This window comes from Poromitra crassiceps, assembly GCF_964638095.1.
Source record: "Poromitra crassiceps genome assembly, contig: HAP1_SCAFFOLD_315, whole genome shotgun sequence".
In the NCBI taxonomy this organism is placed as follows: domain Eukaryota; kingdom Metazoa; phylum Chordata; class Actinopteri; order Beryciformes; family Melamphaidae; genus Poromitra; species Poromitra crassiceps.
In genome coordinates, this window is record NW_028152087.1 from 2,509 (window position 1) to 74,597 (window position 72,089).

A 72,089-nucleotide genomic window follows, 5' to 3' on the forward strand; every position below is an offset into this window, starting at 1 on the left:
GTACGTGTGTATGTATGTATGTATGTGTAGACGTGTGTGTGTGTATGTATGTATGTGTGTGTGTACGTGTGTATGTATGTAGTATGTATGTGTGGACGTGTGTGTGTGTGTATGTATGTATGTGTGTATGTGTGTGTGTACGTGGTCACAGCTATTGTGAGTTTGCGCTTGGTTTATGATGCGTGTCAGGACCTCTCATTTAAGTGCCTCCAATGAGACTTCAATATGGCAAGTGTGTGTGTGTGTGTGTGTGTGTGTGTGTGTGTGACAGAGAGACAGACTGGGGATGGTTTCACACTCTCAACATCCTGCTAAGTAGTCATAAATCCTTTGTACTTTGAGCGGCCCCTGGTGTCAGATGGACAGAAGGGGAAGGTGAAGGTCTCTAGGCCTAAACAAAAACATACCCAAATCTTGATGATAATAATAATAATAATTTAATATTTATTGTCAAAAATGTGTTACAGTATCTAAGTACATTTACAGTGTGTTACTAATGCAGGCACATTCTGAAGATAGTAAATCAATTTAATTTGTTTTCGGACGGCAAAAGATTAAAATACAAAAATACTTTTTAGAAATTATAATAATACCCCCCCTAAACACATTTATGATACAGGCTAAATCACTGTGAACATAATCAGCACTTTAAAAGTGCAAAATGTTGTTTAAACATTTCACAAGTGCAATGACTGTATGGATTATGAGGTAAACAGTAATCAAGAATAATATATATTATATAATATTCTTGACATTCATTGTAGGATTTAGCACCCAGTTATTAGTTGAGTTGAGTTGAGCGTGTTTTTTTGATTTTTTGTAAACAGTAATCAGTCATAAAGTATGTTTTAGTGAGGAAGGTTATCTGCGCAAAGCCTCCGAGCTAGTTTCACAGCAGACTAAAATCTAATTGTATTTGCTCATAATTACATGCGTTTGCTTTAATCTGCTTGTAGTATAGGATCAATTCTGAAAAGTCACAGTACATACAGCATTAGGGCAAATTTGGTTCTTGTCTGTGACAATTTATCAGACAAATTCTGAACTGTCCAGTTAGTAACCTCCATTCATTTGCTACTCCAAGAGGATTGAAATAACTCCTTGAATTATTTGAAAATACCTTTGAACAAACGCTTTGTTTCACTGAAACAGGCTGTCTGCTGTCATGTAAGCAACACTCTAAAGCCCAATTTATGCTTCGTCTGCTGACACTTTCGATACTTTCAAGTGTCGGCGAGCAGCGTCTGCTACCTGGTGAAATGTCTAGTGTCGCTGACTACGTCATAGTATCGTGCAAGTCTGATTGGCTATATAGACGGCACGCGCTTCCTTGTTTTGGTTGGGGTCCACCCACTAGTTTTCGCTCGATTGAAATGAATGAACGTGTCCCCGCTATTTTTATCAGCCTGTCCTTGATGTATGACTTCGTGAAAATCACAAAGAACGTTGTGACCAATTTCCCAGAGAGAGAGGTGGTGAGTTGTGTGGTTGTGTGCTGTTTATATGCGGCTGCAGCCAAGTACGTTACATCTTGCCTCCGAGGTGGTTTCACTGTGCATTCCATTCCCTCTCTTGCCTTGGCTGTCTGCACTATAGCGTTCGAGTGTCACCGTTGAACCGAGGCGAACGTCTCGGTTCAAGTATAAATGCAACACCATGAGCGACACTTTCTTTTTCATCTGCGACCATGTGCTGAGCGACACTTTATAAGTATAAATTAAGCTTAAGAAAGTCGGGGGAATAGGAATTTCACTGTAACGTTTCACTGTAAGTCAACCAATTCTGCATGTTTCCTCTTTTACACACAAATATCTTAAAAGTAATAGCAGCAAAAATATAATTAGAAAATATGTGAATCATTACAAGAACCCGAATCAGATGTTAATGGCTCTTACTTTGACAGATAAAATCATTTGTGTGTGCTTAGAGATAAGATACAGTATATAACATACTCACATTAATACTTTCCATGTTCTAGGTTATTCTTTGACCTAATATAACCTTTCAATTGGATTCAGCTAATAAAACAACAAATTATATTTGGGAAACAATGCCCCTAATAAAAGCTCCATTGTTGGACAACATAACGAGAGAGAGAATACCTCAGGGTGTTTCAACTGGGAAAGTACCAGCAGCCAAACTCTCAGAATAGCTATGCAGGTACATCAAAGCGTCCTTCTTGAGACAAGAATCCTGGGCCAGCTGTTGATTCTGCCTATAGTGTCACCAAGGGGCGCTGTTGTGCTGCTCCCAATCTCCAAAATGACATTCTTTTTCATGTCTAGATTCAGTGCAAGGCTATTTCAGGGGGAGGGGAGGGGGTTAGGGTTAGGAGTTAGGGGTTAGGGGTTAGGAGGGGAGGGGGTATGACTAAACTGGACAAGGAGATGGCCTGTGTGTAGTGTGGAGAATGATCTGACGGAGGGCCCGGGCTGGAGGGACACAGCTCAGCCCATGTAGGGGTACTTCCATCCTGTGAGGGGGACATGGGTCTCCTTGACGACCTGTGGCGATGTCCATCTCAGAACGTAGTGCCGACCACCGGGTTTGTCATTGGTTCCTTGGAAAAGAAGAAGGTTCAGTTTAGTTGTTGGGACGGCTGTGGCTCAGGAGGTAGAGCACGTCGTCCACTAACCAGAAGGTCGGTGGTTCGATCCCCGGCTCCTCCAGTCCGCATGTCGAAGTGTCCTTGGGCAAGACACTGAACCCCAAATTGCTCCCAATGGCTGTGCCAGCACCCTGCGTGGCAGCTGGCCGCCCTCTGTGTGTGAATGGGTGAATGTAGGCACATTGTAAAGTGCTTTGGATAAAAGCGCTATATAAATGCAGTCCATCCATCCAGTCCATTGTTGATAATCAGTCAAAGAAGATGCCACTTAAATACATCATTTTGGAGAATGGCATTGCACTTGGTCAATCCCCCCTGCCATCCCGGTCATTGCTCGGCCCCCTCAGCCGATCTGGGGAGAGTTGTAGACTAGCACATGCTTCCTCCGATACATGTGCCGGCCGCTTCTTTTCACCTGACAGCGAGGCGTTTTACCGGCAGGACGTAGCGCGTGGGAGGATCACACTACTCCCCCCAGTTCCCCTCCGAACAGGCGCCCCGAAAGACCAGGAGGCACTAATGCAGCGAGCAGAACTGATACGGTACCCTTAATCCGGCTTCCCACCCACAGACACGGCCAATTGTGACTGTATGGACACAGGAAGCAACCCTCGTGTTGGTAGGCAGGGAACCTACCACTGCACTACCCGGGTGCCCCAGGATGCTTTTATCTAACAGTATATAATGAATGTGTGCTTTTTGGCGGATCAATAGTCCAGCTGGGCGGTGAACATGTGATCCAGGCAGCAGAGGTGTAGCTAGGAATTATGTCCCTATGCACAAGAAGACTCTGGGACACCCGGCCTCCACTTGACTTTTGTTCCATCTATAGCAAACATCTCTGTGGACATTCCAAACACATCTCCACATTCATTGACTCGTGTGGGACACATGATCCCTGATTTAAATTATATATTTTGGGCACCACCTTGATAGCGCTAATAATCATATTTTCATCAGTAGCTCTCTGCTCTGTGTAATGCACGCCAGGCTTGGGTGCTGTGGTGGGGGGAATGGGGGTACTGAGTACCCAGGGCGCAAGCTGAGGGCGGGTGGCCCCTACGTGTATGTACTAGAATGTTGTTTGTGATCACCAAGTGTATATTTATACATATTTTATACTTTTCTTTCACACTGCTCTGGTTTTGAAACAGACTTTAGTTATGGCAAATGGACTGCATTTATATAGCGCTTTTAACCATAGCGCTTTACAATGTGCCTACATTCACCCATTCACACACCGAAGGCGACCAGCTGCCACGCAGGGTGCTGGCACAGCCATCGGGAGCAATTTGGGGTTCAGTGTCTTGCACAACGACACCTCGACCTGCAGACTGGAGGAGCCGGGGATCGAACCATCGACGTGATTAGTGGACGACCCTCCTGATCCACAGCTGCCCCACAGTTTAGTTGAAATAAACCCTAAAAACGGCCAACAAATCAAATGTTCTACAAAAAGAAAAGAAGGATAAAGCAACTGTTCCCGATGTTATCTGGAACAAACACAAGTGAAATTTGGGAAAGTGTTTCTTGTGCAGACTAAATCAAATTTGCCTTCCCTAAAGACAAAGCTGACTGTACCGTCACAGAGGTGAAGTGTAACTGGAGAAAACAGCAGTGCTCTTTCTGTTGACATGTCCTCTAAAATGTACGGTTCCCTCATCAATGTAACAAGTAAGCATCCTTACCAGAGGCTCTGGCGCCCCCAAATGGCTGCTGAGCAACAATGGAGCCGGTGGATTTGTCGTTCACATAGTAGTTCCCTGCAGCATTTCTCAAGGCCTTGGCTGCCTCATCGATAACATTCCTGGAACAAATTAAACTCTTATCAATTTATGATATTTGAAAGTGTGCAACACAGTACATACATACTATCAAATAGGAAAGCTCACAGTAGAAAATACTAAATATCCATCATGATGGAAAAGTTCATAGTATAGTACCATAATGTTCTTGTTAGGATCGAACAACAGTATTCATAATAATTGTGGGCTTATGTGAGCAAATCGGTTGAGAAACATGTCATCCTAATATTGTAGCAAATCTGTTTAGAAATGTCAATATCAACTGATTTATATAACACTTTAAATACAAAACAAGTTTGAACGTGCTTTACAAAGTGGGGAATAAAAACAGGGCAAAATGAAATCGGAGAGGAGAGAGAGAGAGAGAGAGAGAGAGAGAGAGAGAGAGAGAGAGAGAGAGAGAGAGCAGAAGAAGAAAGCAAAAATGGGAAATCTACATATCAAATGAGCAAATTGGTTGATGGTTGCGTCTTACTTGTCCTGAGCATACACTGCCCCCGTCAGGGCATAAGGCGATGTGTTGTCTATCAGGTGCAGCACCTCTTTGTAGTTGTTCTCAGGGTAAACGTATACAGACAGAACAGGCCCGAAGATTTCCTGCAGAAAACAAACTAGATGTCACAAAGTGGACAGGCAAGGAAGCTCTGAGCACCAAGGAATTACAAAGATGAAACGGAGAAAGAGAGGCCTTCAGGTAACCTGAAGAATACATGTGTCTGACATCCTTTAGAAAGAGAGGCCTTCAGGTAACCTGAAGAATACATGTGTCTGACATCCTTTAGAAAGAGAGGCCTTCAGGTAACCTGAAGAATACATGTGTCTGACATCCTTTAGAAAGAGAGGCCTTCAGGTAACCTGAAGAATACATGTGTCTGACATCCTTTAGAAAGAGAGGCCTTCAGGTAACCTGAAGAATACATGTGTCTGACATCCTTTAGAAAGAGAGGCCTTCAGGTAACCTGAAGAATACATGTGTCTGACATCCTTTAGAAAGAGAGGCCTTCAGGTAACCTGAAGAATACATGTGTCTGACATCCTTTAGAAAGGGAGGCCTTCAGGTAACCTGAAGAATACATGTGTCTGACATCCTTTGCAAATGTATGATGCAAAGCAGGATAGACTCAGTTTAAAAAGTGTAATGAAATATCTTCTGAAATGTTTTTTTTATGTTTGTCTGAATCTTATTCCTACCCCTAATATTCATGTTTTGTTTGACAGATGCAAATCAGTATCACTGTAAGGATAATATTTTCCATCCAAAGTTGGCTTGAAATACATGTGTACCAATATTTCAATAAATATCCTATTGGACACAAGACTCATATTCATTTATGGAGTAAATAAAGATGAAGGGAGACATTTCACTATGACCGACGTAATCATAATCCCATACATAATGTGAATGTGGTGCTGTGTTCTCATGACTTTGAGCCAGCTTAGTAATCCAGACACCAGTGATGTTTGACAGTTTAGTAATCCAGACACCAGTGACTGTTTGACAGTTTAGTAATCCAAACACCAGTGATGTTTGACAGAGGCACATTTGACATGTTTTTGCAGGTAATCCATGCAGTTATTCTGAGGCTAAGAAGACATAATGCCTTGTTATCTAATACCCTCAATGTTTGTTTCTACATTATTCAGCCAATGGCTAACCAGTGCTGTTTGTTTCTACATTATTCAGCCAATGGCTAACCAGTGCTGTTTGTTTCTACATTATTCAGCCAATGCCTAACCAGTGCTGTTTGTTTCTACATTATTCAGCCAATGCCTAACCAGTGCTGTTTGTTTCTACATTATTCAGCCAATGCCTAACCAGTGCTGTACAAGTACCCTTGCTGCTAGAAAAAGAACAGTAAAGACAATGAAAATAGTCATCTGGGCATACCTGTTTATACCTAAATAACAAATATAGCACAATTTCTACAGTACAACATTGTTCCATAAATTAAGACATAAATATCAAATTCAGAGCTTTTATAAGCAGTTTCTGACACTGACACCAAGTTACAGCACTGAATTGACTCCCATCCTCCTCCACTGCAACCACAAATTCTTGGAAAATCTCAGAATTTTTACCTCATTCATGATAGCGTCCTGTGGGTCTTTGGTTTCAATGATGGTAGGTTCCACAAAATAGCCTTTCTTGTCATCACAATTGCCCCCAGCGATGACAGTCAACTTGGGGGAAGATTTGGCATGATCAAGCCACTTCTTGATGCGACTAAAAGACTACAGGAAAAGGAACAGGAAGGGTTTACTGTCATTATGTTGAATTAATAACAACAACAATAATAAACAAATCGTGAATGTTTGAAGACATAATAACCTTCACTGGAAGTAACCGCTGGCAACTATAAATGATAGGGTGAATACTCTACCTTGTCATCAATGACAGCTGAGAAAAAGGTGCTAAAGTCTTCCACAGGCTGATGAAAAAGACAGAAAGATCATCACAAAATTGAAGAATATTTCTTCATTTTAAGTCTTTCTCGTTTTAGCTATCATACAGATAATCTCAGAATGTATAGCAGATTTGCCTAGAAAAAAACATGATAATGTTGAATCTTCAGACGTTTCTTCACCAAGCATGCGTCTTTGTGACATGTGAGGGTTAGCAGTTAAAGCTGCATTCAGCAATGCTTTTGTGTTAAAATAAGTGTTAAATGGCTCTATATTCTGACAGCAATCACTGAAATAGAGTGTTTGGTCACTAAAGCGCAAATTATGCTCACGGGAAATCGCCGGCGCTGACTGTGCCGAGGGGGTCGCCGCAGCTGGGCGTCCTATCGGCGCAGCTCGGTGGAGGGTGCATGCAGCTCCTTGAAAATGTGACTCCGCGGCGTCAACGCGGACGTGACGTGACCAGCACGAGAGCTGTGATTGGCCATTGCCTTGCACATGTCAGCACCAAGCCCCCAGGAATAGCGCTGGGCTGTGAAGCCATTTGAACATGGTGGCGAAGCTCTGTATTGCAAGTCACGTGACGCCATGCAGCCCAGAAAGGAAAATTCCCATCCACTTGCATGGGGACCCCGGCAGCTGTTAAACCCAGGGGAATTTTTTCCGGGTGTCACTCAAAGTATAAAACGACTCTTTTAATTATCAACTATTTTTTTATGGGGCATTTCTTCTTCAGAAGCCACTAAGAGCCGTATACGGGTGTATTTTCTTCTTGTAATACAATCCATGGGTGGGAGGGGTGGGAGACGTCATGGAATATGTCATGGCACACATGCGCACTTCGCCTTGGGCTGCATTGTCAGGAAGTAAAACCAGGAAGAAAAAGCCCCAATGATGGCTTCATGCGCCAGTGAGCAACCTCAGTCCGAATGCATGGGTGGGCGTGGCACGTCCCTATCCAGTTCTTTTAATACAGCCATGGTCAGCACATATCTGCTGAAGTACTTGTTGTGAGGAATGAGGAAATGCCATTTCCTCATTTAACAGTGCTTGTCCCTCATCTAGCAAAGCCTTCTGCAGGCTCACCGGAATGAGTTTTGAAATGGAGGGACAATAAAATGTCCCCCCACCGACATGATTGTAAGTTCTTGGTAAACGACACGATCACGTCATATGTAAGAGACATAAGTGTACCACAAGCCACCTAGTGTTTTGGATGTGTACCGCAGCCAACGCGCCAAGTTACGTTCGAGTATGCACAGTCTCGCTGTCGCCGCTAGTCGGCGGCAAGGCTCCAAGTCGAGGGTGCGCAGAACCCTGTCAGCACCTTAACTTGGAACCCCCAACCCCCCGCTGTCCTCTATCTCTCTCCTGTAGTCCAGCAGGCAGGGCAGACGTATCTCCACAACCGTAACTCGTAGAGACTCAAGGGTGGTGGCGTTGGATTCGGGGTGAAAAAATACATATGGTTTTGTGCAGGCATCGCGATTTGACCTTCCCTTTCCCAGAAAATGTCAACAGTTGACATTTTCTGGGAAACGGAAGGTCAGATCATGATGCCTGTAAAGGCCTGTATTTCCCATGAGTCTCTATGAGTTACAGTTGTGGAGATACGTCCGCCCTGCATGCAGGACTACAGGAGAGAGATAGAGCATAGCGCGGGGTTGGGGGTTCCAAGTTACTGACCAAACACTCTATTTGAGTGATTGCTGTCAGAATATAGAGCCATTTAACACTTATTTGAACACAAACACATCACTGAATGCAGCTTTAACTTCAAAATGACTTAAAGGGATAGTTCAGTTTCTTTGAAGTGGGGTCCTATGAGGTACTCTCATACAGTCAGTGTACTGGGTAAAGCACTCTGGACGCATCGTGCACCGAGATAGGAGAAGTGTGAAGGGGGCCATGAGCAAAAAGAAAAATACATAAAATGATTCCATACTGCTCACCTGGCTTAATCCAAGTCTCCACAAGCCCTGAGATGCCAAGTTGACTTGAAAAGATGTCATTTACACCCTGTTTTTAGCTGAAATCATCACTGTAGCAAGGTTGTACCCTAGTTGTTGTACTTTCAGCTGCTAGCTCCAGTGACGATTTCAGCTAAAAACAGGGTGTACACAGAGGCGCAGCCACAGCAGTGACTGCAACTTCCTCCCCATAAACAACCAATGGACGATTTGCAATGACATTGAAACCTCCCTAAAGAGGCCCCATGTCATTCCCGTCATACTTGTATGGTTCATGTACATTCGCTTGAATTGAAAGTGAAACATACATTCAAGAGAATGATTCACGGTCATTCACTTTCACTTTCAATTCAAGAGAACATATGTGAATCCTTCCTGTCAAACTGGCATGATTCATGTACTTTCTCTTGAATTGAAAGTGAAAGAACGCTGGTTGGAAGGGGCCCCTTGGAATTTTTGCCTAGGGCCCCAACAGACTGTAGAATCACCACTGGGTGTACATGACATCTTTTCAAGTCAACTTGGCATCTCAGGGCTTGTGGAGACTTGGATTAAGCCAGGTGAGCAGTATGGAAGCATTTTATGGATTTTTTCTGTTGTTTTCTACATTTTTGCTCATGGCCCCCTTCACACTCAGCAAACAGCTCTCTATGCCTGCTGCAGCAGGAGTGCAGTTCTCCTATCTCAGTGCGTGATGCATCCAGAGTGCTTTACCCAGTACACTGACTGTATGAGAGTACCTCATAGGACCCCACTTCAAACAAACTGAACTATCCCTTTAAGGACCTGAATGACAAATGACAGAAATGCTGTCATATAACAAGTAGTTGGAAAGCAGGTTTTCTGGCTCGAGGGCAGTGTGTGTGTGTGTGTGTGTGTGTGTGTGTGTGTGTGTGTGTGTGTGTGTGTGTGTGTGTGTGTGTGTGTGTGTGTGTGTGTGTGTGTGTGTGTGTGTGTGTGTGTGTGTGTGTGTGTGTGTGTGTGTGTGTGTGTGCGTGCGTGCGTGCGTGCTCTACTTACATCTCCCACTCTGATGTTCTTGTGGATGGCGAGGAGCTGCTGTTTGATGTGAGGCCACAGGGTGTCTGGTACGTACATCCTGGAGCAGGCGGAGCACTTCTGACCCCCGTACTCAAACGCTGAGCGGATGGTCCCGTTCACCACACTCTCAACGTCTGCAGACTTGTGCACAAAGTGGAAGTTCTTCCCACCGCACTCTGAAAAGTGGGACAAGCCATGTTTAATGAGAAACACAAAACATGACTGAAGAGTGCAAATACAGTTATGTCAGTTTGTCTTTTTTATATCTTTTATCTATTGATGTACTGTATTTATATTAATACAGTTATGTCAGTTCACTGCACCTTTAAGGGAGAGACCATTGTGCAGTGGCTTGTCTTCAGACACTAAATCTGGTTCCCATGCAAAGCTTCAACCAGATCTCATCATGATGCAATAGCAATAATTTTGCCTGACAAAGACCTCCAATTGGTTGAGATGTTGCACAAGTAATACTTACTAGGTTCAAGATTAATTGTGCATGTAGTCTTTTATCACCACCGGCTCTTTGTTGACAATAGGGATGGGACAATATAGCTAATATAAACCATGACACCGCAAGTAATTTCCATGACACTGACCAGTGCGATAACTTACGATCAGTTTTATTTTCCACAAGAGGAGGAAGTCCTATAATAAATGTTTTACTGGCTGAGGTTAAGTGGATGCACACCAGTAGCACTTTATTTGAGACTCAATTGAAATTATTTATTTTTGATGCTTTTATTTGGATTTTTATTTGTGTTGTTCAAAACTATCCTGACAGTTTATATACCGTAAACTAAAGCAGCATATTAGATCATTTTGGTCATGATAATCGTGACCTGGCTTGAAAACAGGTTCATGTGTCATGTGTTGCAGAGGCGACTGGTGGTGCTCACCTCCCGCCACTCGAGGGAAGTTCCTGTAGATGTCCAGGTTCTGGGCCACCTGTTTCCATAGACGCTTGAAGGTCCTACAGAGAAGACATCAAACAAAAACATGGATACAATGTAATTTGTAAATGGTAAATTACTAATTTAAGGAGGTTAAGAAAGAATGCATTTCACTAAATTGTGTGGCTCAAACTGGCTGATGAATGATCAATAATACTAAGCAGAATCAAAGAACACAAATGATATAAGATTGGTTATTTTAAACACTGATGTTTCGGACAAGAGGCCCTTGCAACTCTCTAATTTTTTCTAATGGTCATTTGCCAAGAGGGTGAAACGTAAAACATTAACCAGGGTGTTAAGTTGATTTGGATATGAATGGATTTATTCCAAAATGCCATATTTCTATTTTGGGGGGAAATGTTGCTTCATTACTGAGTACTTCAAAATTACACTGCATTACAATGCCACTATTTTACAACGCCTTAAAATAGCAAATTCAAGTTTTGCTAAATTTGGAATGAAAGCCTGAAACGTATGAAGAAGAAACGTTCTCTTACGGGACGCTGCCAGTGAAGTTGATGCCTGCTAGGTGCTCAGAGGAGGTGACGGTGTCTCCAAACACCGGGCCATCAGCCGGCACAAACTGGATGATGTTGGGCGGCAGGCCGCACTCCCGCAGGACTTTGTAGACGGCGTAGCTTGCAGACATGGCCGTGTCGCTAGGCTTCCACAGCACCACATTACCCTGACCAATGGGAGCACAAGCAGGAAGTCAGGTGAAAAAAACGAAGAGAAAAGAACCAACCTTTTGTTTCAAATGACATTCCAGATTATATCACAACACATACCATACATTAGGAGCAGTATGGGTGTGTAAGATTTTAGGCCTGCTCTTTCCATGAACTATTTTGTACTCGGTTGACAAGAGACACAACAATCCACAGTCCTTGCACTTACCATCAGAGCTGGGGTACCTGCCAGATTTCCACCAATAGCAGTGAAGTTAAAAGGGGAGACAGCTGCTACAAAACCCTGAGGGAAAGGGTGAAATAACAGAATACAAGGTTTGTTTAAGATAACACCTCCTCTTACTAAATAAAGTGATAGCACAGCACGGCCTCTACTGAGAGGATTAGAGAAGCGTGGCAGGGGAACCTGGTATTGATTTATCTGACATTATATGGTGTCTGTGATACAACTCTGCTCAGTTAATAGCAGACACCAGCTGATCCAGTTGCACAGGATTTAGTGGCCGTTCACAGTAAACCGAAGCAACGCCAAAGTCACGCTGAAACCACGCAGTTTCATTTCGGCGTCCTTGTTAACAGGTGAGAGCGTTCACACCAGCCGCGCTGAAGCGATCGTTCAGGATTCAGTCCTATTTTCCAGGCGTGACGCGTGAAGCTTGAAGCTGCCAGGCATGAATTCAATGGGAGTTGTGGGCGGGTTCAAGGTGCGCCGAGGAGGCGCTGAGAGGAAAAGAGAAGGCTTCTTGTGTGAACGGTTAAGCGTCAGCCTGCCTCAAGCTTCAGTTCTGCCTATGCTCTGCCTATTGTGTGAACGTGCACTTACCCTTCCATCTCACCACTGTGTGACAGGTGTCAGGTGTTAGAGGGCACTCTGTCTCATGCTTTCTGGTTCTGCCCTTCACTGACAGGATTCTGTGCCAAAATATTTGACTGGTACTCTAAGGCCTACAATATAACCCTTCAACCGGAGGCAGAACTCGCCATCTTCGGCTGCTCTGAGTCCTCTCTGAACTTCCCTACAACTGTGCAACAGTCTCTGACACTGGGGACAATTGTTGCCAATAAAACTCATTCTGAAGGAATGGAAGTCCCCCTCTTCACCTCCTTTTCAATTTTCAAAACATAGAAAACAGGCATGCCTGCCTATGCCTGTTTTCATGTCTTGCTGTCTATATATATATATATATATATATATATATAATAATTCATTTATTTTATAAGGCGCTTTTCCAGACCCAAAGACGCTTAACAGAGAACAAGAGACAAGCAACAGGGAACAGAAACAGGCAACAGATACAGGTAACAGGCAACAGTTACAGGGAACAGATACAAATGACAGTGGCGGTTCAGGGCAAGGTATATATTGATGTATTTTGACATGTTCTCACCTCCAGGCCACGGTAGAGCATGGTGTTTGTGCTGCCTTCAGCATCTAGTGGTTGCTGCTTCTCCAGCTCAATGGCATGTTTAGCGTTGAATCTGAAAAAGTCAATCAGCTCTGGAGCAGCATCGATCTCCGCCTGGACCACCGTCTTCCCCTGGAATACAATAATAATAACAATAATTAAATAGTGTCCCTCTGAGGGAAGCACATATTGGATTGGATTAAACAAAACTATCAATAAAACCAAATACTGAACTAGGCATACTGAACTAGGCATGGAGTGTTAAAATAAATGCAGTCTACACAAGTCTGATTAACCACATTCAGAATTTCCTTCAATTCTTTAGTGTTTGGACTCAACTCATCCAGAGTGAGGGACACTGATCAATTTTAACAAGCTTCCGTTCTTCATCCCTTCCAATATTTCCCCCCCAGATTTGTATGAAGTGTAGGGATGTCGACCAATAACCGTTTAACCGATAACCGACCGTTTCAACATTACCTGATTAATGCTATGAGTTAAATGGTTAAAACAAATGTTGCAAGTGCCCTTTAACACGTGCTATGCCATGTGGGTGGGCGGCGCAAATGCAAGTAAAAGTTTCACGGGGTGGCATCAGTGGAGGAGTGCCTGATAATCATGTTGTTGTTGTTTCCCTCCAGATCGGGTACATTAGTGCATTAATCATTGTGGTTGATAGTAAAACATTACTTTTTCTTCACAGGCTCATTCGGTCTCCCTCCCTCTCTGCATGTTCATCATGCACACGCACGCATACGAGCACACTGAAACACACGAAACAATTTACAGTCGTTTTTACCCTGTTCCAAAGATGCAGACATGAAGCGGTCTAATTGACGATTGAAAAGTGGAGTGCTTTTACATCTACACGAGCCAGACGTTCCAGCCTGGGGATATTTACTGAAGGAGTGGAGAGCATTACTCATTCACTTCCTCCATTCAGATGTGTCCTGCCCAGGCTGCAGCCTCCATCACAGGACCAGAAGGAGCATCACTCTACCTGTCCAATCATGGTCTTGGCCAGGATCTCCGCTCTCCTGGGCCCACTGATGACATCTGCTGCCTTGAAGAGAACCTGGGCTCGGTCCTGGACGGGCTTCAGGTCCCACTCTCTCCGCGCTGCCACAGACGCCAAGATAGCTTTGTTGAGCAGCTCCTGCATCAATCACATACATCACATACATGTTGAGCAGCTCCTGCATCAATCACATACAAGCCCGAAGAAATCACTTATTATAAGACTACGCATTCTTTGGTGCATTTGTCATGTAAATCTAAATCCCAGCAAATGTACATTCGATTTCTAAGGGAAATTTGTATATTATTATTTTCTGTGATGGTGAATCAGATTTACAGTACAGAGAATCATCATAGTTTAGGCTTTAGGTACAACTGGCTTCAAAAAGTTATTTTCTGGATTTGTGAAATGAGCTAAACTGCAAATTGTTACTGCACAAGACACATTTTTCTCAAAATACATATTTAAAGTGATAATCCAGAAGATTTTCATGTACATAAATGTCTGTAAAGTCACTATATATCACCAATGGAGTTAACAATGATGATTGAGCCTATGGCCCATTGATGAAAGCCCTTGCATCTCTCTGTATTGCAACCAGTGTTGGGGGTAACTCATTACAAAAGTAACATATTACATGTAATATATTACTTTTAGCAGTAACTCAGTAATATAACTTATTACTTATAAGATTTCAGTAATATTATACCAGTTACTTTGTCAAGTAACTCAAGTTACAAATTGAGTTACATTTTATTAAATCAAAGCACATATTTAGAAAAGATACAATCATTTCCTAATCAAACTGTGTTTTTATGCAAATAACCACTATAGATGACAATAACAAAGGAAAAGAATAACATTTAGAATTTTGGACTGTTTACAATGACTTCAAGGCGGTTTAAATAATTTTTCGGGATGGTTCTGGGGCGGTAATGTCATTCTGCTGCTGCTGTTGTTTTGGTCAAAGTAATGCAAAAGTAGTGAAATAAGTAACGAGTTACTCTACACAGAAAGTAATATTGTAAAGTAACTTATTACTTTCAAATGAAAGTAACTAGTAATATGTAGTATATTACATTTTGAAAGTAACTTGCCCAACACTGATTGCAACATTTATGAACTTGTGTCTATGGCGACACTTTCCCCGCCCCCAAAACAAAAAAAACAAAAAGATATCGCAAGTGGCGCACAGTTCTTGACGGGTTTCGCATCACCCAGCACCCTCCAGAGAGGGTAGGCGGAGTCGAAGCAAGTTGCTGTTGTTTCCACGTTATGATCCCACTGGAGATTTGGGCAGAACACACCCTGCGGCAGCCTATGCAGCAAGCAGTCAAGTGCCGGGATTGGCCAGGAGCGAGCCTTTTGTTCCCTTTTGACAACTGAAATCTCCCCCACACACACACACACACACACACACACACACACACACACACACACACACACACACACACACACACACACACACACACACACACACACACACACACACACACACACACACACACACACACACACACACACACACACACACTCTGCGCCTGCAGCCGCCCACGTGTCATAGCGATCTCCAGTGGGATCCATAATAACGCACCGCTGACCAACTTCTTCTTTTGAGTTGTGTGGCGGTTGGCATCCAAGTGTTGCATTACTGCCCCTACTGGCAAACTTGAATGTATTAACTCATTGAGTGCAAGCCACTTTTGGAGAACGGACGCTCCCAGTGCCAGAGTTTTCAGAGCGTTTTCAGTGATTTCTCGAGGCCCACAGAATATTGTGTGATATTACTATGTAAACACCGAACACGCACAAAGAACGAACTGGCTCTATTGTATCATCAGCAAAAAAAAGTTTATTGATCCCATTTTCCGTTCTTTAGTTATGAGCCGGAGAAGATAGGCTGTTTTGAGCAAAAAGACACTTTTCAAATTAGAAGCTGAGTTATTCCGCCTTTTGTGAAATGCAGCATTTCAAGCACATTCACTGAGTCTGAAGATAATATTTTCTGATGTAGTGACGTGGTGTACTTGTGTGATGCCCTGCGTGCCCCACCCCCCTCTCCCCCCCTCCCCTCCTCAGCTGCAAACTCCTCCCCACACTACACAGCCTCACGCACCCACTCTATTTTCGGAGTGCTCCGTTTGTGTGTGCCTCCCAGCGCGATAGGGAAGAGCCAAACCGGACTGCTGAATGGTTTGGCGTCGGGTGCTGCTTTTCTGGTGGCTAATCGTGTGGAGAAACTATACAGACAGACAGACAGAGACAGAGGGCCTCAGTTGTGTGCGCGGATTGACTCATGTTCGCAGCCAACGTCAGCTCCAGACAGAGCAATCTATATGGCTCTGGCTGCAGCACGCATCGGTTTCTCTTTGATCACGGCTTTTTCCTCCTGTTTCTCAGGACCTGTCTCTAATCTGGAGAGCACTGTCGCCACCTAATGGGTTTGTAAAATAGGTTATAGACCTCCAATAGCTACAATATTTGTACAGGAGATGCAGAAGGCTTTGATCGACGTCCCACCGTCAAAAAACGCATTGGACGTCGAAAGACGTCCTTGGCACTCTACGTCACTATTTAATTGGACGTCGAAAGACGTCCATGGCACTCAATGAGTTAAGGAGAGAAAAAAAACCTTCCCGTCAGATATGCGACACTGTGTGGCTCTCACCTGCAATTACTGCTCATGGCCATAGGGACAAGAAAAGTGAAATCTTCTGGATTATCACTTTAAGTTTTCATTAAAAAAATAAAGCAAAAGAAAAAAATATATAGTGTGGTACATTTGAGATATTAAGAAACTGTCATGCAGGGCGTCCGGGTAGTGTAGAATATAGATTCCCTGCCTACCAACACGAGGGTCGCAGGTTCGCACCCCCGTGTTACCTCCGGCTTGGTCGGGCGTCCACAGAGGCACGATTGGCTGGTGTCTGCGGGTGGGAAGGCGGATTGGAGGTGTGTGTCCTGGTTGCTGCACTAGCGCCTCCTCTGGTCGGTCGGAGAGCCTGGTGGGAAGGGTGGGAATAATGTGATCGTCCCACGTGCTACGTCCTGCCGGTGAAACTCCTCACTGTCAGGTGAAAAGAAGCAGCTGGCAACTGCGCGTGTTTCGGAGGAAGCATGGTGCTAGTCTCGGCTCTCCCCAGATCGGCAGAGGGTGGAGCAGCGACCGGGGCAGCAGGGGGGGACATTGGCCAAGTACAATTGGGGAGAAAAATAGGGGGGAAAACAGAAAAACAAAAAACTGTCATGCTCCAAATTACCTTGTCAGCATAGCAGAACTTGGCCACCTTATGCGAGTGATTGAAGGGCTTTGAAAAGAAAGAAAGTACATGTAAATGACAGCTATTAAATGACAGAAGCTCACAAATCTTATCAAGAAAAGATACACACAGCTGATAAGAACAGTTGATAACAGCAGCTAATAACAGCAGCATGACGGTTATTGCAATTCAGCTGGAAAGTCTCTCACTCTTAGCTACCGTTGGGGCAAACAGAGTAGAGTAGCACAGTACATTTACATGCATGTACATTTAAAGTATGTTTGAATAATGATTCAGGCAGCGATAGGTTCAGTCTCTAAGTTGACATATCTGTGCATGGCGCAGCAAGTTTACCAGTATAAATGACCCCGAGTGTGATATTGCTTTTATCGAACAGTTGCACAGTATAAACAAAGCAATTCATCAAGTAATAATAATATATGTTTTATTAATTTGAGACAACTCATGAGTTCTCTCTGTTATTTGTCTCCGCCAACAGAAACAGTTCCCTTAGGATTGCACTAACGTGACCAAGTGTTGCCAAGCAACAGGTAACCTTTCCCGACTGCAAGCTTGCTAAGCTAACTACTTGTAGGGTCAAATGTATCCATATCGCTACCCATGCTAGGTGCACACAGAACAACACTGTGAACACAGCCTAATCAAGGTTACATTAGAACAGCTGTGAAGTGCAGTGATATACATACAGTGCTGTTATACTGAACATCAGCCTCTTGCCCAATCAAATTGTTTGACTGGAACTAAGTGTTGTATATTTAAGCAATATTACACGAGAGGGTGTACTTTATTGGCACGAAAGTGATGCAGCAGGACGAGGCGCAAGCCGAGGTCCGTACGCGTCACTGAAGTGCCAATAAGCACAGTAAAGTACACCCTCGAGTGTAATATTGCGAACAGTTACAAACAAAATACAAGCTATAAACAAAAGGTGTTCATATTTTGGTGCCATTTGCTCTGAAAATAACAATTTTTTTGCCGAGTGTGTTAGTCCGAGACAAGAAATAGTCCCCGTTGAGTCAGCCAGACGTCAGCCAGCTGATATGCTCATCACATGAGTTAACTGTAACAAACAGCTGATATGCTCATCATCACATGAGTTAACTGTAACAAACAGCTGATATGCTCATCATCACATGAGTTAACTGTAACAAACAGCTGATATGCTCATCACATGAGTTAACTGTAACAAACAGCTGATATGCTCATCACATGAGTTAACTGTAACAAACAGCTGATATGCTCATCATCACATGAGTTAACTGTAACAAACAGCTGATATGCTCATCATCACATGAGTTAACTGTAACAAACAGCTGATATGCTCATCATCACATGAGTTAACTGTAACAAACAGCTGATATGCTCATCACATGAGTTAACTGTAACAAACAGCTGATATGCTCATCACATGAGTTAACTGTAACAAACAGCTGATATGCTCATCACATGAGTTAACTGTAACAAACAGCTGATATGCTCATCATCACATGAGTTAACTGTAACAAACAGCTGATATGCTCATCATCACATGAGTTAACTGTAACAAACAGCTGATATGCTCATCATCACATGAGTTAACTGTAACAAACAGCTGATATGCTCATCATCACATGAGTTAACTGTAACAAACAGCCGATATGCTCATCACATGAGTTAACTGTAACAAACAGCTGATATGCTCATCATCACATGAGTTAACTGTAACAAACAGCTGATATGCTCATCACATGAGTTAACTGTAACAAACAGCTGATATGCTCATCATCACATGAGTTAACTGTAACAAACAGCTGATATGCTCATCACATGAGTTAACTGTAACAAACAGCTGATATGCTCATCACATGAGTTAACTGTAACAAACAGCTGATATGCTCATCATCACATGAGTTAACTGTAACAAACAGCTGATATGCTCATCATCACATGAGTTAACTGTAACAAACAGCTGATATGCTCATCATCACATGAGTTAACTGTAACAAACAGCTGATATGCTCATCACATGAGTTAACTGTAACAAACAGCTGATATGCTCATCACATGAGTTAACTGTAACAAACAGCTGATATGCTCATCACATGAGTTAACTGTAACAAACAGCTGATATGCTCATCATCACATGAGTTAACTGTAACAAACAGCTGATATGCTCATCACATGAGTTAACTGTAACAAACAGCTGATATGCTCATCACATGAGTTAACTGTAACAAACAGCTGATATGCTCATCATCACATGAGTTAACTGTAACAAACAGCTGATATGCTCATCACATGAGTTAACTGTAACAAACAGCTGATATGCTCATCATCACATGAGTTAACTGTAACAAACAGCTGATATGCTCATCATCACATGAGTTAACTGTAACAAACAGCTGATATGCTTATCATCACATGAGTTAACTGTAACAAACAGCTGATATGCTCATCACATGAGTTAACTGTAACAAACAGCTGATATGCTCATCATCACATGAGTTAACTGTAACAAACAGCTGATATGCTCATCACATGAGTTAACTGTAACAAACAGCTGATATGCTCATCACATGAGTTAACTGTAACAAACAGCTGATATGCTCATCACATGAGTTAACTGTAACAAACAGCTGATATGCTCATCACATGAGTTAACTGTAACAAACAGCTGATATGCTCATCATCACATGAGTTAACTGTAACAAACAGCTGATATGCTCATCATCACATGAGTTAACTGTAACAAACAGCTGATATGCTCATCATCACATGAGTTAACTGTAACAAACAGCTGATATGCTCATCACATGAGTTAACTGTAACAAACAGCTGATATGCTCATCACATGAGTTAACTGTAACAAACAGCTGATATGCTCATCACATGAGTTAACTATAACAAACAGCTGATATGCTCATCATCACATGAGTTAACTGTAACAAACAGCTGATATGCTCATCATCACATGAGTTAACTGTAACAAACAGCTGATATGCTCATCACATGAGTTAACTGTAACAAACAGCTGATATGCTCATCATCACATGAGTTAACTGTAACAAACAGCTGATATGCTCATCATCACATGAGTTAACTGTAACAAACAGCTGATATGCTCATCACATGAGTTAACTGTAACAAACAGCTGATATGCTCATCACATGAGTTAACTGTAACAAACACGTGTGCAGAAAGCAGCATCTAGCTTACAGCGTTGATGCTAAATGGATTGTTTTGTTGTTAATTTTAATTTATTTGGCAGACTTACTGTTGATGAATGGTTGGAAGAAGAGATAAACAAACAAGCTGCTGGTTTCATCTGGCAGCGTCAGGTTAGGACGGTGATGTATCAGACTGAAAATAATACTGCCTGTCTGAGATGAAAGAGGATTGAGAGGCGGGCCATAGCGTGTCTGTCGATGATTTGATTTGACAGTTCTGGACACTGGAGTTGGCGTTGGCCAATCCTAGCGTGTTCAGCCACCAAATCTTGTGTGTTCTGGCGCTAAGCAAGTGGGTTCGAGGAGAACCAGGCTCTCCGAGTCTTGCGCCACTTACGTTAACCTTATTCCCGGAATGCGAGTTTAACGAACCAGTTACATGTCCTATGCATTCTACATCAAAAGAAGACATTACTGTTTGTTTTATTTTGTATGTTACATAGTTATTGGCCAAGTTATTAGTTAGTTTATGGGCTAGAAATTATGTCAGGTTACAGTGCTATATAGGCAGCCATCTTGCCTGCAGAATTTTGGCCGCTGCTGTTCTCTGCTGACCAGACCGGCCGGTGGAGTGATATTTTAGTGATGAGGCCGTTCTCAAATGAACGATTTGAGAACGGCTAGGTGTGCTGTTATGCTCATTTGAGAACGGTCCTTGACCAATCAGATTGCTTGGTCGGAACTACATGTTGTATACCGGTAATTACTATTATATTACAGTACTATTATAGCTCTTTGCTTCACTCACACATAACTGGTATCTGATGTCTTTGGTCCACACATGTTCGTCTCCAACCACACAGGGAATCTCCTCTGTCTTTCCTTTCAGACTGTCCAAGGCCTGAAAACACACACACACACGACACAGGCAGTAGGCACAGAGCATGAAGCTGAACTTGAAGAGAAAAGAGTGTATGTATGTATGTAATAACTGACACATTAATGACCGTGAGGTGACATGCCAGTGAGAAAAGAGTTAGTATGTAATAATAACTGACACATTAATGATTGTGAGATGACATGTCTGTGCCTCCTAACCTTCAACAGCTCTTTCCTCTCCGCACTGCCCTCAGTGAATCCCAGGATCGGCTCATTCTTCACCTCAACAGCTGCACAAGGGAAGGTTTTGAACCTTAAACACACACACACACACACACACACACACACACACACACACACACACACACACACACACACACACACACACACACACACACACACACACACACACACACACACACACACACACACACACACACACATGATTTCCCCTCAGTGTATTGTCTGGGCCAGGTCAGCAGATACCTTTGAACAGACTTGGACGTCTTGTTCATGGCTAGAGGATGTTGAACTCTTTCAATGAATAGACAGGAGCTCACACAGCTGGGCATGTGCCATCATGCAACTTACAATCGGTTCATTTCCATCATCCATTTGCAGTCTTGCAGCAGCTGTAATACGAGATAAGCTTTCCGGCGCACGTTAATCTTTTAACTAACGGTCAACTTATAAATGAGCAAATACATTATTCAGTGGGTATTCTCACAGTTAGGCCTATTTTAGGTAGCTTTTGTAATAACTGCTATGATGATGATACTGGTATGATACTCCAATGACTGGTGGTCCTGTGTCCTCCAATGGGCAGAGCATGCCGCTAACACTGGATTAGGGGCTTTGATGCTAAAAATGTATGTGTTCATCATGATACTGTTCAAAACTAAAATGGCCAATATGTGAAGGTAGATCTGCTGCATGAGAAAGAAAGGTTTGGCTTTTGCAGCGCTGCAAATGTTACTTAATTCATTCTTTTATTGTAACAGCAGCTCACCCATTTCCCTCTGCCCTCCCTGGTTATGTTTCCCTCTCTGCCCTCCCTGGTTATGTTTCCCTCTCTGCCCTCTGCCCTCTGCCCTCTGCCCTCTGCCCTCTGCCCTCTGCCCTCCCTGGTTATGTTTCCCTCTGCCCTCTGCCCTCTGCCCTCTGCCCTCCCTGGTTATGTTTCCCTCTGCCCTCCCTGGTTATGTTTCCCTCTCTGCCCTCCCTGGTTATGTTTCCCTCTCTGCCCTCCCTGGTTATGTTTCCCTCTCTGCCCTCCCTGGTTATGTTTCCCTCTCTGCCCTCCCTGGTTATGTTTCCCTCTCTGCCCTCTGCCCTCTGCCCTCTGCCCTCTGCCCTCTGCCCTCTGCCCTCCCTGGTTATGTTTCCCTCTGCCCTCTGCCCTCTGCCCTCTGCCCTCCCTGGTTATGTTTCCCTCTGCCCTCCCTGGTTATGTTTCCCTCTCTGCCCTCCCTGGTTATGTTTCCCTCTCTGCCCTCCCTGGTTATGTTTCCCTCTCTGCCCTCCCTGGTTATGTTTCCCTCTCTGCCCTCCCTGGTTATGTTTCCCTCTCTGCCCTCCCTGGTTATGTTTCCCTCTCTGCCCTCCCTGGTTATGTTTCCCTCTCTGCCCTCCCTGGTTATGTTTCCCTCTCTGCCCTCCCTGGTTATGTTTCCCTCTCTGCCCTCCCTGGTTATGTTTCCCTCTCTGCCCTCCCTGGTTATGTTTCCCTCTCTGCCCTCCCTGGTTATGTTTCCCTCTGCCCTCTGCCCTCTGCCCTCTGCCCTCCCTGGTTATGTTTCCCTCTGCCCTCTGCCCTCTGCCCTCCCTGGTTATGGGAAATGTTCAGTCCTTGCGAAATAAACTTGACGAGCTGCAAGGAAATGCTCGCTTCCTCCAGGACTATAGAGATTGTTGCGCCATGGCCTTCACAGAGACCTGGCTCACCGAGAATGATCCGCACAGCGATCTGTCCATAGATGGATTTGGGATTCCATTTTGCCTAGATTGGGATGCAGTGGCGACAGGAAAATCCCGCGGAGGGGGCGTGTGCCTCTATGTCAACAAACGCTACTGCAGCTCTGTAACCATCAGAGAAAGACTGTGCACACCTGATGTGGAACTTCTGTCGGTGTCGCTCCGTCCATCTTACCTACCCCGTGAATTTCCACAAATATTCTTATCCGTTGTGTATATCCACCCAAAAGCTAATCCTGCCACTGCCACAAGTACTGTATTTGATGCTGTGCAAAAACTACAGTCAATCTCACCTGAAGCACCAAATCTAATACTTGGAGATTTTAATCACGTGTCCCTGAAAAAGACCCTGACTAACTTTGATCAATATGTAACCTGTCCAACCAGGCAGAATAAGATATTAGATCTCTGTTATGTACAGTAAAGGGAGCATATAAATCAATCCCCTTGCCCCCCTTAGGGTCTGCCGACCACAACTGTGTGCTGCTGCTCCCTACATATAAAACTGTCTTAAGGAGAGAGAAAATCCAGACCAAAGAAGTCCAAATCTGGTCAGAGGATTCCACTGCTTGTCTCCAGGGGTGCTTTGACTGCACCAATTGGGAGACGTTTACAAACTCTTGTAATGACATTGATGAACTATCTGATGTAATCTGCTCCTACGTTACTTTTTGCGAGAGCATGATCATTCGTACTAAAACGATTAAGGTTTACCCCAATAACAAACCGTGGATGTCTAAAGCAGTTAAATCTAGCCTACAGAGGAAAAAGCAATTGTTCAGTCAAGGAGGGGCTCTTGAAATGGAAGCAGCCAAAAAGGAGGTAAAAGTTGAAATACTAAGGGCTAAACAAAAGTATAAAACTAAGATAGAGAGTAAATTGGCCGAAAGGAACCTTGCCTCAGCCTGGTCTGGCATGAAAACAATCGCAGGCATACAGCAATGCAAGAGCAAAACCAACATCACTATTGATGGCTTTAGGTCAATTAGGGAATTTGCCAACTCTCTTAATACTTTTTATCAGAGATTTGATCAACAGCATGATTTTAAAGATGAAATTGAGGAACTGAGTCATAAGCTAAAGGATGATCAACACTCTGTCCTAGAGCAGAGACAAGTGGAAAAGTCCTTCCTCTCGCTGAAAACAAACTAAAGCCTTGGCTGGCCCTGACAATATCACTGGCATTTTACTCAAGTCCTGTGCAAGGCAATTCAGTTTTATTTTTTCGTATATTTTTAACCTGTCTCTGAGCCAACCAACCTGAACCACCTAGCCTGTGGAAGCAGGCTGTGATTATCCCTGTTCCAAAAAGCAGCAGACCCAAAGCTCTGAACGACCTAAGGCCAGTCGCCCTCACTTCTCTTGTGATGAAATCCTTTGAAAGGCTTGTCAAGGTACAGCTCACAAGAGAAACGGAGCATGCACTCGACCCTATGCAGTTTGCATACAGGGCACACAGAGGAGTGGTGGACGCTTCAACCACCCTCTTTAAACTTTTATTTAAACACCTTGAGGGAAACAAAACCCATGCCAGACTTTTATTCGTTGACTTTTCCTCAGCTTTTAATACCATCCAACCCCATATCTTAGCCACAAGGCTAATCGAGGAGTTTAACCTGAGTCACAATCTGGTGGGTTGGATTTTAGATTTTTTAACAAACAGATCACAGCAAGTCAAAGTGAATGGCTTTTTATCTGACTTTTTACGTTCCTCTGCCGGCTCACCTCAAGGCTGTGTGCTCTCAGCTCTGCTCTATATCCTGTACACAAACATGTGCCAGAGTAAGCACGCAAACAGGACCCTACTTACTAGGGCTGTCAAAAATAATCGATTATAAGATGCATCGCGATGCGGACGTGCACGATTCTGCATCGATTAACAAATATCAAAAATCGATTATTAAAAAAAAAAAAAAAAAAAAAAAAAAAAAAAAATTATCAAATAAAATAGAATGTAAGTACATGCAGTTGTTTATTTTAATTATGGATCATAATACAATGCAATTCCAAATGCACTTTTATTTTAAAAGTAGCCACACAGTGAGAAAAAAGAAAGTGAGAAAAAATAAATCATGTATTGCGGAAAAAGTGATGCATCGATTTAAGATGCATCGCGATGCATCGTGATGCATCGTTTAATCGAATCGAATCGAATCGTTGACAGATGAATCGTAATCGAATCGAATCGTGAGGCCAGTGAAGATTCACAGCCCTACTACTTACATTTGCAGACGACACAGTCACATGAGTAGCTACATGTGTGTGTGTGTGTGTGTGTGTGTGTGTGTGCGCGCGCACAAGCATGTGCAGAAACACTTTAGTCTTTCAGCACTTTAGTCTCTTGTCACAAAGCACTTTATCATGGTTTTACTTTGATCTTACTGTATTTTAATGTGCTCTATTGTAATGATGCTTGTTTGATGTCTTGTGATTTCGTATGTTTTGTTTTTATCTTCTGAACAGCTGAACTTCCCGTCTGCATAACTATTTTACCCTCGGGTACTAATAAAGAAACCTTGAAACCTAATGTGACCTTGTGTCTTCTGCTAACTAAAACCCATTCGTGGGAAATTTCACCACAGCAGACCTCTGGTGAACCTCACTCCTTCATATATGATTAACTAATCCAGTCTCAACTTTCCAAACTGAGGTTCACAGGGTTGATAGTGGTTGGCTGGTGCCAGAGGCAGGTCTTTTCATGCCCTAAAAGCCTAAAGTTCTCTTTTCTTGACAGTTTGGCAAAAGCATCTATGCACCAAAGTCGGCTCCCATAAGCCAAGACATCAATGATGAACACGCATAAAGAAACAACACTATGTTGCCATAGAAAACATTTGATTCCTTTATAGGCGAACTAGGCCAGCATGGCTGTTTTGTTATCATGTCCACCAAGAGAGAAAGATAACAAACATCTGGAAGTCATCTGGGAGAATCTGGGCTGTCAAAGGTTTTTACAGGTGTTGCAGCAAAAGCAAAGCTGTAGCAGACTAGTGAGTGTGGATTTGCTCATACAAAGCGACTGAGACCAAAGAGCGTGGAAGGAAAGAGACGACACTCTTATAGCTAGAGGTGCTGCGCTAGTGGCACCGCCACCATATTGCCCCCTAAAATCAGCCTCCCTTGAAGTTGTGACATCATCAGTGATGTCATTCATCAGTGATGTCAAAAAATCATCATCAGTGATGTCATAAGAGCATCACATCAGTGATGCGAAGTTGTGACATCATCAGTGATCATCAGTGATGTCATAAGAGCAAGGGAACCCGCACAGCGGTCGAGCTGCAGGGTGGCGAGGCCGCGTAGCGACCCAGCTGCGTATGCCAACTGCAGGGCCAGCTCGACGAGGTGCAGGGTGGGTGAGGCTGCGCAGCCTCCGGGCTAGCGAGCCCGCGGAACGCGCGAGAACGAGATGCCTAGTGATTTCAAAGTGCTGTATTTGTTATTTAATAAATGAAATTCAGTTTTAGCCAACATGTTTCTGCTTGGATTCTTTCATAGATTGAATAAATAAACAAGTAAATAGTTAGAATAGTATGCACATTTTTTATATTTTTCTTCACTGTTAAACTAGCAGAGGTACTTTTGCATTTTACTAGATGCTGTTTTTACCATATGTGACCTGCACTCTGACAAAATCACATTGCCCCCAAAACACATTTGGAGTTGTATACACTGTTGGAAAGAGAAGAATTTAAGCTTTCTGGTAATATAAAAATGATCTTTGTACTCCAAAGATTGAGTGAGATACACCCCTTTATGTCTTGACTGTTTCCAAACTATGTTTTTGATTAAATAAATGCGTTGAGTGTCACTTCTTAATGCACGTTCTTTGCTGAGACTGACAGCCTTCAAATGCTTGTGAAAACCGAATATATTACTTTTTTCAGCATTTCACTTGAATGACTATGGTAGTAGGCTACTTAACATAGGCGCCCTGCACGAACTTCCGTGAAGTGCATTGCTAGACCATATTCATCAGAACTCAGAAGAAGAGTCATTGTTATGAGGCTTTGAAGCAACACTCTCATTAGCTCAAGAGTAATTAGTTAGTAGTTACATAACTTGTACACACCAAATTAGCAGTGCTATTCGCCTAACGTTACATTACATTTCCAGCCTAACGTGACTTGTAATGTCACGAGTGTCACCTCCTCAGGTTAACTAAACTATCATTAGAAACCAACAGTCCTGGCAGACAGACACTGCTGTTGACGTTGAATGACGTTTGTAACGTTAAAGTCAAGCATAAAGGTGAAGGAGTCTCGTGTGTGCTCATGTGAAGTACCTACCCCCTCCAAGACTGGCACACGGCCGCTCTCACTCGCAGCATAACGTCACTGTTTGAGGGGAAATATGCTCAAATAAATGATAAAATAACAAACCCCTAACTGACCTAAAGACTGACCAACTGACCTACTACACAGTGATCAATTTCCGATATTGACCTGATTCACGCACTCAGTTGGATCGGAGATTCATTGGTGGATCGCTAGGGTACACAACCTGGACCGAACCATCTCTTCGAGGGGTGTGTTTGTGTGTGTGTGTGTGGGGGGGTATTTATTTATTACAATATTTCCTCTCACTGTCGAAAGAACCGTCCACTTTGAATTATACTTGCTGTATGTGTTTCGATCATAAGTGTGTGAACAGGGGTAAAACGTGTTATGATCGCGTCAAAATTGTACATTTCTTTCTAGGAAAGCCTCGCGATTCTAGGATGGAACATCCCGTTGAGGGCGAGTCGTGTACTGGCCATTCAGCGAAAGGGAAAATCACAACCTAACCTCGCGTCACCAGGCTCATCTCGGTGAGCCTAGTCTGGGCACCTTCCACCCCGCTTTTTGTCATGGGGCGTAAACCACGGAACCAGAATGGACACCGGAAGGCAGTGCGCCAAAAAACATCTGTGTTGCTGTTAGCTTGATGTCTCTTCCCTCGATTAATTGTCTGATGCAAAGCTTCTGTATTGGCTTAAAAGATGTGAGATTGTGAATCCGCAATGTTTCTAAAAGAACTTCGGTACGTCCATCTTTTGTTTTGTTGTTTGCCGTTCTGATACTTGGGTCAAATTGTCAAGTTAACGTGAAAGTTGACGAGCTAGAAACGCTGCCATCCGGTCTAGGGCGGGCTCTAGGCCGGAACCAGTAGGGTGACAAAATCAATTGTGGGCGGGAGCCAGGCTCTTTCTCGCCGAGAAGAGCCTGGTGACGCGAGGTTACGGTGAGCCTGGCTTCCGTTCACAATTGATTTTGTCACCCTACCTGATTCCGGCCTAGAGCCCGCCCTAGACAGGAAGGGCAGCGTTTCTAGCTCGTCAACTTTTACGTTAACTTGACAATTTGACACAAGTATCAGAACGGCAAACAACAAAACAAACGATGGACGTACCGAACGAAGTTTTTGAAGAAGTTCTTTTAGAAACATTGCGGAGTCACAATCTCACATCTTTTAAGCCAATACAGAAGCTTTGCATCAGACAATTAATCGAGGAAAGAGACGTCAAGCTAACGGCAACAAAGACGTTTTTTTTGATGCACTGCCTTCCGGTTTTCATTCTGGTTCCGTGGTTTACGCCCCCATGACAAAAAGCGGGGTGAAAGGTGCCCAGACTAATCACAACCCATTACTAGAATCGTATAATAGAAGAGTTCCGACGACATCTCCATTCACCCCAATGGACCAGTTTTTTACTCTCAAGAGTTCCAGGAAGTAAGGTCCTGTAGCGCGAGACCCATTCCTGGCTGTTCATTGGCTAATGAGTCTCGCATTTTGGTCCTCCGCTGACGCCACTCTCTTACTAGAGGACACTACTAGAGGACACTACCCATTATGATTTCAGAATAGGAAGCTCTATCTTTACATTTCCATAATCCATACTGATCTCCATCGATCTCTGTCAATCTCTTCTTCTCTCTCATCTCTTCATTTCGAGTGAGTTCATAGTCATCTTATTGTAGGCTACTTGATGCATTTTTTTATTGGCTGGCTGCTATCGCCTGACTTTATCTATCCAGTATCCATCTATTTATTTATTTATTTGTTTGTTTATTTGTTTATTTATTTGTTTATTTATTTATTTTATTTATCCTGGTGTGGTCCTCAAGCTTTGATTTATGCAGTAGAAATGTTTCCTTCATTATTCTCTTCCTCCCTCCCTTCTTTATTCCTTGCTTCCTTCAATCCTTCCCACCTCACTTGTCTACTATTTTTATTGTCTGATATCTTATATCTGATATCTGATATCTCATGTAATTTGCGATGGAAAGAAACAGAATTTACAAATTCGTTTATCATTTATTTCCACAAGAGGGCGCCAATGCTTGGAAATACAGACAGCTTCAAGTCATTGAGAATCCTCAAGCCTGGACCCTCCGAGCCGCTACACTGATGTGAGGACCAGAGAGGTGTGTGCTACTCATGCTGAGAGCAGTCTAAATAAATGTCACGTTAAACAAGAGACAGAAGAACTCACGAGAGTTATTATTCAATAACACGCCAAGTCTCACATTGTTTTAAAGGTTTTGCATCAACACCAATTGGCCGGCCGGCCCCCGGAGCAGATTCTGGGCTTCTTGGGTCCAGCTAGGTCCCTGGAAGCTGTTTCTGGATGAGACTTCGGTGATGCTCATGGTCATCACTGCATCGATGACCTCACAATGCTACCTGTGACATCATGTGAGATATGTTCTTGCCGATGATGTCATAGTCAAGTATGACATCATCACCGATGCCATCACAATGGGAATGTCACCATCTCCGATGACATCACAATAGGACTGTGACATCATCGGCAGTATGCAACACTGTAGCACACGCTCCAGGACCAGTGCAGTGTTTTAGTTCTGGTCTATGGCTTCGATATCCAGGGAAGAGGACAACCAGTATGAATGAAACAGGAATCCAAGGCGGGCTTCAACCCAAGACAACTTACATTACATTACATTACATTACGTCATTTGGGAGACGCTTTTATCCAAAGCGACTTACAATAACACATTTTTGTCAGCAATAGAGCAATCAACTATGCAACACAGTCTATGACAACTACAACTTCTGAAGGAATAGTGGTAAAGTTAAGTTAGTAAGTGTTAGTAAGAGAGAAAGAAGTTAGTTCAAGAAGGGCCCAGATGGAGCCTTAACTTAGAACAGTGTTTCTCAACTGGTGGGTCGGGACCCAAAAGTGGGTCGCGGGGCCGTTTTGAGTGGGTTGCATATGTGTGCATGAGAAAAAAGTTCTTCTATTCACGCTGGCATCCGCAGCCAACATGACTGTCTTTCAGAGGCTTTAGCGGGCTCATTTTGAAAACCAGAGTGAAGATACTGGTACCATATGAAATGAGAAGACCGTCCTAAGGCATCCATTAGTACCAACATGCCCTGCTGGCTTGTTGTGAAGGAGGCTAAATGACGCTAAAAATTTAGGCTAAATTCTGAAAATTGGGTCACGACTTAATCATTAAGGAAAAATGTGGGTTGTGAGGCTAGACCAGTTGAGAACCATTGACTTAGCCCCCATTCACACAGCATGCCGAAGCAACGCTCAACCGAAGCTGTAGGCTACCTACGCTTTACCCACAAGTTTCATTTCGGCGTCCTTGTTAACAGGCGAAGCCGTTCACACCACCCGCGCGCGTCCCACGCTGACGCCGTGCCGAAGCCATGCTCACGCCACGCCGAAGCGATCACTCAGGACTGACGCCGAATTTCCAAGCTTGACGCTGAAGCCGTGAAGCCGTGAGGCATGAAGCCATTGGGAGTTGTGAGCGGGTTCAAGGCGTGAGAGTAGGCTCTGAGAGGAAAAGAGAAGGCGTCTTGTGTGAACGGTAAGGCGTACATTCAGCTTGTGCCCGCTTCAAACTTCAGTTCTGTATACGTTCGGCGTCCTGTGTGAACGAGGGCTTAGGAGGTGCGGGTTATGGGAGAGCGAGAGGGACCTCCGACATACCCTTACAAATACTGCGACAACGCGAGCTTCGAGATCTGAGCCAGGTTCATACCTGAACCCCGAATGCGAACCAGAGTCTGGGTCTTTCAAACCTGTAACGAACTCTGACGAACACACACACACACACACACACACACACACACACACACACACACACACACACACACACACACACACACACACACACACACACACACACACACACACACACACACACACACATATACAGTAGACCTATATATACAATGTTGGGCAAGTTACTTTCAAAATGTAATATACTACATATTACTAATTACTTTCATTTGAAAGTAATACGTTACTTTACAATATTACTGTCTGTGTAGAGTAACTCGTTACTTATTACCAGTGTTGGGAGTAACTAGTTACTAAGTAACTAGTTACTAAGTAACTAGTTACTGTAACTTAACTACCTTTTTCAGTAACTAGTAATCTAACTAATTACTTTTTCAAATTCAGTAACTCAGTTACAGTTACTAAAATAGTAACTGGGCTAGTTACTAGTTACTTTAGGACATGAAAATAACGGACAACTTCAGAGGATTACCCAGTTTCTGATCCTCAGACCTAGTCCGGGGAGAGAGCTGCAGCCAGAGTCCCAGAGGCTAAGGACCTTGATAGGCTATAAGCCTCCCCAATAAGCGAATGTTCAATGCCACACTGTGGCACAGCAACACTAACATAATGTGTGCATTAATAACAATCGAAGCGGACTTTTAAAAGTAATGCAAAAGTTACTTTCCCTAGTAACTAATTACTTTGAAGTAACTGGTAACTTTAAAGTAATTAAATTACCTTTTGAGAGAAGTAACTAGTAACTGTAACTAATTACCAATTTTCAGTAAATTTCCCAACACTGCTTATTACACTACTTTTGCATTACTTTCACCAAAATAACAGCAGCAGCAGAATAACATGGCCGCCCCGGAACCATCCCCGGAAAATAATTTCAACCGCCTTGAAGTCAGTGTAAACAATCCAAGATTCTAAATGTTGTTCTTTTCCTTTTTTATCTTTTTTTTTTATAGTTTCCTTCTCATCTATAGTGGTTATTTGCATAAAAACACACAGTTTGATTAGGAAATGGTTGTATCTTTTTTAAATATGTGCTTTGATTTAAAAGATAATAATAACTCAATTTGTAACTTGAGTTACTTGACAAAGTAACTGCTATAATATTAGCCTACTGACATCCTATAAGTAATAAGTTATATTACTGAGTTACTGCTAAAAATAATATATTACATGTAATATGTTACTTTTGTAATGAGTTACCCCCAACACTGTATATATATATATATATATATATATATATATATATATACATATACATACACATTATAGTGCCCTTTATTTATTTATGTATTTATTTATGTATGTATGTATGTATGTATTTATTTATGTATTTATTTATTTATTTATTTATTTATTTATTTATTTATTTATTTATTTATTTATTTATGGTAGGCTCACTAGGCTGAGAGAAAACAACTGAATCTGAATGAGAGTCAAGCTGAAACAATTATGATCAGATCGTGACTTTTTCCCCATGCAGGCTACATTTATTTATCGGTAGTTGTTTGTCTGTGTGATTAGCGACTTTAACTCAGGTTAGCCCCATTTTATTTTGCCACTACATCACTGTTTGTAACCATGGATCTATGCAACGGGTGCTTTATTATCACATTTTATTCAGACCATGTTTGCATTCGCGTTCTGCCGGAACCGACGTATTTTGTACCAACTGACGCTCCGTGACGTGGGAACCGTTTGACAAGCAGAGGACTGTTGTGGCAGAAAATAGCTTTTATTACACACGACAACAGCCTGTGTAACACATCCGTTTTGACTTAGTGAAAATAAACAAAACATCGGGGACATTTTAACTGGAGGAGAGGTTCGTCTAAAAAGAACACAGCGGTAAGTGTTGCTGTCAGCTGGCTTGCATCGACTCCACTGCTCAGCAAGCCCAAATACAGCCAGTGTTTCTGTGGCTGTCACTGAGTCTTTAGCCACATAGCTAGTATCAATGCTATGCAAGATGCAGTGCTGTGGATGTGTCTTGCGATTTGGTTCAGGCGACAGCCAGTGCAACCAACGGATGTTATAATAATGACATATAATTGCATTTTAGCGGGCAACTAACGTTATGTCTGTAAGCAGAGAAGGTGCATTCGGGCTTGCAGGGGCAGCTTCGCTAACTAGCAGGCTAGCTAGCCGAGGTTCGACTTGCTGGTTCTGAGCTCATCACACTGCTGGTATCTAAGCTGCCTCACTACTCTGCAGTGTTGATGGAACATTATGTGACTTGATCACATGTCATTGTCATACTAGTCCAGGCAGGAGCTAACTAAGCTAGTTACTAGCTAGCTTGTGCCAAGCCACTATTTTCCAGCGTGCCTCTGACAACACCGAACTAGCTCCAGTTGCTGTAACAGACTGGATTCAAACCTGTGTCCCAGTGTAAGCAAACAGCAACCTGTCGGTCAGCCAGAGGAGAACTGCAAAACTGATGAACCTGGATAACCTGGCTATTTTATAGTCCAATTGCAAAACACATAGGTGCTTTTTGAGAATGGGCATAGGTATGCAGAGAACCAACAGACAAGGAAACCTCTCTTTGTAGTCAGCACCTTACCTTGGATCTTGGAGCTGTAGAGAAGACAACCTTGTAAATGCATCCAATGCACACAGAAGTGATGTTAAAAGGCCAAGAGGAGGATTAGACTAGTAGGACATTGTAGGTCTCATGCGTGCCTACTTACTTAATATACTAGTAACAATCTTTGAAGTTACCACAGCAGGTACTTAAGTATGTTTCAGGTGTAACACTAACTGCAATCTCATCATGACAGCTGTCTATGGAGCCTTTGTACCAGTTATTCTGCCAAATACACAAATGGTTTGTATAATGCATTACTATTATAGTTGTCTGCTATGCAGATCGCTGTGTGTGTTCTCTCTGCTGGAGGTTGAGGAGAGTAGTGTTGTGAAATAAATCAGGCAGCATGATTTGTAACGTGTGTCCAAGTTTGTGTGTTGTTGAACACAACTCATTTGGGAAATACCTGCCTCAAACGCCAGGGGGAAAAGAAGAGAGAACAGTGTTGTCATGCCAACCAAACCTGGATATACAGGGGACGTCCCCCAAAGTCGGGCTGTTGGGACTGCTCTTTCCTTGTCTTTCCTCATAGCTTGGAGAATAAAACAAGCCTATTCTGAATTCCTTGAAACGTGTTTGTCTTTGTTTTGCAGCCGTGTATGGCCCAGGTGACTCCAGCCAGGCAGCATGAGCTCTAAGGGGGGCGGTACTGCCCTGACCCGCCGAAACTACAGACTGGCTTCAGACACAGACAAGCCTAAAGCCACAGGTACAGTAGTGTATGATGTGCGGCTATGAGACTATAGTCTGTAGTACATACTATAGTCTCATATGTACAGGTAAGATACAGACACATAACCCATGATGCCTTTTATTCACCTCTATCGGCAGCCAAGACATTTGCAACAACATTGACATTTTTCGTGTACATCTCAGGCTTGCTGCGGTAGTCGATGTTAGCGCTGTTACACGGTGGTCAGACGTACACTGATGATTACATTAGGCTACTTGCCCACCAACACGTCATTTCACCACGCAGCTTCCAAAGACAGAGAGAAGAGCACGGGGCAGAAAGTGAGTATTGAAAGGCAGAAATGTGACAAAATCAAGAAATCAAATTCAAGGACTGTTATTGGTCAACAGATAGATAGATAGATATTTTTATTCAAGTGTCGTGCACACAGGGTGCCCAGCCCGCATGGGCTTATAAGACACTAAAGACAACAATCTTGCAAGGTGTGTAAACAACTTGACATAAACATACAGTATGTATGCATACATATACACACACACAATGTGTATGCATATATAAACATATCCACACTGGATACATATACACAAACGTACACATTATAAAACTCAAATCAAATATACAGCATATTTTTTCTCTTTTCCCAGGCTTTAGAAATGAAATTGGCTGCATGGAATGCTCCCTTTCTAAAACATAATTCCAATTTTTTATAATCATCCAAATAAAAAAAATCATTATATAGCCAGCTCATTTTCTCGAAAAGCACATGTCTAAATTCATCATACAGAGGACAGAAGAACATAAAATGAATCTCATTTTCAATCTGTTCTAGATCACAGAACAGGCAAAGTCTCTGTTCCTCAGGTACACCGGTAAACCTACCTGTCTCTATGGCAAGAGGCAAGGTACCTGAGCGTAGCTGGGCACAGAGAGATCTTTGTGTTTTGGATAGATTTTGTTCAACATATTTTTCTACTTCATAAATATTTTTTATAAGACAATAAGTTCTTAATTTAGGCTTATTCCATATTTCTATACTCCATTTTTCTTTATGTAATTGGAAGAAAGCTTTTTTAATTTCTTGAATATTACAACGTAGTCTATTATGAAATATGAATGACAAATCAGAAATATAAAATAAAGATTTCACCTCACTGGCCCAGGGAGATAGTTTTGATGTTTCCCAATTGAAAATCTTTCTCGTCAGCCTATAATCAGGCATATTTACCAGTCTGTTCCATAAACGAAGCATTTCACATTTATGCCTGACATTGGACGGTTCCCAGCCCATGTCTCCACAAATGGCTGCTATTGGAGAACGTTTATGAACTCTCAAAAAGGAGCGAATAGCCCTGTATTGTACTGTGTTAGATTTGGTCTGTTCGTTAAAGCCCCAGACCCCAGCTGCATAGTCTGAAACAGGACATACACAGGATCTATACAATTGAGTAAATGACTTAAAACCTAGGTCTCTACAGTTTTTGACTTTGTTCAGTACAGAGCCCAAAGCTCTACCAGCTGAGTCTGATAGAGTGCCTATAGCTGGGTTGAAGGTCAGGTGATCGTCCAATGTCAAGCCAAGATACTTATACTGATTTGCATAGGTCAATGTATTTGATCCAAAATTAAATACAAATGAACTTCTTTGTACAGAGTGTTTTCTGAAATGAACAATTTTCGTTTTCTCCTGATTTATCACAAGTCTCCATTTTTTACACCAATCTGAAACCAATTAACATCTTCTGCAGATCTTGTTCACATTCGGCTAGTAAAACAATATCATCAGCATATAAAAAAATACCTACAGTCATATCATCAATTTGAATACCCAAATTAGAATTTTTAATCAACAAATGGTCAACAATGCTATCAACCCCCCTGCAGGTTTATTATGCACATGTTGTGCTTTGGGACAGTCAACATCTTACATATTGCACCTCTAATGACATGAAACAATGGACAAATCTAAGACAACGATTATATGCAAATAACACACTGACAAATTTGAAACTATAGGTAAGGACTGCTGCAAGATTTTGAGCAGATATACAGATAAGGCTACAGTTGTGGATGTCACGATACCAGAAATTTAGATATCAATACCAGTGAAATTCCACAATTCTCGATACCATTTTGATACCAGGGCAAAAACAAACAATAAATGCCGTGTACTTCAACATACAAACATTTGAAAAAGTGGCATGTAGCATATTTTCTGTGCATCTGAAAAGCTTCTGTTATGGTTGGCTGTGTTTGCTGCTGCTGACTTTGCTCCTGCCTCTCCTGGTCCAAATCCTCCTTTGGCTCATACTGTGAAGGGGGAATTGAGATTTCAGTTATTAGATGTAGTTTATTACTGTGTGAAAACAACAGAGGCTGCACGCACGGACGCACACACACACACACACACACACACACACACACACACACACACACACACACACACACACACACACACACACACACACACACACACACACACACACACACACACACACACACACACACACACACACACACACACACACACACACACACACACACACACACTCAGATTACCCACAGGTCGAACCACCCGGAGGCTCCCACCCAACCATGCCCTGTCACTGCCCAGGGCAAACACCAAATGCCTGGACAGGAGCTTTCTCCACTCTGCCATAGCAACATGGAACAGCCTTCCCCCCGTGGTTGTTGGAGACATTACATCAAGCAGTGTTGATGCCTTCAAGAAGAGACTGAACAAGCACCTCCTCAGCACGAGACCCTAAAACTCAAGGACTTCTATTTATCATACTTAATCAGTCTCACATATATGTATGTGTAGCTGCAGATAAATGCTAGGCTCTCTGAATGTTGTTCATGAAGCCTGTATCTGTAATAGCATCATAAAAAAAAAAAAAAAGTTACTGACATGGTGATTGGTGACATGTAAAACTGACATATTTTGATGACGACAAGATGACAGACTGAACGTTCAGGATGGTAACTACGCAGAGCTTAAAAAATGAGAGGCAGGGTACGGTTACATGTTACCATGGTAGCCTATAGCATTTAGAAGTATACAGTCATAACATTGGGCACAGCAATGCCAGCCTTCTCTGGTTTTTGTGAATCTTTTATTAATCCCTGCTGATTTGCCTCAAATGAAAAGTACCCCCATAACAGACTTTTACCGTTTTAATTTTCAACGACTCGAGGCGGAGCTGTCGCTGCAGCTACTCCACTTGTTGACAGAGTTGTTTGTCACCATTCCCATTGCTGTTCTCCCATGCTGGTAGCAGGGTTGCCAGATAACAGCTATTTTACAGCCCAAAAAAAGGCCTCGCCTGCACTATTGGCATGCGCAGCCCTCAATTGCCCAACTTCGCATCACTGATGACATCACAATTGCTCGAGTGACCATCACTGATCACATCATGGAGTGCTCAAGTGACGTCACTCAGTGCACATTTGCTCAACTTCAGCCTCGTCCGCAGCTCGGCTGCTGTGTAGCCTCGCCTTCTCTATTGGCATGTGCATCACAATGCCTATGACATCACTGATGATGTCACAATGCCTATGACATCGTCAGTGCCTATGATGTCATAAGATGATTTTGATCAAAGGTGTCTATTCATAGCTTTCAAGGGGCGTTACGTGCTGCCGGGAACGCCCACCTGGCGGTCAAAAAACTTGTTCATTCCACTGCCACCCGAGTCGACTAGTTTCTCACGCTGTGTTTGTTCAGCCGTTTGTACACACGTCTTTGCGGCCAACATTTCATCAAAGGTAAGCTCAAGTAACGTTACAATAATGATTAAAATACCCCGTTAACGTTACTTGAGCTTACCTTTGATGAAATGTTGGCGCAAAAACGTGTGTACTTTGATGGTAGAAAAAAAGCCATTTGCCCTCCCCAGCGACTGAACCACGTCTAATCGCACAAATCCACAACCTCCTCCTGTCTGAGTTTTCTTTCTCCGACGGGATTCTGTAAAAGCACAAGCCAGGCGTGTCTCCTCGTCGGTTAGTGCAACCGATAGCACAACAGGTATCCGGCATTTTGGCTGAACAAACACAGCGTGAGAAACTAGTCGAGGCGGCCAGCGGAATGAACAAGTTTTTTTTTTGACCGCCAGGTGGGTGTTCCCGGCAGCACGTAACGCCCCTTGAAAGCTATGAATAGGCTCTTTCACACACAGATCGCGCAAAAATTGCCGTTTAGGAGTCCCGCAAAGCCCGCACCCTCGCCACAGAAATTGCTTTCACACAGAGCCAAGCAGCAGGGCCACATTCCCGTGCTGCTGTGTACTTTCAGGTGAAATCCCCTGCTCCCCCGGATTGAAAGGCGAGCGGAGGGATTTCCTGGCTGCTCCTCCTAGCCCAAATTAATATTTTCATAGGTTAGTGTAGCCTAGGCTACTGTATGATGAACGAATTCATTCAACAACAAGACTTCCCTCCTCCTAGTCCGCTGAGCAGGGGATAGGTGCACTCGCATGGTGGGTGGGCAGATCGATATGGTGTCCTACTAAAATTGGAACGATACACGACCGCCCGCATATCAAACAGCTGCAGTCTGCATAACGTTCGTCGGGGGAATAGTATAGGCTATAAATGCACATGACTACTTAACGTTAGTAGTTTTTGTAAGGGAATGCACAGAGCTGATTTCGAGAGGGAATAACCTCAGACCAACTCGCCACAGACAGCTATAGCCCTCTGAAGCTTATTATTATATCCGTTAATTGTACCTACTAATGTCAACATCATTTGAGCATAAAGCCTAACCGCACGGAGCATTCCTCCTGGCGCCCCTGCAGTCATGATTGTATAGACTACTTTTTTTACCTTCACTCCTGCACTTTCTTGATACATAAGGTGATTTCCCCTGTAATTTTTTTATGAATGAGCTGACCATTCGCACCTTTTCCGGCTTGCTGCGACGACGCTTTCAAATGGAGGCGGGTTGCCAGGTAACCCGGTGCCGTTACTACCTACCGTCGCGGGACAAAAGGCGTAAAACAACCACCAAAGCGCGTTCACGACTTTCGGCGCGAATCCTATTTTCCGTGCATTTTTCGGCTTTCAAGGCCGGTGTGAAAGAGCCTACTGATGACATCACTGATGATGTCATAGACATTGTGACATCATCAGTGGGACAAACATTTAAACAAACAGACAGAACCCTATTTTATATAATAAAGAGAAGATTATTATATTTCCTGTTTTTGTCTAATTTTAAGACATATATGGATACTGATAGTCAACTGATAATTGAAATTGTATGCCATTCCTTCTTCCCCTCTCTTCCTCTCTGTCAGGTATAGTGAATGAGAAGTTACTGAGCGACTACCTATACCATGTGTTCCCTTCCACCAAGCAGGGACCTGCACTGGCTTCCCTCAGGTAAGCTTGACCTTCAATCCTCTCTGTCACTGGTCTGCCAGTAGCCCCGCTACAGTCCAGTCTCCTCAGTGTGTCTGCTGATGTTGTGTACTGGCTAAATCCCTGTCTCTCCTCAGTGTGTCTGGTGATGTTGTGTTTGTGTACAGGCTAAAGCTTGTATTATGCTCACCCTGCCGTGAAGGGAGCGGGGGTGGAGCGAGGGCCGGGCGCGTCAAATGACGTAAATTTGTTGGGCGTGGTTGGGCGCTACCTCCGTCTGGCGCTCGCCTTGTGCATGATTTTTTTTCTAACAGCGCGAGCAGTGCACGGCTTCTCTCCAAACATGTCCGCTTTCAAGCCACTGAGCCCTGAACACTGAGCTGTGTTTTCGGCACATTTCTTGACCCATGTGGTAGGCTATAAACTTTGATTTGCAACTGTTCGTTTTTAGTCATTTCACCAAGTAAATGTGTTGTGTTGAGAGCATTATTGAGAGAGATTAAAAGCAGCACAGAGTAGGCTATCAGGGCTGAGAACTAAAACGGCTTTCAGTAAAAACAAGTTTGGTGATTCCTTCATGTGCTGATGTGGGGTCGTTTGAGAGTGAAAGCGCACTCAGTACTGCACATAATAGGGTTTCATTGCGACTTTCCCACGGGCTGTTCTCACTATTACCTGATTGTACAATACATGCTGATCACTTTCTGAGTATAATGGCATCACCCCCAGCGCGAGGTCTGCACGGTGACTCACGGAGACTCGCGGGGCCACACCCCCACGGAGCTTGCTGGAGTATAATTCAGCCTTAAGTCCCTATCTCTCCTCAGTGTGTCTGCTGATGTTGTGTTTGTGTACAGGCTAAGTCCCTGTCTCTCCTCAGTGTGTCTGCTGATGTTGTGTACTGGCTTGTGGCTATGTGACATCCCTGTCTCTGTCCCTGGGACTACACTTTCCCCTGCTGGCCTAGGAGTGAATCTCATCAGAAACCTCTATCCTTCATTTCCTTTACACCAGAGGTGTACAGGAAAAGTACAAAAAGTCTATTGGCTTCAGGCACTCTCACACAAAGCAGGGATAGTTTGTTTCAAGTTGATATTAAACTGCAAGAGCACCTCACCTCCACCTGGAGGCTGTGAGTGAGCACCTCACCTCCACCTGGAGGCTGTGAGTGAGCACCTCATATCCACCTGGAGGCTGAGTGAGCACCTCACCTCCACCTGGAGGCTGAGTGAGCACCTCATATCCACCTGGAGGCTGTGAGTGAGCACTGGCTAATTCTCTTCTAGTTGTACAGTCATTCATCACTTGCAGTGTCAGTGGGAGACATGAAGTCTGTCTTTGTTTTTCAAGTCTTGCAACATTAGGCAGCTTGGTGGCTCAGTGGTTAGCACTGTTGCCTCACAGCAAGAAGGTCCCGGGTTCTAACCCCGGTCCGTCCCAGGTCCTTTCTGTGTGGAGTTTGCATGTTCTCCCCGTGTTCGTGTAGATTTTCTCCGGGTGCTCCTGTTTCCCTCCGCTCAAGCCAAAATCCCCCCGCTCCGCTCCGCTCACATGCTCTGGCAGTCAGCATGGACTCAGCTAGCCTTTAGCTGCTAACACCCACCTGAATCAATTCACACACACCTCGTGGCAAATAATAATATCCACGCGTCGGACTCTGAGAGCAGCTGGATGAACTCGACCATCATCAGGACAGATGAGTTATGTAAGGGTTAATGCACGACGAGGTGTCCATTATCACTTTTTAAGGGACGACGTGGAGGCGTGAACCGGTCCGAGGCGAAGCCGAGGATGGTTGCCTCCGCGAAGTCCCTTAAAAAGTGATAATGGACACCTCGTCGTGCATTAACCCGCTTATACCATGGTCACTTGCCAAAGAAACAAAACAAGACCATTCATTTATATTTCCATGCATTTTGCAATCAAAATCTAGTTTTCATAACCTTGAATATGAGTTGAGAACCGGCGAGACAAAATAGTCCCCTCGAGATTTAGGCTATCATTGGATAAAATGGCTGCTTAGTTTCTACACCTGGCACAATTCTAGAATCAAGCTAACTAATAATTTGGCCAATTGTAGCCTATGTAACAACATACAAAATAAAACGGCAATGTCTAAGAATGCAACGCCATGTAACTGGGTCGTTTAAACTCGCATTCCAGGGAATTGCGTTAACGTCTGCGGGTCTTATAAGACGTAAATGGCGCGAGGCAGGAGTAGAGTGAAAACTATCTGCTTTCAGTATGTTGGAGTCCAGGTATGTTTTGTACAAGGACGTCTCTCAGTGTGCAATCCCGCACCGCATCGTCAATACACGTTCGCTAATAAAACTGCTTGTTTTGCCATCTGCGGGAAGGCTCAAACTGTCAATAGTGTTTGGCAACATGGAAACGACTCTATACATGAGTATTATTCTCCAGGGTTTACTGTGGGACAGAGAAAATGTGCATATGAAGAGGCGAGAGGAGAGAGAGAGAAAGGAGGACAGCACAGCGCTGTTGACACAGTGCAAGCTTCCCTGCTCCTCTCGCTCTCCCTCTCTCTCTCTCTCTCTCTCTTTCCTCGGCTGTTCACGCCCATTTTCTCTGTCCGGAGAGTCGTTTCCATGTTGCCAAACAATGGCTCAGAGCCGGCTTCTGTCAGGGGAGGGAAATCTCCGAAACGAAAATCAAAATTGTAAATAAGAGTTATTTTTGATAAACTGAGCACACAGGGGTGATTTAAATAGTTACTTTGACCGACTACATTTTTTTCTCAACTTAGAAAATTGTCATATTAACCCTTAACGGGGGTATAGAGCTCAAACAGCTCTCTTGATAACACTGATGAAACTATGGCGCATTGATATGAACGGTGAACAGACCATTTAGCTAGGTGTACATTATCACTGTACAATATCACAAAATAATGGACACCTTGCAGCCAATCAGAATCAAGTATTCACCCAGACCATGGTATAAGAGATGTTACCACGGGCGCGCTCATGACGTTATAAGGACGCGCCGAGCTCAGGCCTGTTGATTTGACTCTTGTGCTGTCAGCTAAGCTGGAAGACGCCGATTGCCTTACATCATGTAACCTGACATGTAACATGTTTGTTTACCTGGCCACAGCGCTAGTGTCTGATATTCTTACTACACAGCGGCATCGCCATTATAGCTGGCCGAGAACGCGCAGCGTTATTACCAGACCAGAGTAAAAAAACAAATTATATATATATATTTATATATATATATATATATATATATATATATATATATATATATATATACAATACAATACAACATTAATTTTCGAATTTCGATTATGGAAATTGATTCAAAATGCCCATCCCTATTAGGGACGTTAGGTGCGTTAGGGACGGGTGCTTTTTTAAAGTAAAAATTCTCCCCGTCTTAAATGACAACGTGTGGCTACAGTAGAGAAGAGACATGGAGGGATTGTGGTGTCAGCTGTTGGACACTTCATGGAGTGACCAAGTGAAACTTGAGAGTGAAATACAAACTGTCACCTAAACAGCAGTGAGCGCTGCGGTGTCCCGAGAAAGCTGGACTCATCCGTGTCCGGTCTTTGCCTCTCTTGTCCCTTTCGTATTCTTTGGTATAAAGCATCACAGAGCAGCTGGGCTGATGAACATGCACTTTACTGCCACAGCCGTTACATAGCATTACATGATTACAGCCACGGCATTACAGGATTTCTCAATTGAAGTTCAACTTTTTCAGTTACACATCATTGCTGTTGTTTGGAGTTGTCGATGTATGAAGTTACCCAGTGTATAAATAATAGATTAGTACATGTAATCACACATTTTGATTTGATGCAGGGCTTTATGCACGTCCTGATGGCCTGATTGAAGCATCATTGTAGGGTTTCTATTTTGGGTCACATACAATGCTACATTGGTCCTTACTGTGTTTTTCTTGACCAGCCAGCATGCATGCCTGAGATTTGGATATACAAGGTTATGATCAAGACTGTGCTCCCACTGATGATGATGGGGTCCATAGCTGGGAGCCTACAGTACATCAGCCCTCACAAGGTTCCTCCTGGAGCCTACAGTACATCAGCCCTCACAAGGTTCCTCCTCAGCCAACAAGTCACTGAGGCAATCCATGTGGTGGAAAGGTTTCCTTGCGCCTAACTATAGGCTGTAGACCTGTTATAGTGTTCAGGCTAAGAATCAGACTAGAGCAGAATAGGACAGGGCAGACTAGGCTGTAGATTAGCTAGATTCCCTGTGTTCTAGTTAGCTCCAGGTAATGGCTAGAGTAGTCTGATTTTCTCCCCCCTTTTCCTGCTCTCTCCTCTCTCACACTCTAAAGCATGGCACACACTCCCTCTCCCTCTCTCCTCCATACCCCTCCCATAGATACGCTGGTGAACCCTCATTTCATCATTGCTGTTGCTGTAGCCTATGTCACTTTATAATTATAATGATGTTGCACAATGTCCATTTTGTCCATTTTGGCCACATGGAACATGTGTGCTTGCTACAGCTGTAAATTACAGGTGCAATTTCTTTTCTTATCTTATTTTATTTAACGTTATTGTAGATAGGATAACTTAATTGCTGTGCTTTCTTGACATGTTTCTGACATGGTTTCTATGTCTGACATATTTTCGACATTGGCTTTTTCTTTTGTGTGGTTTTTACTGAGATGTACTGACATTGGCTTCTGCTGTAACACAAGAATTTCCCCCAGGGGATTAATAAAGTACTCTATCTATCTATCTATCTATCTATCTATCTATCTATCTATCTATCTATCTATCTATCTATCTATCTACAGTATCTATCTAACCATTCTACTCTAAAGCATGACATCCCCTCCTTTCCCTGTTCTCTCCACATACTCTCTCTCATACTCCCCCTGCTCTCCCTCCCCACCTCCTCCCCTTCCTGAACTCTCCTCCCCCACTATTCTAAAGCATGGCATCCATTCTATTCTAAAGCATGGCACCTATTCTCTTTCTCCTTCCCCCTTCCCCTGCTCCTTCCCCACCTCTCTTTCCCTGTTCTCTCCTCCCCCACATTTCACATTCCCTCCCCACCTCCTCCCTTTCCCTGCTCTCTCCTCCCCCACATCCCCCCGCTCTCCCTCCCCCCTCCCTTCTCCTGCTCTCTCCTCTTTCCCCCTTTCCCTGCTCCTTCCCCACCTCCTCTCCTCCCCAACATTTCCCATTCCCTCCCCACCTCATCACTTTCCTGCTCTCTCCTTTCACACATGCCCCCTGCTCTCCCTCCCCTGCACCCTCCCCACCTCCTCCCTTTCCTGATCTCTCCTCCCCCACTATTCCCCCACTATTCTAAAGCATGGCACCCATTCTACCCTAAAGCATGGCACCCATTCTATCATATATTTCTATATTTTCTATATATCTCTATCATATGATTGTTCAATGTGTTATTATTACTACTGTAATTGCTACTGTTGTGTCAGCTAGAATTAGCTAGACATATTTTCTGTGAAGCCCTCTGAGACATGCTTGTGAATTAGGGCTATACAAATAAACTTGACTTGACTTGATGGCTCGGCTGTTCTGGCCACGCCTCCAGGCTGGCTGTGCTGTTCTGGCCACGCCTCCAGGCTGGCTGTGCTCTTCTGGCCACGCCTCCAGGCTGGCTGTGCTGTTCTGGCCACGCCTCCAGGCTGGCTGTGCTGTTCTGGCCACGCCTCCAGGCTGGCTGTGCTGTTCTGGCCACGCCTCCAGGCTGGCTGTGCTGTTCTGGCCACGCCTCCAAGCTGGCTGTGCTGTTCTGGCCACGCCTCCAGGCTGGCACACGTCAACATTTAAACTGCAATCTGGTGCTGTGCCTATGGCCCATCCCAAAGAGTGACCTATCCAGAATCACCCATCTCTGTCCCTGATCAAAAATCACATACTAGCAGCTTTCTATCAGTTGTCCCTTTTTGAATTTTGATTTGCACTATAAGCTCCCTACATGCACATACCACTGTGTTATAGATTATGTGTGGTGGTTGTATATGGTTCTGTACTACTGTTGACCTAGACTAGTGTTACAGTGCCCTAAGGCCACTGGCCCCTTTAACTAAGCCAGGCAGACTCATGTTACCCCAAGCAGCTCTATACATAGAGCACACACGCACGAGCACACACACGCACACACACGCTCACACACACACACACACACACACACACACACACACACACACACACACACACACACACACACACACACACACACACACGTCTCTAGTGAGGGTGTATGACAGCATAGGGGAACTTTCGCTGCCTTTTGAGGCCAACAACCTCATTCTTAATGCTTCTAAAACAAAGGAGCTTGTCAATGATTTCCGTACTAAGGCCCATCGTCCTGTTATAATATAATTAATCATAATAATTATTATAATCAATGGCACCGAGGTTGAGATGGTAAAGAGTCTTTACATTTCTTGGTGTCACTATTTGGGATGATCTTAGCTGGCACTCTAAAGCCACTTTCAGACATGAACTCCGGGTCAGGTCAGGATTGCTTGCCCTGAGCCTGACCCGGGGGATATGTGAAGTTAACCCTTTCAGACATGAGGCATGTTGCTTTCATACATGTGGAGCACCTCTGTGTGTAGAGTAGAGAGGGGGCGGGGGTGGGGGAGGAGCACCTCCAGGTGTAAAGTAGAGAGGGGGCGGGGGTGGGGGAGGAGCACCTCTGTGTGTAGAGTAGAGAGGGGGCGGGGGTGGGGGAGGAGCACCTCTGTGTGTAGAGTAGAGAGGGGCGGGGGTGGGGGAGGAGCACCTCTGTGTGTAAAGTAGAGAGGGGGCGGGGGTGGGGGAGGAGCACCTCTGTGTGTAGAGTAGAGAGGGGGCGGGGGTGGGGGAGGAGCACCTCTGTGTGTAGAGTAGAGAGGGGGCGGGGGTGGGGGAGGAGCACCTCTGTGTGTAGAGTAGAGAGGGGGCGGGGGTGGGGGAGGAGCACCTCTGTGTGTAGAGTAGAGAGGGGGCGGGGGTGGGGGAGGAGCACCTCTGTGTGTAGAGTAGAGAGGGGCTGGGGGGAGGAGCACCTCTGTGTGTAGAGTAGAGAGGGGGCGGGGGTGGGGGAGGAGCACCTCTGTGTGTAGAGTAGAGAGGGGCTGGGGGGAGGAGCACCTCTGTGTGTAAAGTAGAGAGGGGGCGGGGGTGGGGGAGGAGCACCTCTGTGTGTAGAGTAGAGAGGGGCTGGGGGAGGAGCACCTCCAGGTGTAGAGTAGAGAGGGGCTGGGGGAGGAGCACCTCCAGGTGTAGAGTAGAGAGGGGCTGGGGGAGGAGCACCTCCAGGTGTAGAGTAGAGCGGGGGTGGGGGAGGAGCACCTCTGTGTGTAGAGTAGAGAGGGGCTGGGGGAGGAGCACCTCCAGGTGTAAAGTAGAGAGGGGGCGGGGGTGGGGGAGGAGCACCTCTGTGTGTAGAGTAGAGAGGGGCTGGGGGAGGAGCACCTCCAGGTGTAAAGTAGAGAGGGGGCGGGGGTGGGGGAGGAGCACCTCTGTGTGTAGAGTAGAGAGGGGGCGGGGGTGGGGGGAATTTGGGCATGACCACACAATGGGGAGTTGTGAAAACTGACCACACAGCTGTACTTCACTGTCTGAGCATAGCTTTAAATGAATCACATTGACATTCAACAAACTATCACGGCATGCAGAGTCTGAAAACAAGTTGCTATAAATACATAATGGGCGATAACTGCCTAACGTTCACGGCATATAATCGTTTGCGCATAACGTTAGTAATTAATTAAACAACCCTACAATTCACGCCCAGATGCATCGATATCCTCGAGTCTCAAGCGCTACAAAGAAAACAGGTCTTTGCTATGTTCAGTCCTAAAATGCATCAATCCTACTAGAATTATACAGAATACAGGAAGCTAGACGTTTTTACCTTCAGAGTAGGTACGCTACTTGGAATTTGCGGTTCTGCACGTGAATCTTCACAAACGCTGTGTAAACGTTAAATCAAAGGCATGAACGCAACCACATCCAGATACCCTACCTAGCGATGTCCAATACTGGGAAGCAGGACGACCCTCGCGTCCAAAAATGCTCATTAAATGTGTGTGCTGTGCGAAGCTATGCAGAAATGAAATCAGATCAAAGCCATGAGCGTTTCAATCCAGCAGCACGTAGCCTGTTGGCCGACACACACGGAGCAGGTTTGAGCTTCATTTGGAAAAACTGAAACTGCATGATGTTTTTTTCCCCGCTAATTCACATCGACTATTTATATAATAATAATAATCTGTCACGCTGGCTTTCTGTCTCTCTCCCTCGCCTCATCCCACTCACTGAGCTGGCTACTTCACAGAGCTCTGGAGGAGGGGGGGGGGGGGGGGGGAGCAAGCCGCAAGCCGCAAGCCGCCCCTGATACAAGGGGCGGAGCTGGTCATAGATCTGGATAGTAGGATGGAGCGCTTCATACATACACCGCCATCCGGATGCCCTCTAGATAACTCCCGAGTTCCAAGGCATGACACGAGAGCAAGGCTTTAAAAAGGACCATTTATTTGACATAATAAATATTACAGCGAGCATAGACACTGACAAAGATATAGAAGATGTTCCAGAAGCATTGACTTCAGGGATAACCAATGCCAAAACTATAAAGAAACAAAACAAACAAACAAACCACTCACCCCCCCACTAGATAATCCCTACCAGAAAGTAAATAACCAAAAGACGTTGACTAAAGCCTAATTCCCTAACTAAAGAAACAGGAGAAAACAGAACCATAACACAAATGGCAGTTAACCCCTAATGCTTCTCAGAAGGCAAGCACACACAGACTCCAGCACCAACAATGAAAACCATAGCTAAAGCTAACATGGTGTTGAGGAGTGAGGAACAAATGGGGGAGAATGACCACAGCCCTCTCCCCACCATCTTGCTGAATCCAGGGAGCTATTCACCTTATTCTTTGCCCATACAAGGACGCTTCTGCATGACGTCATTTTGTAATCGTCTTTCCGGTTTTAGACACTGAAGTAGATTACGCCTACCGTAGTCATTTTTAGACTTGCCAAAAAGCTGTTTTCAAGCACACACAAAACAAAGTTTGAATATTTTTCGGGTGAGAACGTAACATATATGTGACCAGTTTATCAGAATAACGCCTATTTGGAAATATTTAACGAACAGCGAGGACTGGGAGCGCTGGCTGTGCTGACACCGGTCGGACTAGCTATCTGTCAAACCCTACTGTAGTTAGGCTACTGGCAGTGAGAAAACACTCTCGACGTGCTTTTGTAACTAACGTTAAATGCCGTCCGGGTACACCCATCGGCTCCTCGCAGCAGTAACGCTATGAACATGTAACTGAAGTTGGCCGCAGTGTAGCTTAATTCTGAATGTTGCCAAACTTCATTCATTGTTATAGTGACGTTTTGTTTTGAAATTGGCCGCCAACTAGCGCTGAACCGGAAGAACTAATGCTGCCTTCCAGACAACTGGGACCTTCGGATTTTCTGGCCTCCTATTAGGAAAAGTGCGCTGGAACGGCACTCAAAGTGGGAGCTCCGACTTGAAAACTGGGAGAAAAAAATCTACCCCCACTGGGCTGGGAATCAGTTGTCTGACGTCACACAACAATGGCCGCAACCATGGAGTATGTAGTCCAAAGTATTAAGTGCCTAAATAAAATGTATAATGGAATCTGTTACCTTATGTGTCATTGCTGCTCCTCATCTTCATTTAAATATGCAAGGAGGGTGCTCTGCTCGTTGTTAAGCTGTCTTGCTATTTGCCAAACAAAAAAAAGTTTGTCACGGTCCGGCATGTTTTTTGGTTGCGTTTTGCCTTTGTGCTCTGGAATGCTTTGAAGGTGGGGGGTGGGACTTTTCCACTGGGAAACACCCACGTCCCAGGTGTCTGGAAGGCAGCATAATACAATTGCGTGTAACGCGGAAGAGAGAAAAAAGTGGGCGTGGTGAATAAGGTGAATAAAGGAAGTGAACTGCGGAGTCGACCAATCCACAGCCACCACTGCCCAATCACTGCTGATTGCCATCGCCTGTTAGAAGAAAGATCCACTCAAAACAAGAACTCTCACTCAGCAGCACCCAAGCACACAGCCACACCACATGCAAACAGGGAAGAGAAACAGAAAATACAATCCACGGGCCTCGGGCCGTTACAGTCAATGACAGTAATGTCCCTCGTCGTGGTTTTTGGGCGTGGTTTTTGTGTAACCTATGTGGGATTCGAAATAACGCTACACTGAGCCGTGTTTTGACCACATTTCGTGACCCATGTGGTAAAACTTTGATTTGTAACTGTTCGTTTTTAGTCATTTCAAGTAAATGCTGTGTTGAGACAGAGATCAGCCCAAAGTAAATGCTGTGTTGAGACAGAGATCAGCCCAAAGTAAATGCTGTGTTGAGACAGAGATCAGCCCAAAGTAAATGCTGTGTTGAGACAGAGATCAGCACAAAGTAAATGCTGTGTTGAGACAGAGATCAGCACAAAGTAAATGCTGTGTTGAGACAGAGATCAGCACAAAGTAGATGCTGTGTTGAGACAGAGATCAGCACAAAGTAAATGCTGTGTTGAGACAGAGATCAGCACAAAGTAAATGCTGTGTTGAGACAGAGATCAGCACAAAGTAAATGCTGTGTTGAGACAGAGATCAGCACAAAGTAAATGCTGTGTTGAGACAGAGATCAGCACAAAGTAAATGCTGTGTTGAGACAGAGATCAGCACAAAGTAAATGCTGTGTTGAGAGAGAGATCAGCACAAAGTAGGCACCAGGGCTGAGAATGTAAATGCCTATTCGCATTCAGTAAAAACAAGTTTGGTGATTCTATTCAAGTGCTGATACAGACGTTTGAGAGTGAAGCCGCAGTACTGCAGATAAGGGCGTTTCATTGTGACTTTTCATGGGCCGTTTCTCATCTCACTGTACAATGTAAACAGGTGCTGAGCAGATCTCACTGTACAATGTAAACAGGTGTTGAGCAGATCTCACTGTACAATGTAAACAGGTGCTGAGCAGATCTCACTGTACAATGTAAACAGGTGTTGAGCAGATCTCACTGTACAATGTAAACAGGTGCTGAGCAGATCTCACTGTACAATGTAAACAGGTACTGAGCAGATCTCACTGTACAATGTAAACAGGTACTGAGCAGATCTCACTGTACAATGTAAACAGGTACTGAGCAGATCTCACTGTACAATGTAAACAGGTACTGAGCAGATCTCACTGTACAATGTAAACAGGTACTGAGCAGATCTCACTGTACAATGTAAACAGGTACTGAGCAGATCTCACTGTACAATGTAAACAGGTACTGAGCAGATCTCACTGTACAATGTAAACAGGTGTTGAGCAGATCTCACTGTACAATGTAAACAGGTACTGAGCAGATCTCACTGTACAATGTAAACAGGTACTGAGCAGATCTCACTGTACAATGTAAACAGGCACTGAGCAGATCTCACTGTACAATGTAAACAGGTGTTGAGCAGATCTCACTGTACAATGTAAACAGGTACTGAGCAGATCTCACTGTACAATGTAAACAGGTACTGAGCAGATCTCACTGTACAATGTAAACAGGTGTTGAGCAGATCTCACTGTACAATGTAAACAGGTACTGAGCAGATCTCACTGTACAATGTAAACAGGTACTGAGCAGATCTCACTGTACAATGTAAACAGGTGCTGAGCAGATCTCACTGTACAATGTAAACAGGTGCTGAGCAGATCTCACTGTACAATGTAAACAGGTGTTGAGCAGATCTCACTGTACAATGTAAACAGGTGTTGAGTAGTCTCTTAAAACAGACTGTCTTATCTACATCCGGCGGATGCAGCTATATCGCTATATACAGTCTGTACTTCGTGGGGGAGAATCATGCACCAAACGGAAGAGGAAGTTGAAAGGCGGGACTTCCGCTCATTCGTCCAATCAGAATTTAACATTAGCTAACTAGCTGTATACTGCTGTAGCTATCGTTAGCTAACGCTGATTAGTAAGACGAACGATAAGCTCAGTAACGTTAGCAACTTACCTCATCACTTTCGTTTAACTCTGGAATAAGTGCACGTCTTGCACGAGGTTCCTCCAAGCCGCGGATACATCGTTTACGTCTATCAGGGTCTTCTTTCACCGGTTTCGTCGGCGTAGCTTCCATGGTAATTCTAAAGCACTGCTAGCATTAGCAACCTGCATCGGTTTAAGTTTCCGGGGGGAACATATTTTTCGTGGACACGCGTGTCGTGATTGGTCAGATTCCGTCGAACTTCCTTCCGGTCTGAAGGTTTTTTTCACTACTTCCTTGTGCATGTTCTGGGGGTCTAACGTACAGACGGTATGGCGAGAGCATTTGAAAATTGCGGAAGCCAACTCGTCTGTTCTAAGAGACTAGGTGTTGAGCAGATCTCACTGTACAATGTAAACAGGTGCTGAGCAGATCTCACTGTACAATGTAAACAGGTGCTGAGCAGATCTCACTGTACAATGTAAACAGGTGCTGAGCAGATCTCACTGTACAATGTAAACAGGTGTTGAGCAGATCTCACTGTACAATGTAAACAGGTGCTGAGCAGATCTCACTGTACAATGTAAACAGGTGCTGAGCAGATCTCACTGTACAATGTAAACAGGTGCTGAGCAGATCTCACTGTACAATGTAAACAGGTGCTGAGCAGATCTCACTGTACAATGTAAACAGGTGTTGAGCAGATCTCACTGTACAATGTAAACAGGTGCTGAGCAGATCTCACTGTACAATGTAAACAGGTACTGAGCAGATCTCACTGTACAATGTAAACAGGTACTGAGCAGATCTCACTGTACAATGTAAACAGGTACTGAGCAGATCTCACTGTACAATGTAAACAGGTGCTGAGCAGATCTCACTGTACAATGTAAACAGGTGCTGAGCAGATCTCACTGTACAATGTAAACAGGTGCTGAGCAGATCTCACTGTACAATGTAAACAGGTACTGAGCAGATCTCACTGTACAATGTAAACAGGTGCTGAGCAGATCTCACTGTACAATGTAAACAGGTGCTGAGCAGATCTCACTGTACAATGTAAACAGGTACTGAGCAGATCTCACTGTACAATGTAAACAGGTGTTGAGCAGATCTCACTGTACAATGTAAACAGGTACTGAGCAGATCTCACTGTACAATGTAAACAGGTGCTGAGCAGATCTCACTGTACAATGTAAACAGGTGTTGAGCAGATCTCACTGTACAATGTAAACAGGTACTGAGCAGATCTCACTGTACAATGTAAACAGGTACTGAGCAGATCTCACTGTACAATGTAAACAGGTACTGAGCAGATCTCACTGTACAATGTAAACAGGTACTGAGCAGATCTCACTGTACAATGTAAACAGGTACTGAGCAGATCTCACTGTACAATGTAAACAGGTACTGAGCAGATCTCACTGTACAATGTAAACAGGTGTTGAGCAGATCTCACTGTACAATGTAAACAGGTACTGAGCAGATCTCACTGTACAATGTAAACAGGTACTGAGCAGATCTCACTGTACAATGTAAACAGGCACTGAGCAGATCTCACTGTACAATGTAAACAGGTGTTGAGCAGATCTCACTGTACAATGTAAACAGGTGTTGAGCAGATCTCACTGTACAATGTAAACAGGTGTTGAGTAGTCTCTTAAAACAGACTGTCTTATCTACATCCGGCGGATGCAGCTATATACAGTCTGTACTTCGTGGGGGAGAATCATGCACCAAACGGAAGAGGAAGTTGAAAGGCGGGACTTCCGCTCATTCGTCCAATCAGAATTTAACATTAGCTAACTAGCTGTATACTGCTGTAGCTATCGTTAGCTAACGCTGATTAGTAAGACGAACGATAAGCTCAGTAACGTTAGCAACTTACCTCATCACTTTCGTTTAACTCTGGAATAAGTGCACGTCTTGCACGAGGTTCCTCCAAGCCGCGGATACATCGTTTACGTCTATCAGGGTCTTCTTTCACCGGTTTCGTCGGCGTAGCTTCCATGGTAATTCTAAAGCACTGCTAGCATTAGCAACCTGCATCGGTTTAAGTTTCCGGGGGGAACATATTTTTCGTGGACACGCGTGTCGTGATTGGTCAGATTCCGTCGAACTTCCTTCCGGTCTGAAGGTTTTTTTCACTACTTCCTTGTGCATGTTCTGGGGGTCTAACGTACAGACGGTATGGCGAGAGCATTTGAAAATTGCGGAAGCCAACTCGTCTGTTCTAAGAGACTAGGTGTTGAGCAGATCTCACTGTACAATGTAAACAGGTGCTGAGCAGATCTCACTGTACAATGTAAACAGGTGCTGAGCAGATCTCACTGTACAATGTAAACAGGTGCTGAGCAGATCTCACTGTACAATGTAAACAGGTGTTGAGCAGATCTCACTGTACAATGTAAACAGGTGCTGAGCAGATCTCACTGTACAATGTAAACAGGTGCTGAGCAGATCTCACTGTACAATGTAAACAGGTGCTGAGCAGATCTCACTGTACAATGTAAACAGGTGCTGAGCAGATCTCACTGTACAATGTAAACAGGTGTTGAGCAGATCTCACTGTACAATGTAAACAGGTGCTGAGCAGCACTCATCAGTGCTCTGACCATGAAAGCCTCGGTCACAGCGGGGAGCGCTTGCACGATCTGCGGAGCTCCGCCTCGCGGTGCCTGGCCCAAGCATGTCCTAAGCTTTAAAGACCTTCTCCTTGGCTTTTTTTTTTTTTACCTTTATTTATACAGGGGGAGTCTCACTGAGAGCAATGCTCTCTTTTTCAGGAGCGCCCTGTTCACATTCACACACACATTCATACCTGGAAGCTGACCAGTACAACCACTGTCTGATCTGCTGGCCACTGATCAGCTCCACTGGAGCAGGTGGGGTTAAGGGCCTTGCTCAAGGGCACCTCAGTGGTGGTAATGAGGGAGGAGCAAGCGCTGCCTTTTCACTTTACCCACCCAGATTTATCCTGCCGGTCCCGGGGATTGAACTGACAATCTTCTGGTCACAAGCTCGCTTCTCTAACCACTCTCTAGCCACCACTGCCCCAACCCACCCACGCTTTTATGGCCCATTTCCACCGCTGGTATCAGCGCGGCCCCGCCCAGCTCATCTCGCTTTTTTGTCTCATTCCACTGGTCAAAAACCTGGACAGCCCGGGTTGAGTCGTGCTAGTTTTGGTCCCTGCTCTGTTGAGGTTCCAGCGCTGTGGACCGGGTACCATACGGTGATGTGAAAACACTGCAGACGACTGATTGGTCAGGCAGAATCGTGTTTACTGTGTCTACTGTCAATGCTGGATACCAGTTTAGTGGGGCTTACCTTCTCTTCTGTTATTTCCATCAGTCTTTTGTGTTGCTGCCTTCGGCTCTGGTGAAATAAAATCGATCTCCTTGCTCAGCTTTAACATGACGGTGGTTTTCAATTGTTTTGAGAGAGAAAAAGTTAGCTCCTCGGGAAGCCCTTTGTAGTCGTGTGCTACGTCGGCTCCGCTAGGCCGGAGGCGGGGATTTAGTGAAGCCGCGGTCTTGCCTGGTGAGTTGCCGCCGGGGTACTGGGCTGGCTTCCCTTCTCCCCGTAGCGTAACTCCCGTCCCTCGCGCAGTGCATCCATGTGAGTTCGAGTAACAACAAAGTGATATCCATTCTCCTGGCCGATTGTCACATTTGCCCATGCACACTGTAGGTCATTTGGAGGCACCAGTATTTCATAACCAGTTTAAAAGTTCTGTGTATGGATTTAATTTGAACGTTATACGTTATAGCCTACTTCGGCTATGGGCGGAGGACAGATATGCTGTCACTATGATGACCAGGTGTGGGCGGAGGCGAGTAAACTTGCTATGGAAACAGTCTATATCAAGTAGAGACGAGTAAGACCAGGTCGAGTAGAGCTGTACTGTGCTGTTGTGGTGTATGTGGTGGAAATGAGCCATTAGTGAGGCTTAGGTGACATCTCCAGCAGGTTTGGTTTCACATGGATGCGGGTGAGGTGTGAAGGGTCATCACTGGCCACAGCATACTTCAACAAGGGGGGAAATAAGGATAGTGGTGCTCAGGATAGTGGTGCTCATTCGCTGAGAGAAATGGTGAATATATGGAAAGATGTCCAGTTGATCAGAAATAAATATTTGAAATAGGACCCGTGAAATAAGTAACTAGGCTGAGAAAGGCAATGGGACCACTAGGCAGTGGTCCCATTAGCACAGGGGTGCCCAAATTCTTTCCCATGAAGGGCCAAAACTCAATCTGGGTGGAGGGCCGAGGGCCAAAAATAAACGTTGTGGAATTACATTAAAATGTATTATTGTGTTTTATAGAAAATTAACATTCTAAATCTAAAATAACATTTCAATATAATAATCTACTTTTTATCTGTTTTGTAATTGTAATAATTTGCAATTGGTTATAATATATTTAAAAAAACATCTGCATTTGTGGGGAGCTTAAAGTGTAACTAACCCCCAAAACACTTTTTTTCAGCTTTTAACCAATATATATGACTTTGGGGGTGATGTGTGAAGAATTCTGGTCAGAATTTCCACATTTGACACCAAACTGTTGCCATTTTACCATTTGTATCATTTTTCAGCAGCATACCTGGCATAAGCGCCCTCTAAGGGTCGAAGACTGCTTTTTTTTTCTTTTCTCAAATGAATGGGAGATTAGGAACACACTGACGTCACAGTGTTCCCAAAGACTATGGGATTTCAAGATAGTTACTCCACTACTCCCCCTGTACCCTTTCGCTCCTCACAACTCAGTGCACTTAGCAGCAGCATCATATCTCTCTCCCACTTTCCCCATGCAGATCCCCCCCCCCCCCTCTCTCTCTCTCTCTCTCTCCCTCTCTCTCTCTCACTCACTCTGCTGCTTGTAGGGAGCCGATCTCTCTCTCTCTCTCTCTCTCTCCCCCTCTGCCTGTCAGCAGAGCGACTAGCGACTGGGGACTGGGGGGGGGGGGGTGAGCAGCACAGCACACTCTCTCTCGCCCAGTATCAAAGTGAGAGCCTCACTTTCATCCTTCCGCAAACAAATCTTATCGCAGTATAGCGCACATGTAAAATATAACGCTATACTACGACGTGACAACGTGACAAAGCTGGTCTAAACACATCGGCTACTGTAATATATAGTAGATAACATCACTGATGACGCGTCCCAGCGCATGCGGCAGTAGTGTATTTGAGAATATAGAACCCTGGCTTGCCTCTGGCCAGTGACACTTAGGAAAGACTAGGTGACAACCAAGTATAGTTTGGTGACGAGCTGGAGAGACAGTTGACGGCCGGAGAGACGGCAACCGGTACGGGATGGGATTGGCACCCCATCTTGGCTCTCTCGTGAGGGAGAAATCCACAAACGCTACGGATTAGCCTCCTGAAAATCTGCGCAAAGATCGGCGCGGCCTGGGGTCCTCCAGGCTAGAGCGAGGTGCTCGACGCAGGTAAATGACGTGCAGCGCACAGGCCCTCTTGAGGCGTCCTTGAGGCATCCTCTCAGCCTCTGGATTGCCTTTGCCACGGGAGGGTCTGGTGAGACGAAGGAGGAGCACGGCCGGGAGTAACCCACAGAGCCTAGATCCTCCATGCACCGAAGGGCCAATACTGCGGCGTAGCACTAGCTCTATTGCAGCGGATTGGGCGTTCTCGCTTACCCCTCCCGCGGGCAACGTTGCAGACAGAGTAGTAAGGCTGATCCGTGAGCGGCTTCTGGGACGCGAGTCGGGGTCTTAATTGGCCTCGGCTGGGTCTACTGGGCGAGGGTGTATGATGTTGACAGACCCGAAACACCTTACGACCCCAGATAACATCACTGATGTCCCAGCGCATGCGGCAGTAGTGTATTTGAGAATAATATCGTCACTGTGTACAAGCAACGGGGGGGGGGGGTTGACTCGCTGTGTGTGTGTTTTGCTGTCTGGAGCACTTTCTCCAGTGCTCTCTGTGCACAGTCTGACATTTCCGCGGCTATCAGTCCGACTTGGAAGCACTTTCTCTCGGCCAGTCAAACGGGAGAGTCTGCTCGCTCATGCACCCGCAGCAGCAGACAGCAGCAGTGAGAGGCGGGGGCTTTCAACAGTCTGACATTTCAGCAAACAAATCTCGTCGCAGTTTAGCGGGAATGTAAGGTATAACGCTATACTACGACGTGACAACGTGACAAGGCTTCTCTAAACATATCGGCTAATATAATATCATCACTGTGTACAAGCAACGCCAACTTCTCAGGAAATGAAAGTCAGCAGAGCAGAGCAACTGGCTCTGTCTGTGTGTGTGTGTCCGAGGAGGAGAAGAGCTCTGTCCTGCTCTCTGAGAGGAAAAATCAGAGGTGTTGTAACTTTCAACAAGAATCACGAAAAGCCCCAAAACGCAAATTAAAAACGGATTTCATTGCGCGGTTTATCTCTAGTTAGACGAGGGAATTACGTGGAGAAATCTCGCATTGTGTTACCCCAGAGCGAGAGGTTTGTACTATTGTGGGTGTGCTGCTGTTAACGAGCCCATGTCACTTTGCTCTCGTAACGTAATTTGACACCCTGCCATAGAGATACATGCAGAAAAATAATTAAATTTCTAGTTCGCCACTGAATTACCAAATTGATATAACTTTCAACCATTTTCAGATTTTCTGTTTCCATACAGACCAACAGCGTTGGCTAGTTGTTGATATTTATAAAGATATTGCCCCTCTCAAATAAATTATTTTTGAGGCAGTAGGCAAACTGTAATGGCGTCGATTTCCGAAAAAGAATCTTGACTTGAACACAGCCAAAGAGTCCAGTATAGACAAGAGCATATGTCATTTCTTGGTTTTTTCCATAGGTATTTTCAAATCACTGTTCTGATACATATCTAGGGGGTTAGTCCCCCTTTAAACATTTAATCAGTAAACACCCAGTTAAAAACAGTTGTATTTTCCACCTTTGTAATCAAGAGAGAAATTTGACTTAATTCACAACTTGAATTGACGGCCCGGGTGGGGTCGTCAAAAAGGCCTTTCTGTGTGGAGTTTGCATGTTCTCCCCGTGCCTCCCGGGGGTTTCCTTCATATAGGAACCCCTTCACCAAAACATGCAATATCCTGGTTGCTAATGTGGTTCCTCCTCTGGTCGTTAACTCATTCACCGCCAGTTTAGGACTGCTAATATTTAGCACAGGCCAAAGATTTTCATAATTGTTGGTCATCTTTCAAGACCCACAGTAAATTATCTATTAGCACCAGAGTGATTTGCAATACCTCAAAATGAAGATGTACGTCTCTGGGTTCACCAGGAAAAAAAAAGTGAGCTTTTAGCATGTTCTGTACTCTACTTATAGCCATTTATATACACCCTGTTTTCACCCAAAAGGTCTCTCTGAGAAAAGAAATTGCAGAAAATGGCATTTATGTACAGCACACAATCTCAGGCAGAACTCGCTCTCAATTCTTTTATTTTGAACTGTATTGACATCAGACATGTAAATATTATTCATTATGACACAAATGACAAAAAAAAATATATATATATATATATATATATATATATATATGAAGTGCTTTTTTTACATTCAACAATACAGTTTGCTCAGTGTGAGTGAGTGTGCAGACAGACAGACAGACAGACAGACAGACAGACACACACAGACACAGACACAGACACACACACACACACACACACACACACACACACACACACACACACACACACACACACACACACACACACACACACACACACACAGAGAGAGAGAGAGTTCTGTCCACAGCTGCTGCTAGATCGCACCTCCTTCCCCCCACCTCCTTCCCCCTCCTTCCCCATCAGCGTTTTGCCTCCTCTGCTCGTTTTCCTCCTCTCGTTCGGGCTGGGACGAATGCTGCGACACGACTATATACAGTCCATGGACACGACACAGGAACGGGTCCGGCTTGGCTTTGGGACCAGGCGCTGCTGGAACCGGATCGATCATGTTCGTCACGGGTTTGACTAGGCAGTCCAGTCTTCCTCGCCAGGAAAGTGGCTGTGCTGCTCTGCTGCTTGACTCTGTGTGAAAGCCATTTCTGTGGCGAGGCTGCAGCTGTTCTCCTCCTCCACACAGTTGTGACTCGTCTCGTCTCTTTCGGGCTGGCACATAGGAACGGGGTCCAGGGACCAGGATCGATCATGTTGGTCACGGGTTTGACTACCGCGGTTTCGATGTCCGCTGCTCTGCAGCAAGTCGATCAGCTCTGCAGCGCGGCGAGGGGGCATTTCAATGGCGTTTCTCCTCTGCAACAAGGAAGCGCGTTTCTCCTCCTTTCCACCTTCTTCCTAATTTCAAACAACAGCTGCGGTATGTGTTTGATAACGTGCTGTCGGCTTGACTTTGAGGTTAGGGACTTGAAACTATGTCACAGGCTGGGTAAGTGTTTCAACTATGCGCTGCACTCATAAAAACAAAAACACGTCAAACACGTCATTGGCGGGGAGGGCTATTTCTGATAACACGTCAAAGACGTCTTTGGCGGTGAATGAGTTAAGGGCGCCTGTTCAGAGGGAGGGGAACTGGTTGGAATAGCATGAACCTCCCACGTGCTATGTCCTACCGGTGAAGCTTCCGCTGTCAGGTGAAAAGAAGCGGCTGGCTAACTGCCCATGTCTCGGAGGAAGCATGGAGCCAGTTTCGGCTCTCCCGAGATCGGCAGAGGGTGGAGCAGCAACCAGGATAAATAAAAGTAAATTAGCACTAATGGGGGATAAAAATGGGATAAAAAAATCGGGGAGGGCCAAACTTGGCCCGCGGGCCCCAAATTGGTCAGCACTGCATTAGCAGAATATTTGACATTGACAGAATTGTTTTGAATAATGACAGAAACATGTGAAGGCCATGACAGAATATTTACGACCCTGTCTGTCATTTTGACAGACAACAAGAAAGTCTAACAACCACTGCTTCCAGGTGCATTGTATTGCACTGCACTGCACTGTATTCTATTATCTCACTGTGTAAGCAAATTATCACCAGCTGTCAGCCAAATTATGTTGAGATTATTTTATTTATCGTTCACTTTGCCTTTAGAAATGACAAACTATTTGAAAAGTGCCACTCCATTCTAAAAGCAAAGTGACTGGTGACAGTTAATCATTAGCCACTCTGCTCTACTGAAGGTATAGTGTCCTTCTCTGCTTACTTGGGTTGGCGTTCATCAATCATCCCAGACTAGGATTGCTGATCTACAATCAGTTTTTCCTCTCATATTATGATGATTGACAATAGCCAGATGGACGTGCTTGACACCCCTAGATCAGTAGCCCTGATCACATGCATATTACAGGTTACCGAGTTGTAGGTCTTGCACTGTTTGCTTACATTGTATGGAAGGTCCTCTTGTCAAAAAAGTAAGTGAGTTTTATTGACAATTTAAAACACACATAATACTGCTTCACAGAAGACAGACATTATGAAACGTAAGAAACGGCCGAGGAGTAAAACACAAGGCTTATTTCCATTGTGGTCCTCTGGCTGACAAGATTGTCACGTGCAAATACAATAATCACGCACTCACAATACAGAAATATATATAGAAATTTACAAAATAGAGTACGAAATTACAAAGTACAAAATACATACAAGCCCTGATGTCAATGTGTCTGCAAAGAAAAGATTCACTCATCCTTTTCTGATTTGGGTCATTTGAGAAGCTGATAAATAATGGGCCTTGATATGTGAAAGGGGATGAAGAAGGCAACACAAGAAAGTAACACGGGGTTAAACCCTGTATATATTAAAGTGAACTTTTCAGGAACTTACAATAGCAGCCTTGCTTTCAGAATAATGACTATGCATTTTTGAAAATTTCCATGGTTTTACAATGGGCTTTATTGACACTTAGGCTTGTAATACCCGCTCAACCTATTCACCTTATGTTCATATGCGGGGGTGGGCCAAATTCTTCCGGGTTGTGTTAACACTTCCACTGCTCACGGCGCGCAGAGGAGAGAAAATAAAAAAATAAGTAGCATTGTTATATACCAACTGCACATCATAATTCCCATAATATTTTGAATTTGTCCCCATATAGTTAATGTTTTTTCCCTGATTGATTGATTGATTGCTTTATTGCAGACTCATGGTCCATAGAAAAAACATACATACATAAATACATAGATACACACAAATAACATAAAAAATATACATTTCACTTTAAAAAACAACTGGTCAAATAAGGAAACATTAAAATAAATTCATATGCAGGCTTTTAAGCCAATGTGCCCTGAGACTGGACGTATATCGAGTGCAGGTCTTGACTGAGTTCCTAATATGTAATGTTATTTGCTGCCTCCGCTTCCTTGGTGTACTACTAATCAGATAATATTTTTCTATTCCTCTCTTCCATCTGCCGTTCTACCTCTTCTCCTTCTTCCTCCTCTTCTGTAGGAAACCTCTTGGCTTCCAAGATCTCGAGGCTCACCTGGAACGACTGCTGTCTGAGGGAGAACCCAGTGAGGAAAGCAGAGGTACACACACTTACGCTTATACACAGGAGCTGCGTTTCCATTCAGGTTTTGCGCAAATTCTAAGCAAACTTTTGAAACGTCAACAATCTTAAAATTAGAATCGGGTGAGTTTCAGTTTTTTAACAGCTCTTATGCGAATAAGTAGGTTGTGTGTACTGTAGATGGAGAAATCTTTCCAATGGTTACTTGCCATAGGAGAAATAATTATTATGTCAGGTAATCTGCTGGTGACACTATTTTTTCTGACGGTGATGAGTAAATATTGCGGTGTATAAACCTTTTGGTGAAGTTTTTTCAAATTTAGCCGTTTCCTTCAACCTTTTTGAATGCGATACTGCAAAATGTGCATCAAAATACATTGATGGAATCCCGACTACAGACACAAACACGGATGCTTGCAGACGCGCAAACATGCAACACACATTTTCAACTTTCAGATATAGTCCTCATTTATTTCTGTACTATCTGTAAAAGCTCATTATTCGTTAAAGCTGCTGGGGGCGCTTGCATAAAACACCTTGAGTTAACATTTTCCTTAAAGTCCGAGTTAAGGTTTCCTTAAAACAAAATCAGTTACACAAAACACCTTTAAGTCTTCTCCTTAAGGTTCAACATTTTAAGGAAAGCTTAAGGAGAAGACTTACAGGTGTTTTGTGTAATCGGTTTTGTTTCAAGGAAACCTTAACTTGGAAAATCTCAACGCTGTGCAACTTCATTTCTCAGACATCCAGGTAATAGAAGTTTTAAAAATAAATTATTTTTAAAAACACTAGACTAAAAAACGGTAGAAAACATGTTTCGGTGTTCATCCAAACACCATCAGTTGTAAATGCAGCAGGAAGTAACTCTGGCAAAATAAATCCACACAAGAAAAGTCACATGACAAACACATGGCATGAAGTCACATGACAAGCACATGGCATGAAGTCACATGACAAGCACATGGCATGAAGTTTCTTTTATTTATGTATTTATTTATTTGCCAGTTACTTGCTGCTGCATTTATAGTGATGCTATTGTTGATATGGCCGATAACCGATATTTACCGATGTCGATATGATCTGTATAAAAAACACATTTTTATAATAATATAATTTGGTACATACTGAAAAACACATGTAAACACTGAATTTGAAAATGCATTTCTTTATTTCCAAAACATTTGGAAAAGCCCATAGATCATAGATTTACTGCATTGTTTCTTCTCAATGTGAAAATTGTGCCTGATGCCGATAACCAATATTAACATTGCAACATTGGACCGATGCCGATATGGAAAAAAATGACTAACATCGCCCGATACCGATATGATTGCCGATATATTGTGCATCTACTCTACTTTACAACTGATGATGGTGTTTGGATGAACACCGAAACATCTTGTTTTCTACTGTTTTTTGTCCAGTGTTTTTAAAAATACTTTTTTTTCTTTTTCAAACTTAACTCAAGGTGTTTTGTGCAACCGGCCCCAGCAGATTCCTCCCTCTCCTTACTGTCCTTCAGGGTTTATTTATAGAGTAATACTAATACGTATGTAATCAGCCTCCCTTTGAGGAGCAGCCAAAGTCTGCTGTTGCATATTAAATAGTTTGAGTGCTCAAATCTTGGGAGGCAATCAAGTATTTCTAACTCCAAAAACAGCTGTAGTCATGATGAAGAGGTGGTGGAGAGTGTGTGTATCATTTGGTGGTGTGGCCAAGACTTCCGGTAGACTTTTTTTCTGGACGGACAATGCAGCTGGTAACATTCCAGAATTCCGGCCATATAGAATATTTACCGGCCAGTCAAAATTTATTCAGAAAAGATGGATGTAATCATTTCTTAAATACATAACATAATTTTAGCAAACAAATCTTAATTTTAAATCATTTTTGTTGGTGTTTATTTCAAAAGAATTATCTAACTATTCAGGTCTTCGCAAGTTCAAAGGGAGCCGCAGCTGCCGCACACGGTGACCGGTGACCATCACGCTCCTTAATAAATTAATTTGGTTCGGGTTTGAATTTACAGGCCCGTTAAGAACTATAATATAGCCAACTTTTAAACAGCAATAAAGGGGGCATGGTGGTGCAGTGGTAAGTGCTGTCGCCTCACAGCTAGAAGGTCCTGGGTTCGATTCCCACCTGGGACGCTGTGAGCGCTGAAGGAGTGCGTGCCCGTCCGCATGTCCTCGAGTGCCCGCCGCCCGGGTGGGGTTGTCAAAATGGCCTTTCTGTGTTGAGTTTGCATGTTCTCCCCGTGCCCCCTTGGGGTTTTCTTCATATAGGAACCCCACACCAAAACATGCAATATCCTGGTCGCTGATGTGGTGCCTCCTCTGGTCGTTAGGGGCGCCGGTTCGGAGGGAGGGGAACTCGTTGGAATAGCGTGATCCTCCCACGTGCTATGTCCCCCCGGTGAAGCTTGCCCTGTCAGGTGAAAAGAAGCGGCTGGCTAACTGCCCATGTCTCGGAGGAAGCATGGAGCCAGTTTCGGCTCTCCCCAGATTGGCAGAGGGTGGAGCAGCAACCAGGATAAATAAATTAAAATTACCACTAATGTGGGATAAAAATGGGATAAAAAATCTGGAAAACAATATTGAAAAAAATACAAAAATAAACAGCAATAAAACGCAAAAAACAAACGCTATGATCCAATCATCCAACAAATGTAGGCTATTAAATTAACAGCTGAGTGGTCGGTGCAGGTATTGACTGTGTTCTGTAAGTGCCGATGCTTTCAAATTGATAGACCCTTTGGTGAAGCCGTTTTTCCTACCTGCCTTCTCACAGATGGTGCTTTTGGCAGTGGCAGCCATGCTGTTTCTTCTTGAGGAGTAGCAGTAGGTGCTTGATGCTTTTCTGCTGTCTTGCTGGCCTCGGCTGAAGTACCTGTTGCACCATCGTTAGATTTGAAAGAGGACTGGCCTAGGGATGTCTGCTTTGACATTTGGGTTTCCTCCTGCATCAAGTCAAAGCGGGCACAGTGCTGGCTGGCGGGACTGATGCTGCAGTGTGCGGAGAAAAAATTATATCCAAGTCTATACTTAAGGTGTAGCCTATTGGCAACATCACTTAGGCTAATAGGTCACACAATATTAGGCTATTTTATATAAAGAATTTATTATTATATTATTTCCAACCGGCCACTTCAGCTGGTGACCTTTTAATCTGCCGGCCCACGGCATGTGATGCTGGCAAAAAGCCGGTAATTGCTGGCTAACGGAATCACTGGGTGTGGCTTGGGGGGGGGGGGGGCGGTGGGGGGGGGGGGCTTGTCTGCATATTGATTGATACTTATAGTACTTTGGGCATGGTGGTGTAAGTTGTATGAGTCTCTGCAGCAAAGAAACATTCCCTAATATATTTATTTGGTTTTATTCCAGTTATGACATTGAATACATCAGTGTTACATGATGCAAAGTCTGCCTTTTACACACATTCTACGGTGTGTTTCTAGTTCTAGTGTATTCTCATACAGGGCTGCCAAACCATCCCCTGTTCTTTAAGCAAACTTGAATTTACAAGACAAAACGAGGAGGAAAAAAAGGATTCTTCTTCATTGCACTCCAGTACCCCGTGTCCCATGTCCCAAAGCCCCCTCATTGGTCCTGGTCCCCAGGCTGTGCAGACTGAAAGCACACAGAGACTAGCCTCACTTAATGATGTTGGCTATCTTTGTGTTTCTGCAGATCAGCCTAACGAAGGTCGTTTGGGCCCTCAGACTGTAGTTCTGGATCACACCAGTGGCTTCGAAGGACTCCTGTTTGTAGACGATGATCTACTTGGGGTGAGATTGCATATTGTACACTGGCTAGTTTCAGACAAGTAGTAAGGTCAAGCTTTATTGCAGTGGTTCACAAACTTTTTTACGTCAAGGACCCCTAAGCTGGCACAAATTAGACCACAGGCCCACATTTGATAGGAAACCCATGACCAAAATAGTCATATACTTTCTGTCATTGTGTTACTTATGGATGGAATTATTGTGAAAAAAAAATTATATAAAAAAAAATATTCCTATGTAATGTACCACTGCAATGGTATTCTATTTGGTGTCTTATAAAGCCATGAGGGTTGGGCACCCTGTGTGCATGACACAGAAAAAGACCCCCTGGAACCCCCTCAAGGACCCCTGGGGGTCCCCGAACCCCACTTTGAAAACCACTACTTTATTGATTGAGATCCTAACTTTTTTAGGTAAATGTGAAGCTAGTTAACAACCTCTCTTTTCTCCAGTTTATGATTCCTATGCTTGTACACTACTTTGTGAAAACCTCTCAGACAGTAACCGTTACCACGCCACATACCTATTACATCACCATCATAACTATTATATAACAGTCGAGTTAGAGCACGCCCTCCCGGCTCTTATTTCTACATGGAACGATTTTTATTTTGTCTCTACATCCGTCTCTACATCTGTCTCTACATCTGTCTCTACATCTGTCTCTACATCTGTCTCTACATCTGTCTCTACATCTGTGTTCCCTTATTCCTTCTCCTTCCCTGCTCCACTTTGAATGAGATGACAGCAGAATATGGTCTTAATGCAATACATCATCTAACAAGTGACATATTTTGTGTTTGAATGCTTCTAGGTCATCGGCCACAGCAACTTCAGCTCCATCAGAGCTACTACATGTGTATATAAAGGTAAACGCTTCTCAGACCGCTCGAGCAAACGTCCAACGACCAATTTACAGTATATCATGAGGAGTACAAACATGGTCTACAAGAGGCAATGTCACAGTTCTTTTGGATTACTGCAAATACAGTAGAAAGTGTGAAAGGATGTATTTGGCATGTGCCTGCTTACTACTGGTGGATATGTTATGTGCCTGCTTACTACTGGTGGATATGTTATGTGCCTGCTTACTACTGTTGGATATGTTATGTGCCTGCTTACTACTGGTGGATATGTTATGTGCCTGCTTACTACTGTTGGATATGTTATGTGCCTGCTTACTACTGTTGGATATGTTATGTGCCTGCTTACTACTGGTGGATATGTTATGTGCCTGCTTACTACTGGTGGATATGTTATGTGCCTGCTTACTACTGGTGGATATGTTATGTGCCTGCTTACTACTGTTGGATATGTTATGTGCCTGCTTACTACTGTTGGATATGTTATGTGCCTGCTTACTACTGGTGGATATGTTATGTGCCTGCTTACTACTGTTGGATATGTTATGTGCCTGCTTACTACTGTTGGATATGTTATGTGCCTGCTTACTACTGGTGGATATGTTATGTGCCTGCTTACTACTGGTGGATATGTTATGTGCCTGCTTACTACTGTTGGATATGTTATGTGCCTGCTTACTACTGTTGGATATGTTATGTGCCTGCTTACTACTGTTGGATATGTTATGTGCCTGCTTACTACTGGTGGATATGTTATGTGCCTGCTTACTACTGGTGGATATGTTATGTGCCTGCTTACTACTGTTGGATATGTTATGTGCCTGCTTACTACTGGTGGATATGTTATGTGCCTGCTTACTACTGGTGGATATGTTATGTGCCTGCTTACTACTGGTGGATATGTTATGTGCCTGCTTACTACTGGTGGATATGTTATGTGCCTGCTTACTACTAGTGGATATGTTATGTGCCTGCTTACTACTGGTGGATATGTTATGTGCCTGCTTACTACTGGTGGATATGTTATGTGCCTGCTTACTACTGGTGGATATGTTATGTGCCTGCTTACTACTGGTGGATATGTTATGTGCCTGCTTACTACTGGTGGATATGTTATGTGCCTGCTTACTACTGGTGGATATGTTATGTGCCTGCTTACTACTGGTGGATATGTTATGTGCCTGCTTACTACTGTTGGATATGTTATGTGCCTGCTTACTACTGGTGGATATGTTATGTGCCTGCTTACTACTGGTGGATATGTTATGTGCCTGCTTACTACTGTTGGATATGTTATGTGCCTGCTTACTACTGTTGGATATGTTATGTGCCTGCTTACTACTGGTGGATATGTTATGTGCCTGCTTACTACTGGTGGATATGTTATGTGCCTGCTTACTACTGGTGGATATGTTATGTGCCTGCTTACTACTGTTGGATATGTTATGTGCCTGCTTACTACTGGTGGATATGTTATGTGCCTGCTTACTACTGCTGGATATGTTATGTGCCTGCTTACTACTGGTGGATATGTTATGTGCCTGCTTACTACTGGTGGATATGTTATGGTAAATGTAGAAAGCGGTAAATCTGTACATTTCCAGGGAAATCTAGATTCCTTCCCTTTCACACGGGAGGACCGGGTTCGTGTCCCACATGTCATGTGGACACGTCATGTCTCACGTGTGTTCAGTTATTTAAGCCGCACCCAAACCATAACCCTAACCTTAAAGAGGACATGAAAGATGTAATCATATGACTCTAGATCATTTGCATTTCACCTAAAAAAAAAAGACGGGACATTGATTGATTTCAAGTCAGTGATTTACTTACTTAGATTTACTAGAAAGATGAACAACATTTTACCATTTTGCCAACTGGGGCACTGCTTGATGACATCACTAGGGTGGCTGTACAGTACAGTACAGTACAGTACAGTACAGTACAGTACAGGCTAGTTAAGTGTTGGTATTAAGTATTTTGAATTCTAAGTTCTAACAGGCTCCAGGCTCACAGCATGCTGTTGTGTTTATTTTTTTTGTTATCAACTTTTTTATTGCTTTGATATGATAACAAACACGTAATATAAACACAACAAAAACACAACAATTAACCCCTACCCTCCACCCAAGGCGGCAAACAACTTACATTACAATTGGCCTTAGTATCAGATCAGAAAGCAGAGAGAAAATCAGAGAAATTAAGAAAAACAAAATGTATAAACAGCTTGTATTATTTATGTGACATTAATCGTATATACAGTAGGCGCACTATGACCTAGTGGATGTGTTCAGTAAGGGAAGCCCATGCACTGATGGCTGATTGTTTGGCATTATGCATTCTTGCTACTGACATTTCCAAATATGCTATATCCAAAAGGGACTGTAGCCAATGATTCCAGGAGAGTGAAGGAGGAGGCTGCCAGCGAAGGGCCAACATTGTTTTTGCCGCAGTCAGACCATGCTGTTGTGTTTTTTATTTATTTATTTTATTTATTTATTTTTTATATAGAACACAATATGAACAAGACAAACAGGCTCAGTCAGACACAGGAAAAGAAAGGAAAAGAAAAAAAATACATCATCAAGATTCAACATTCACCATTACAACATGGTGCTGCCAGTCGCATAAGGTGCTTACATGTATGTGTTTGCAAGAAATAATGTGCATGGGGTCCCACACACACACACACACACACACACACACACACACACACACACACACACACACACACACACACACACACCCTTCCCTCCCCCGCAAGGGACGAGATACCAGCCAGGCAAGCCATCCATCACCCCCAACCTCAGTCACCTGTCATTCATAACCTTGTCAAAGTAGGCCAGAAACGGGTCCCAGATAGTTGAGAACCTCTTAAGTGAGTTGGTTCTCAGGGACCCGAGTCTCTCCATCTGTACAACAGAGATCATGTCCATCATCGACACCTGAAAAGAAGGTGAAGAGGAGGACTTCCATTCCTTCAGAATAAGTCTTTTGGCGACAGTTGTCCCCAGTGTCAGAGGTTGTTGCACAGCTGTAGGGAAGCTCAAGAGAGGACTCCGAGGAGCCGAAGATGGTGAGTTCTGCTTCCAGCTGCAGGGTTATTTTGTAAGCCTTAGAGTACCAATGAAATATTTTATCCCAGAATCCCGTTAATGAAGGGCAGAACCAGAAGGCGTGAGATAGTGTGCCCTCTGACACCTGACCATGCTGTTGTGTTTCTGACTTCGATTGTGGTTGTTTTGATTCATCAAAACATTCCAAATCCTTACTACTGTACTGTAATGTCATCAAACAGCACACTAGTTTGCAAAAAGATAAAATGTTCATCTTTCTGGCAAATCTCGATAAATGTCAGACTTGAAAGCGCTGTCCTGTCTTGTCTGAGGTGAAATGCAAATGAACTAGAGTCACATGATCAAATGTTTCATGACCTCTTAAAGGCTTTTGCACACAAAGTCCTTATTTTTCATCCAAAATTGTTGCACGTTTTAAAATAAATATGACCTCATGTTGTGTCACTCACGTTTACACACTGACTCAAAACATTTTGTCCAAACTTTTCGGAACAGGTTTGATTTTCTGCATTTTAAATAAGAAAAACACATACGAAAAACGGACTGTGTGTGCAAAGATCTTAACTAGTATCAAAGAAAACCCTTTGATCATATTGACTCTCTCTCCAGGGAAATGGGCGTACGAAGTGCTGATCTCCTCCCAGGGCCTAATGCAGATAGGCTGGTGTACCCTCAACTGTCGCTTCAACCAAGAGGTACACACACACACACACACACACAGACACACACACACACACACACACACACACACACACACACACACACACACACACACACACACACACACACACACACACACACACACACACACACACACACATTTCAGTAATCTGTAATAAACATATTTTACACATTTCAAAATATTACAAATCAATCATCTATAATGTGTGCTTATTCTTATCCATAAACTAGTAATTTACAAGTTAAAATACGATATTAATTTATTAAAATGCACCTATTTTATCTTTCTTTTTACTATTTCCAGGAGGGTGTGGGGGACACTCCTGACTCGTATGCCTACGATGGGAACAGAGTGCGCAAGTGGAATGTGACTACCACTAACTATGGCAAGGTGAGAGAGAGACTACCACCAACTATGGCAAGGTGAAAGAGAATACAAGAATTACAATCAAGATGTTGCATTACATCGCTATAACAAGCATGTAGCATTTTAAGCATTGTTGTATGTTCCATTAAAAAAATACACCTTGAGTATTTATGGCATTTGTTTGTAGCATTTGACCAACATGACTGATGTTCAGTGCGTTTGATCTCTTTTCAGTCGTGGGCAGCTGGAGACATTGTGAGCTGTCTGATAGACCTGGATGACGGAACCATAACGTTCTGCTTGTAAGTCAAACTCACTTGGTTACATTAGTGTAAAACCAGCTCATTGCAATATTCTGAAGAATGCTTGGCCTTCGTTCCATATCGCACGTGTGTGTGTGTGTGTGTGTGTGTGTGTGTGTGTGTGTGTGTGTGTGTGTGTGTTTTATTGAAGTGTAAAAAGTTCGCACACTGCAAAGGGCTCCAGTTAGGTGGGTACCACCCACGGTGTTGCAATAAAAAACCTAACTGGAGCCCTTTGCAGTGTGCAAACTTTTTACAATTTTCTTTGCATTTATCACTAAGTTCTGCACCTGCCCTACTAGGCTGGGATGTGCGTGTCTTCCTTCTACCTTTGTTTTATTGAAGTCCAATCAGGACAGTATCTTGTCCGCATGATGTAAATCTGTCATTTCTAACTGTCCCGTTTGACATGTAGCTGTCAAACTGGCCAACCACATTCTTGATCACTCTGTTTTTGTCTAAAATCTGATAAAAGATGAAACTGGTTTAGGGCTATTAGTTGTTTGGTCTATAAAACGTCACAAAATGGTGAAAAATGTTAATCACTTTTCACCCAAAGCCCAAGATGTCCTCAAATGTCTTCTTTTGTCCTGACCAACAGTCCACAACCCAAAGGTAATCAGTTTACTGTCATAGAAGACAGAAAATATTTATATTTAAGAACCTTGGACCAGAGAATTTTAGTATTTGTTTAAAAAAAATTATCTTAACG

At 43.8% G+C, this 72,089-nt stretch overlaps 2 protein-coding genes across 2 annotated transcripts in view; one reads left to right on the forward strand and one right to left on the reverse strand.

The window, feature by feature from the left end:
• Positions 1 to 2,370: 2,370 nt before the first annotated feature.
• LOC310771033 (delta-1-pyrroline-5-carboxylate dehydrogenase, mitochondrial) lies at positions 2,371 to 27,556 on the reverse strand. Its single transcript, XM_083663713.1, has 15 exons — positions 27,466 to 27,556; positions 21,422 to 21,515; positions 21,132 to 21,224; positions 17,157 to 17,204; positions 13,879 to 14,034; positions 12,861 to 13,010; positions 11,681 to 11,755; positions 11,281 to 11,468; positions 10,727 to 10,800; positions 9,807 to 10,003; positions 6,795 to 6,842; positions 6,493 to 6,645; positions 4,889 to 5,010; positions 4,297 to 4,415; positions 2,371 to 2,560 (listed from the first exon to the last, which is right to left on the reverse strand). The coding sequence occupies exons 1-15, from the start codon at positions 27,504 to 27,506 to the stop codon at positions 2,448 to 2,450; spliced, it is 1,671 nt and encodes a 556-aa protein (XP_083519839.1). The 5' UTR covers positions 27,507 to 27,556; the 3' UTR covers positions 2,371 to 2,447.
• Positions 27,557 to 34,396: 6,840 nt separating this feature from the next.
• Positions 34,397 to 72,089, forward strand: part of LOC310771034 (E3 ubiquitin-protein ligase RNF123-like) — a gene marked incomplete at its 3' end in the record, with an annotated part of 155,599 nt that continues 117,906 nt past the window's right edge. The window contains exons 1-8 of the mRNA XM_083663714.1: positions 34,397 to 34,513; positions 39,799 to 39,883; positions 62,243 to 62,322; positions 65,993 to 66,090; positions 66,902 to 66,956; positions 70,637 to 70,722; positions 71,013 to 71,099; positions 71,310 to 71,377. Coding sequence (XP_083519840.1) covers positions 34,432 to 34,513; positions 39,799 to 39,883; positions 62,243 to 62,322; positions 65,993 to 66,090; positions 66,902 to 66,956; positions 70,637 to 70,722; positions 71,013 to 71,099; positions 71,310 to 71,377 — 641 coding nt within the window. The 5' untranslated portion in view covers positions 34,397 to 34,431. The remainder of the gene's footprint in view (positions 34,514 to 39,798; positions 39,884 to 62,242; positions 62,323 to 65,992; positions 66,091 to 66,901; positions 66,957 to 70,636; positions 70,723 to 71,012; positions 71,100 to 71,309; positions 71,378 to 72,089) is intronic.

Bases quoted from the DNA above. Each gene is read 5' to 3' on its own strand.
- LOC310771033 (XM_083663713.1), bottom strand. From the start codon at position 27,506: ATGCTGCGAGTGAGAGCGGCCGTGTGCCAGTCTTGGAGGGG. The intron at 21,225-21,421 runs GTTAGGAGGCAC...GTGTGTTTTCAG, and splicing joins AGAGGAAAGAGCTGTTGAAG to GCCTTGGACAGTCTGAAAGG. The intron at 5,011-6,492 runs GTAAAAATTCTG...TGTTTTCTGCAG, and splicing joins AGGACGCTATCATGAATGAG to GAAATCTTCGGGCCTGTTCT.